The sequence below is a fragment of the Danio rerio genome, chromosome 15 (assembly GCF_052040795.2).
Source record: "Danio rerio strain M-AB ecotype USA chromosome 15, GRCz13ab, whole genome shotgun sequence".
NCBI classification, from domain to species: Eukaryota; Metazoa; Chordata; class Actinopteri; order Cypriniformes; family Danionidae; genus Danio; species Danio rerio.
In genome coordinates, this window is record NC_141035.1 from 15,213,532 (window position 1) to 15,273,059 (window position 59,528).

Consider the following 59,528-nt stretch of genomic DNA (forward strand, 5'->3'; position numbering starts at 1 on the left):
CTCCCGATCATAGATATATGTGTATATGTGTATATCTCTGGCTTTGGATGGCCACGGTCCTCCACTGTACCTTGGTCCCGCATTCATTTCAAAGGAGCGCTACTCTGTAGCAAGATGGCGGCGCTAATGACGCATTCCGTCCAATAGACAACAATAGGCCAGGCGACATCTAGTGTATATATCTATGGTAGATGGCAACACAGCATGGCGTCTCTCTGCCGTCTGAACACTATAACAAGTAAAAACGATCTATTTCATGCATTTTAATGAAGTTGCACCTCATTCCCAATAGATTGCGCTCATTGGTTCGAAACTAAGGCTTTCTCATGAATTAATGATTAAAACTCAAAGACGTCATGATGTACCAACCGGTACACACATCCAGTGTCCAACCTGGATTATACACAATGATCTCATCACCGTGGCGTATCTTCAAAATTTATTGTCAAGCCAGAGGAACGAATTTGCTCTAAATAATGCAAAAACAATTTTTTTTAACTGTTAACATAAAAAAAAAAATGTGTTTTGGTGTTTTGTGACTCTTTAAAGAATATCACTATGGCAAACGCGCCAAGTATAAAAACCTTGTCCGTGAGATGCTCGCACAGTAAGCGGAGGTCAGCAATGCGGTAGCAAGTGTAAGAGGCTAAATTAAAATATGCCTTTGTTTATTTGTCAAAACATGTCTTTTTGACTCAAGAAGATCCATACTGACTCCAAAGGCAGATACTGATAAGATCAGGGCCTGATATGTGGACTTTGGGGGTTTTATGATGTGGTCACAAGTTGATTGGTCAGTTTGGTCCTGCTTTATATAAAGTGGCCTTAACTAATATGTACTTACATAGGATTTAATAGTTTGTTACAATGTACTTATTGTGTAAATACATGTATTTACTGTGTACTTATGCTTGATTAAACACATGTATGTAATTACATTTGTACCTTAACCCACCCTTTAACCTACCCATGCCACCAAACCTGTCCATAACCCAACCTCTATCCCAACTCGGAAGCACCACGTGGTCTCAAATACATTATAAACACAGTAAGTACATTGTATTTATTTTTTTGATGTAAGTACATAGTAAGGACATTTAATATAAAGTGGGACCGTCAGTTTAAATGTCTCAGCATTTGGGCCTTTGTCACATGGTCAAGAAAGATACAGAAGGATCTGCTCTGTCTCTTTGCCTGCCCTGTCTTTTTCTGCCCTCTCATTTCCTGCTCTGCTCCTCTCCTCCTCTGGAGTCTATCTTCTCTGCCTCTACTGCAATCAGGCTAACTTCTGGGCCTGCTCTCTTTGTCTCTCTCTCCCTCCCCCTTTGTCTCTCTTTCAACCTCTGGTAACTTTAATTTTACATTTAAGCTGGGTACAATTTATATTATATGTTTTATCCTTTCATATTTTATAATTTTCAACAGTTATTTTGTAATAAATTCAGTTGTAACTATAGAGATTTATTGCCATTAAATCATCTCATTTTCAAGTATTTGTGAATTGCTTTAGATTTAACATCAACATTTAATTATTCCATATTGCAATACAATACAATCACATAATATCTTCGCTCTCCCACATTTATAGCTATTAATACTGCCCTTATTTCTGTTTTTGGTATGAGATTGCAGAAGAACAGTTTGACTAGAAATGTACAGTTTTTTTACCATCATCCTGATAACTTTTTAGTCACTTAGCAGAACTACAGTTCAAACCGCTGTGGTTAAAACCTATTCTTACACAAGCAAAAGTATAAATCAGCCTTCAGACTCAACATACGAGGATTGTTTATTATTTAGCAGAAATAATGTCAAAATTATTTATTTATACAGATTTTATTATAATATAAATCTGACTAAAATACCACATGCACATTTGGATTTTCTTAAAAAAATATTAATCTTAAACAGGCAACTTTGACTTAGTCTTCAGCTTCAGCTTTTTCACATTTTTCAAACCACAAAATAAAACAATCTATTTTTTTATTTATATTTGTGCAAACTTGCATGATCAAGTTGTCTTTGCAATGTGGTTTGCAATGTGAAGATCACCTGGTCATCAAATATTGGCCAGAGCTGATGAGATAACTGTGTTTTGGATGGTATAGCCAGAGTGGAAGGAAAAACCAAAAGCTTTCTCTTTGCCAGGTTGAGCCGCAGGTGTTGGTTTTTCATCCATGCCGAGATGTCCTCCAGGCAGTCTGAAATGTACTGGCCAGATACAACTAAAAATATTGCTTGGCATCAGCATAGCAATAAAGAAACTATGTGCTTCCATGTTTTTCTGTTCCAGTGGTGTACATCTATAGTGTAAATGGAGAACAGGAGTGGTCCGAAAACTGAACCCTGTGGAACCCCCATGACTATTTCATGAGATTTTAATGTTTCTCACCTCCAGGCAACCCTGAAAAACCTGTCTGTGAGGTACAACTCAGACCTGTGAAGTGGAGTTTCTGTGATGTCCAGTGATGAGAGGGTGGGCGAAAGGATCTGATGAATTATGATGTCAAAGACGACATGCAGATCTAGCAGAATGAGAAGGGGTGAGCTGGAATCAGATTTAGCAATCCGCAGGGCTTCAATAACCATCCACAATCTTTTGGTGAACTATAAAACAGCATGAATGTCTATTTCTTTCTTTATTCATCATTTTAATGCATCATTGTTAAATGAACATATTATTTATTCAAACAGTTTCTCACATTAAATTATATACTTGTGTATTTAGCCAAAACTTGATTCCAAATTTATAAAGACTATAATATTGAGTGGATTTATGTTGATTAGTCCAGTGAACGCTAACCTGAATGCTGACTAGATTAAAAAATATCCCTCAGTTAAGTTTTTCTTAACCACGTTCCTGGAGGACCACTAACACTGCATGTTTTGGATGTCCCCTTTGTCTGTCACACCCATTTCTTTCACACCCACATCAGTCTCTGCTAATGAGCTGATGATCTGAATCAGGTGTGTTTAGTTAACCCTTGTGCACTGTTTAAATGTAAACACACAGAATGGTGTATTTTCAGTTAACAACATTGGCTTTGATGTATTGCTAGATTAGCATTTTATCCCCCTAATTTACTGTTAGTGGCTGTTTTTGGCATATTGACTTCCATTATAACCACATTTGATGGTGCATAAATACAGTCTTTGTTTTTGTTTACTCCTTTTAGTACTAAGAGCAGAGATGCATATTTAGATTTTCTCACACACATCAAGGTAAGTGCACAAAGGTTATTCGCATACTCTCACAGACACACACATGATTTAATTTGCTGTTATACTCAATATAAAATCCAGAAACTAGGCTTTTTTTTTTTTTTTTGTCTTTCTAAAGGGTTAATGGTGCCAACTGATAATCAACAGTTAAGAATCTGACATTTCTCCCAACAGGGAAAACCACCAACAATCAAAAATGCATGATTATATGGTGTCCTGGCTTAGTAATCAAAATTGTGGTTATGATGGAAGTTAATTAGGCAAAAACAGCCACCAATAATAATTTAGTGAGAAAAATGAGAATTAATCAAAAGCAATGTATCAAAGCCAATGTTGTTTCACTTGTCCAAGACTTTGATAATTGGTAATAACAAACCCAGTCCACAATTACTTTTTATACTGAAAATATCATTTTGTGTGTGTTTTTCAGTGACATCATTTATGAATTTGACAATTAAAGATTTAAAATGCAGGACGTTTTTAAGCAATTAGTAGTTTTGATAGGACTGGGGTTATTTAACAGATTTCTAAAAAATAAATAAGTAAATTGGTGCATTTTTACAGAAGTTTAATTTAGTGGATGTTTTTATCCCTAACATACTGCAATAAAGGGTAGTGAATTTGCCCAGAGTGTATTGTTGACTTAAAAATAAATAAATAAAATAATAATTATCAAAAGTATGTTCTCAAAATAAGACTTGTCACCAAATATCATTCTGCTAGCTTAAACAGAAATATTTATTGCTAAATTAGGACTCAAAATCACTCCAGAGTGGATGGAAACATCCCCAACAGTACATAAGGGTTAAGGAGACATGGAAAATGTGCAGAGCTGGTGGCCCTCCAGGTAGAGGAACACTGACTTAATTGATATATTTGCTGTATTTAATGAATTTAATGCATATTAATGTCTCAATTATTGAAATAAATTATTAATGTCATAATAAAATAAGCCAGTGCATAAATATTTTTTTAACTTAATTTTATTTATAGGTATTTTTAAGTTGTATGCCATCTCTTAAAACCATAAAATGCATATTTATTTCAGCTTTAGCATAAAATATTTACATTTTTCAGAAGTCAAGACGGTCTGTTTTAATGAATTTGTGATAATGACTTGTTCTTAAAGGGCTCACGTAAAGTATGTCATCGTTCATTCAACGTCACTTTGAATGTCAATGTTAATCAGATTCCACATTCTTCTGTTCAACAGATGAATGAAACTTGATGAAACAGATGAAAAAATCCACTTGAGGGTGAGTATATGATTACTAAATGTTCTTTATTCTTGGGTTAACTATCTCTTTAGTTATATAAGTTGACACATTTCTTTACTAGTCTACTATTGGAGCTTCTGATCACAAAATTCTAGATACAGAGTGATATATATTCTAGACGCCACTGTGCTAGTTTCATCTCATATGCTCTTTCTTCTCACAGAGTAAAATGACTTCAGTGAACTCGAATCAATATTTCATACCCATTTACAACTTTATTTGGTAGGCAGCAGTGTAATATGCAGGATAATGTACAGTCAGCGAAATAAACACCTACATAAAGCTCTTGTATATAGTGCTGATACAGCTCTAGAGCTCTAAGTCACAATGCTCAGGTCAACGAACAAGTCTAAAGATGAGTTGAGTCAACACATCCAGAGTTTCTCAGTTATGGAAGATCTTGGGCGGAGGTTAAACCACCTCTCTGCTATTTCCACCAACACATCCACCCACCAGGCAAACTGAATAGGATCTCGAGGTCGTCCTGTCCTGGTGTCACAGAAAGCAAAGCACAAAAGAGCACTAAGAGTTTGAATGATCCAGAGAGGTGAGAGGTTGTGCTCAAAGAGTCGGGATAAAATATCAAGAGGCTACTCCAAAATCTAGAGGCGGACAGGACACATTTCTCTGCCGTTCTCCAGTAAGTGGTGCTGCAGATAAGATCACTTGGTTAACAGGGTCCAAAACCTGAATTAATCATGGACGGAAATGTATACACAGAAGAGTAACTGGATTTCCAGCTTAGCAGGGGTTTTTAAGATCTGCAGATTGAAGAGAGAGAGAAAAAAAATCATCAGATTTGCTATTATAATAAAGGTTGATGTTAAATATTTAAAATTTCTGCTCTGTGAGAAAAAAAAAAAAACACAAAAAAACTTAAATTTGCATAATTGATAATGGTGAGTACTAAACTTGCTTAATGTCAAGACGACATACCAAATTTGTCTAAAGTGCAAATAAATTTGATACCAGTTGAAAACTGTAGCCAATTGACTTGATGTTAAAATTGACACAACACTGGCGTCAAAAAAGCATGTCAAAAATCTAGTATAGACCATTTTTTTGGGATGTAAACAATAGCAATGGTCCTAATGTATGTCTTGTATGACATTTGAAAATTCCATAGCTTCCAATAATCCAAAAAGGTCCACATATTGATAAATAATGTTATGACAGCTGTTTTAATGTTTAGATGATTAAATTGCGCCTCTAGTTACAGTTATGAAATAGTTTGACACCAAGCAGGACATGTTCATGGGCCAGTGACATCACCACATTGAAATGGTCTATAGGACACATCAGGGTAATTTACATACAAAATCATGTGTAAATTTAGAATCGAAGCTTTTAGATGATTTTTTTGCCTGAACACATTGACATCGATACGGCAGATCTCCAAATATAAAGTGCCAGATCCGTTTAAATGTGAACATGCCTTTCCCTTGCAGAGTGCGGGGGATCACGGAAGTGATCATGACGTGAAGATGACGATCACTGACAGATGGAGATATGGCTGTGGGGATTAAAAAGTTTATGTTCATTTTCACAACAATACCACAGTATAGCCAACCTAGTGCTGTGTTTGTTCCTGTTATTTTTCTGATGAATGATACAATTACCTACTCTGCAACGCAGGATTCGCCGACCATTTGCTATAAAGGAAGGAGCAACAGAGACTATTATGTATGGAACTATGTCAGACTTTGAAAGGGACTTCATCAGTAACTGTTACAGTTCATATGGACCAGTTTCTTCTTCCTCCGAATCATAAGATGTAAGTGTTATTGAAATTGTTGCCTTGTTTTCTGTAGTTCGCAAAATATGTATTTAATTGTTTGTTGTAACTTGTAATTGCTCTGCGCGGCTTGTAATCACTATCTATTATAGATCAATGTAACTTTGTAATGTAACTTTCAGGTTCAATCTGTATGGGGCTATTCGCATATTGCATCCAAAACAACCCACATAGCAAAATATATCTGGCCCAGCTCTTGCCCACACAATTAGCTTTTGCTTGGCCTACATGCAGCAGTGAATTATGGTACATGACTGGACCAAGTCTGGCTTCCAAACAAGGGCCAAACATGGACCATATCTGGGCCAAGTGTGGAAGCCAAGTTAAATGAGCCTGAACTGGGCTAGATATGTTGGTGTATCACTACTGCAATGAAATTAATAAATGAAATTATGGGCCTGCTTTTTTCTCAAAGAGACCTGATTGGTAGATTTTGTTTCTTTATTTGAAAATAATTAAAATGTATTTTAAATGTGGGTCAAGATGGACCAAACTTACATGGCCCACATATCAATTATCAACATTGGGCCAAACACTACATTTTACATCTGGCCCAAGTATTCTGTGCTGCCTTAAATATGGTGCTACCTCTGCCAAACAAGGGCCATGTTTGGCCCACATGCTGTATGCTAGTGCAGGATGAATGCCTGCTGGGCCAGATTTATGCCAAATCTGGGCCAGAATTCTTTGCTACCTGTGCAGGTTGAAATTGCGACATGTGCTTCTTCCTTTAATGATTTAAGTGCGTTTCTTAACTTGCAATCCTCTATTATACATATATATCCATAAATCCTCATATTATATATATATATATATATATATATATATATATATATATATATATATATATATATATATATATATATATATATATATATATATATATACAGTTGAAGTCAGAATTATTAGCCCCCCTTTGATTTTTAATTTCTTTTAAAAATATTTCCCAAATGATGTTTAACAGAACAAGGAAATTTTCACAGTATGTCTGATAATATTTTTTTCTTCTTACTTGTTTTATTTCGGCAACAATAAAAGCAGTTTTAATTTTTTTTTTTTAAGGACAAAATTATTGGCCCCTTTAAGCTATATTTTTTCCTGATCGTCTACAGAACAAGCCATCATTATACAATAACGTGCCTAATTAGCCTAACCTGCATAGTTACCCTAATTAACCTAATAATGGTGCTAATAATTCAGGGGGGCTAATAATTCTAACTTCAAATGTATATATAATGAGTGTAGAGTCACAGGAATGTGAATATCATTTAAAATTTTAGGAGCTTGTAAACAGGGAAACCTCTTCTTGGGAGGTGCATTGAAGTGAAGTTATATCGTTGCCAAAGGCTGAATCAGGTCAGAAAGTATGCGGGTTCCACAAGATCCGAGACTAAGCCTGGTTATTGCTTGCTTGTGGATGAAACAAAAAAATTGAACCCTGAAGGCTCTACAACACCTAAAGTTTATGAGGAAAATTGCTATCGAGACTGGATTTGGTGCTGTGGGATCTGATAAACTATTGTTGTGTTTCTGTGGTATCAGAGAAGGATCAGTGATCTAGGAGTCCCACAGATGCAGAGGAGACGTGATGGTGGAGCAGATTCAGCCGAGAGCTGCTTCTGCTGCTGCTGACCACTCAGGGTTTAATGGGCATTTCTCATTCTTCTCAGCTCTCATGTTTCAAACTGTCACAAGCAGCAACCTAGTCCAAGGCCAAGGACTCTTTTTATAGTTGTTTTTAAAAAAAATAAATGTATAAATTTATTATACAATTTATTACATTTCAATCATTGATGCAACAGACCCCCAAGTTCAGAAAGAGCTTTATTGGCAGGTATGTTCACACATCCACGGAATTTGTTTTCCTGACAGAGCTTCAACAGTGCAACAGAGTGACAGAGACAAGTAAAAGAAAATAAAGAATGCAAATTGACAAGTGAATGTACACTCTCAGAAAAGGTATGAGAGCTGTCGAGTGGTATCTTTTTAAAAGGTAAACATTTGTACTTAAAGGATCTATATTGGTACCTCAAAAGTATATATTAGTACCTTAAACATTTAGGATGTAAAATTTTGTACTTTTAGGTTCTGATATGTATCCCTAAGGTATTAATATGGACCTTTTAGGTACAAATGTTTACCATTTAAAAAGGTTATACCCCTGTGAACATCTCGTACTATTATTTCTGAGAGTGTACAGGTATATTACTATACACAACGTTATATGTGCAGCTGTTATGTGCAAATTGTCATGTAAAGTATGTTATTAAATAAATAAGTGTGTATGTGTAAAAAAGATGTGATGGTTGTTTCACAATTACTATTATAAGGGTTTTATGAGATGGATTGTCTAAGGGAATAAACTATTTCTGTGTCGGGCTGTTCTGGTGCACAGTCAACCACAAAAGTTCAAAGAGGCAGTGTGCTGGGTGTGAGGGGTCCAAAGAGATTTTGGCAACCTTTCTGCTCTCTTTGGATAAGTACAGTTCTTGGAGAGTAGGGAGGGTTGTACCAGTGATTTGCTCAGCAGTCTGAACTATTTGATGTAGTCTTCAGAGATCAGATTTTGTAGCTGAGCTAAACCAAACAGTTATTGTCACTCTCTATTGCCGAGGATGGATTCAATTATGGAAGTGTAAAACTGTTGCAGCAGGTCCTTTGGAAACTTCTTCAGCTGCTTATTCAAAGTACTTATTTAAAATGAGTTGAAACAACACAATTCTTACTTTTGGGGGGAATTTTTTTTTCTGTTCAATCAACTTGAATTTGTAAAATTATTAAGGTAACTTGATTGACTTGTGTTGGGAGTGGGAAGGAGTTGTGTGGAGCCCAGCAGTGCATTTTTACAGTGAATTTAAAGTTTGAACTAAGACCCAAATTACACCATAGAACATATAATATGTGTCTACATATTATTTGGAAAACCAGTATCTGGTAATTCGTGTTGTTATTTAATTAGATTTATTGCTTTATTTATTTATTAACATATTTTATTATTTTATTTTTTAAACCAATTTATTTAATCTAATCTAATTTCTGTGTAGCAACCCCTGATAAGAGAAAGGAAATATGTGCTTTAGAAAGTCAGTAAGTGTGTTTTCTTTTTCTGTTAATCTATTTAAAGAGTCCCTAATATGCATTAAAAAGGGTCATATTTTGGTTTTGGGGGTCTCTAACAACAGGCTGATTTGAATGCAAGGCCAAAAAAACTTTCATTGTTTTATAAAATGCATTTATTTTTACCAAATTATCCCAACGACTCCCATGATGATTCGTTTAGCGATTCATTTGTTGCCAAACCCCTACTTAGCGTGATGCTAATCTGTGCTGATTGGTCCGAAGACCCAGTCTGTTGTGATTGGTCGACTGAGTTTAGTGCGAGAGAGTGAAATAGCCACCACTGCTTATCAACAATTTTGAAATAGTCAGAGTGCACAGTGTATGTATAACCATAGCTGCCAACACTCCCGTTTTTCCTGGAAGTCTCCCGTATTTTACACCCATCTCCCACCACCCTCCTGTTTTGTTATTTATCCCAGAAACACACTCCATAGTACAGTTACTAACACCACAGTACACATTACCCGGTTTTAAACAGTGTTATTCAGACACCTCACCCCTGGTGTCCCGGATTTTCAAGGATAAATGTTGGCAGGTATGTGTGTGAGCCCAATGCAGAAGTGCATTAAAGCAATGCAGTTTAACACCAGCATATTGCTCTATTCTTAACCATAAGTAAAAACAGTGACACACATTTAGTATTAATCCACAGAGAGGCAAAAGCTGAAGTAAACTTAACCAAAAAAAAAACGTACTTAATTTGAAACTTAACCACCACACGTTTGTAGGAACAGCTGACGTTGGCCATAGCAATGACAAACGGCAATGGATCGCAAGCTTGCAAATGCATTTAAATCTGTAAACAAAGTGACGTGCCACATTTTCAAAGTGGTTTTAGATGCGATATATGAATATAAAGAGTTAACCAGATACACTACAAGCAGTTGCAAGTAACAAAACACAATTAAATACATAATTTGAAAGCTAGAGAAAACAAGGAGGCAACCATTTTAATCACACTTACTTACACTTGTGAAATGGAGGAAGAAACCGATTCATACACTGTGTACTGTAAAGTCCCACACATCAATAGTCTTTTCTGATTCTTCCTTTAACGTAAAAAAAATGACGGGAAAACAACACAAGGCTGGAGCTATAATGCAGAGGTATTTTTGCAAAAAAAATCTGCGTCAACTGACTCTTCACAGCCTCGTGTTTTTATCGAAAGTAACACTAACTTTCCCTCACACTTCAGAACACAGTGTCTTCGTGATATTATTCAACCGGGATCTGCTACAGTGTTTGTCTTTCTTTTTTTCTTTCTACAGTGTTTGTGGGCGGGGCCGGGGGTTTAAATTTTCCCAGGTCTGTGTGCACAACAAATGGGCGGGGCTTGAGTTTCATATCGATGTTACGCCAACACGGCGATTCATTCAAACCACTATGAGTCAACTCTTTTATATTGGAATCAACAGTTTAAACACAATGCACTTTCCAATTCCAGCATAAGCTGGATATTTCACTTCACTAAGAGCTGTGTTACACACTGCATGGAAGGTCATTTTCAAAAGCCAATAATAGGGGCTTTTTAATCTTTTTTTTATCAAAATTTGTTGCAATTTATTGAAATTATTTTTTTTAAATTTAAACTTTTTACTTTTCTATTTCTCCAGTTTGAAAATCCATGATAGATAGATGATAGATAGATAGATAGATAGATAGATAGATAGATAGATAGATAGATAGATAGATAGATAGATAGATAGATAGATAGATAGATAGATCTAAATGAAAACCAGAAAATACATTCACTCTATATTTCTGTTGGCTTTTGTTTTTTTCTGGAAATATATGCTGTCTTATTCTAGGACACCAGTGCACGCTGTACATTCTCGTCTTTAATTGGAGTCCTTGAGAAGACAAAGGAAAGTAAGAAGAAAACATGAACAGTCTGTTGTGTAACAGTGAAGCCGATGATGCGCAGGCCTATAAATACAGACTGGCAGGAGCAGTGCATCGTGGGCCAGTGTTTCCCCTCAGCCCACTCGCCTTTGTTTATTCCCATCCGCCTAGTTTGTTATGCCTCTGCACCGCTTTGACATTGGCAGAGAAATCAGGAAACACAATGAACAGCATCGACTCCCTCGGACTTTGACCGATGCCTCGCTCGCTGTATGTGTGACTCCCTCGTACAGGAAAACAAATCATCAATTTGTCACACAGCAGCTTCTTCGTTAGCAGGTACAGTTATGATTCTTTCAGAAAACCAACAGTATATGCTCTGTGCAAGATTAACGGAAGATTTCAACACAAAAAAATCACATTTGCTTTTAATTTATTTACCTTCAAGCGAATAGAGATCTTAATGTTTTTGTTTTTCTTTTGTAGAACATTGAAGGAGCGTTTTAAGGAAAATTATGTTATTTGGACATTATGAAATTCTTAGACAATATCTACCATCATTTTAGAAATTAATGAAAAATAAAAAAAAACAAAACACATACAGACAAAACAAACTTGATACTGTGGACTGAAATTAAATAATCAGTAATAATTTTGTAAACAATGCCCTATTCCAAATTCAAAGGCCTAATTGTGTCACATTATAAGACCTCAAAATATCACCAGGAGCCATCAATGCACACTCAAAATGCTTTTCTTTTTTTCTTGTTTCCAGTCCAAAAATCTTTAAAAAAAATTTAATCGAGAAGCATTTTATAGACAAGTGAAAACAATTGTTTCCTTGATAATCTGCAAAATAATTTGCCAATAGGAAAAAGCTAAATAATCTTGTTTTTATTTTGAAATAAGACTTATAGTTTTGACTTATTATTTCTGAAAACAAGACAGTAGATTTTCCTGTCTAGGAAATGCTTCTTGATTTAAGAATTTTTATATATTTGCAATCGAATCAGTATTTCTAGCCTAAGCCTTACGTTTCCACCCTTCTATTTTAATGTTTATTTTGGATATGTGTGTAAAAACGATTGATGGTAACGTCATGATACACATTACTTTTGAAAATATGCATAAAAAACATGCACACAACTAAGTAGGATAAACTTTTATTCCATAGGAAAAGATGCACATAAACTGTGATGGAAACACTGTGATGAACAAATTACAGTATGTGCATTAAAAAACTGTTGCATCATATCCTGAGGAAAATGTGTGTGAATAGACAAACCAGCAGGCTGAGCACACTGCAGAACATCTTAAATGTTGTTTTGGTCATTCTAAAACACCCTAACTGTTTCAGTATTAATGTAATCTCATAGCGTCAAATGCCCCCTATGCGTTCATAGTGTGTTAACGATTATCTTCTGAGGCGCAAATACATTTATTAAATACAGAAAGGGTTGACAAAGCTTCTTCTACCGAAGTAAATTCTGTTTTTACTGTTTATATTTGGCGCCAGTTAATCAGGAAATTACAATTGTTTTTATATTTGACTCGTTGGATGGAAACGCTGCTTTATTCTCACATCTTGTATGTGATATTCCAGTTTTGCACATACATTTTTGTAATATATTTTGATGGAAACATAGCTATTGCCTACATTTTAGTCCCACACAGAACAAAGTCACGTACGAGAATGGCTCGCCTTTTGTTCATGAATAATAAGCCTAGATTCATTGTCCTTCGACATGTATTGTTGCTAGATTAATGGGATTATATTATTTTTAAAAACTATTTTTTAGTACTGCTTACATTCTGAATGTTATATTAACCTCTATCACTTGATCAATAAAAAAGGCAAACACACAGGTGCACTTTTAAGTCTATTAAAACTGATCAATGTGTACAAAAGTTTTAAAAAAATATTATAAATATCACACATTACATTACGTATTATACTCAAATATTTAAATAGTAATGTAAAATTATGCAATAACTTGAGCAGCTGTTTTCCCACGCTAACTGTCTCTGTTTCACTGTTTCTTTTTAAATATATAAGCTCATATTTGCTATAACTTTGCATGAGCAGATCAAGTTCAGCTAGAGAAAGAAATGCTGGGTTCTTTTTTTTTTTTCAGATGTTGCCATGGTCACTCGTAATATCTGCGATTCAATGATAATGCCTTTTTATAGTCACGGTGTGCGCGCTTAACTCTGAGTTGGTCTACTCAAAATTAATTGACCTAACTCAGATCAGCTATTCTGAAACTGAAAACTCTGAGTTTTTAATCTCTCAGTAAATAAACTCAAGAGTTCAAGTTTAAAGTGAGTTGCTTGAACCTCCTTACTGAAACAGGCCCCTAAGGGAACGTGATGGTGAGGGGGAATGGTGGTTGGACAAGCAGGAACGAGCCGGAGATGTGACACTTCCGATTACAAAAGATGTTTATTTATTTATTTAATTGTTCATTCATTCATTCATTCATTCATTCATTCATTCAGTTATGCCATACTGTGGAAAAATTCATTTTCATAAAACCTTTCACATTAAAAAAAGAAATAAAACAAAACATGTCAGTGTATGTTAAGGGATCTTTGTGAAAGCATCAATGCCAAAATAATAACCTTTATTTTTAACAGTATACGTGCAGATCATTTCCCCTGCTAGCCTAGAGCTAATCTACCTCCACAGTCGTCTGTGCTTAATATGAATTCAGCATAGCTCAGCTGTCAACCCATCCAATCCACATCAGCTTACTAGTTAAGGTATTGCCTGCAGTGGTTAAAGGAGAAGATGCAAATGATAAACACACATAATGTGAAGAGATGGGTCCCAACTCTCACTGTCTTTTCCTCCGTGTCTAAATTGTTAGATAATGCTTTTGAATGAGTCGTCTGTATATCTTGCCTTTCCGGCAATTCTGCCATGCATTTTCTAAGCTTCTAATGAAACAATATATCACCTTCTCTACCCACGTTCCTCAGCCTGGATACGGGTTTGCTAACACTTCGGCTTTCATCTTCGAGATGTGGGAGATATTATTCATAAAGTGTAAAAATCAACTCTTCAGCTATTTACTGCAAGCCCACCAAGCGGAGAGCAGAACAGAAGCCCCAGGGAGGATGTCACTAAGACCAGCTATTTCAGCTCTGTGTCTGGAAATACTGCCGGATGCTAACAAAGTAACAGACAGTTCAACCAGAAATAAAAATTGTCATCATTTACTCGTCCTCCTGTTGTTTCAAATCCGTGTGGACAGGAGGTTTTAGTGCATTGTCCAAGTTGCTGTTTTGCATACAATAAAAGTTAATTAAGTCATTGGTGGTTCTTTAGGGACATTCATGAAAATGCAAATCGGTGGCTACCAGCACTTTTAGAATAAAAAAAAACAAAAAACATCCAAGCAAAACAAAATTAACATTCATGGCTTCTGATGATACAATATATTGTACGGTGGCCAGGAGGCTTAGAGCACTTCAACTTAAGAAACCTTTCCAACTTAATGCAAACTGACCAAAGCACACAAATATATAACTTACTTCAATATTTGTTTCTTTTTAATGGGCTATTTTTTTTCATTTATCTGCACTTTTTGTGAATTGTATTTGAGGCCTTGATATGAAAAAACCGTATAAGTCCATATTTTCACTTGAATTGGGAACATTACATTGACATTTCCAATCTGGCAACATCGTTTAAGACACTTTTCATTTGATGCACTTGAGCTCAACCCCTCTCACTGGAAGAGCTGTGATTGGCTGTTTTTTTTTTTTTTTTTTTAACAAAGAGGAGCTACTCTATCTCCCAGCTTCTTTTAATTTTCAGTTGAAATTGCATCAAATTTCAAAGCATTTCACAGGGCTTGGGGTCATTTGGAGAGTTTTAATATTGCCTGGGGGTCATTAGGAGCCTCTGCTTAATGGTTTCAATAAATTATCTCTTTTTTAATGGCTCATAATGCTAAGGTCAGAAAATATCAGTTTGATTTTGAGCTGTTTTTTCTCACAACTGTTACATGAATAATTGCAAAATAGTTATGAGTATTTTTAAAATACTGCTGAAAACGTTTTTCAACCCTTGAACAGTTTTAAAATATTTACAATCAATCAGTATTTACACTTATTTAAATTTTACAAACAAAAGCTGCAAAATAACGAATGCATTTATGATTGATTAAAAATAACATACTGTAATGTAGCTGTGTGATGCCATGTTTACACTTGAATTTGAGCTTGCAAAATTCGAAAAGGGGTGGGATTTAACAAAATAATAAAACATTTTAAAAAGGGAGCGATTGATCCCTATTTTTAATGTCTGTACAGTTATATATATATATATATATATATGGTAGTTTGTAAACAACAATGGGAGTCAAGACGCAATAATCATTGGATCTCAGATAGTGCATCATAGTGGACGATTCCTGTTACTATTTGACTGACACTTTTTTATTTGTTTTCTTTTTTTTATCCTCTTTTTGCTTAACTTTTGCATCACATCCAGGGGCAGACTGGCCATAGGGAGCACCAGGACATTTCCTGGTGGGCTGATGCTCTATCTGGCCTGCCACCTTGACTCTGGGCTGCCGCCCCCTTCACCCCCTCCCCCCCCTTTTTTTTTTTCGAGAGGATTGCATGCTTATGATGACCACGATTGGTCCTGCATTACCCAACACATCATTCACCAATCAGGCAATACCTAAATCATCATAAATAACTAGTTTCATACCACAGTTATCTTCATTTTGAAGAATCCCCCCTTCCACCCCTACACCCTCCCTCTTTTCCTAGTTTGGGTGGCACAGTGGACAAATGGTTAGCACTGTTGCTTCACAGCAAGAATGTCACTGGTTTAAGTCCTTACCAGGCCAGTCAATGTTTCTGTGAGAAGTTTACATGTTCTCCCTAGGCTCGTGTGGTTTTCCCCCGAATTCCCCCGTTTTCTCACCACTATCCAAAGACATGTGACGTAAGTGAATTGACTAACCCAAAATTGCCACCAGAGATGAGCTCCTAGTCAGCATTATATCTCTCCATAGCAATTCCTAATTAGTCTTAGCCATAAACAGCAGGGGAACTCTCGAGATCTACTTGAGCTCAAACTCCCCTCTTGCCCTGCAAATGAGAGGGAGCCCTGGGCTCGAGTATCATCTGAGCTCAGGGCTCTCTCCCAGTACAGCATGCCAAACATGCTTTATAGTCAATCATCAGCTAAGTGTGAACTCTTGAAAGACAAGGGTATCAGTGTTGCTATAGGTACTCTATAAATAATGCAGAGTTCCACACAATTCATTCGTGTTGGCCCAAACAAAATTAAGTAACAACAAATTTAAGTGGATTGAACAAAAAATAAAATCTAAAAAAATCTCTAGAATGTGTTGTTTCCGCTCATTTTAAATAGGCAGCTTTAACAAGCAGCAAAATGTGTTTGTTTGTTTGCTTGCTTGCTTTTTAGTCTGGAATTTTGCAGTTGTGGAAAGGTTTTTAGGGAATTAGCTCAAAGGGAATTGAAGATTCATTTGAACGGGGCTTCAAAAGAACCAACTCTTTAAATGTGAACAAATGAATTGTCCAGCGATCGTTCAAACAGACAGTTGACCTCAAATATGGCTATCACTATCAAAAATAAAAACTCATTTATGATTAAGCAGGATTACAAGATCGAAGTTTAAGACATTCGATTCACAAACATGCACAGGGACTTTATACAAAATGGAACTTTATTGACTAATCTAACAGAAATTAACACCTAACACAAACACACATTCATTCAAGTGTAGAGAACAATAAAGGAAGAAAAAATTGAGTTTGTGTGTAATGATGGAAAAACCCCAAGCGAACCAAAAATAATCAGCTTAACCCTTCTATGATCTCTTTAGGGTTACATTTTGTTTACACCAGTTCAGTGGTAGTCTGGAAGTGTTACTTGCGTTCCTTTTGTTAAGTGAAGAACCTTTGTTGAGCGTGTGGGTTAGCTGGATTTTCAAGATTAGGTGGAAAAACTGTTTATTTTTTCATGCCACCCTAAACTTAATTAGACTCTCGACAGAAAAGTAAGAAAGAAAGGTATCAGAGATGGGAATGTCTGAGCTATGGGATTAACTAATTTTTTCTGGGTCCCGTCTGCTTCCTGGAGTCGTCTGGGGTTCTAACTCTGGGTTTAAGTCCTTCTGTGGTCTGGACTCTTCTAGAGTGTCATGGGCTGTGGCTTTAGGTCGTACCCACCTTCCAGAGCCAAGTTTACCAATGAGAAGATACATTTGGTTTCAAAGTGAGGTGATTTGCATAGGCATTCTTAGTGTAAACTGATGCAAGTTTCTTAATGTTAATATGTTGCACACGCATTACCATGATATGTAAACAAACATTCAGTACACCCTGCTTTGCAGGGAATTAATGAATCTACGAGCTTGTTTAGAGTTAAAAATTGATTGCAGAAGTATTAAAACCATAGCAAGAAACTTGTTGCAAAATCTGATTACGCATAGAGAATAAAAGTTTACATTAAAAGCAAGAGCTTATAGACGTTTTTGGTGTTTCCAGTTCTGAGCATTCCTTCATGTCGTAACTACCTTGGGATCGGATTACAACAGTCTATCCAGTCTTTTCCGGGTTGGAGAAGCTGACGCTGTGTTATTTGTTGAATAAAAGCAAAGTAATTATGTGTCTGATCGGCATATTTGCTACAGTTTTGTGAAGCATTGCTACAAGTATGCCTCTACAACTTTTCTCAAGGTTTGCTTACAGAAGCCAACCCTTAGTTCTCTCTTCTTAATGATGTTGATGTTGTTATCCGCTTGTTAAGTGTGACGTCACGCGGAGCGGCTTCCGGTTCCAAGCGCTCTATTCCATCGAATGGGGAGATTCATGAAATGGTCATAATAAACGTTTACAAAGCGATTTAATACTTTCAAAAGTCACGATCGCAATATATATGTCCATGCCCAATATCCGATGGCCAGAATATGATTCATTGTTTTATAAATTGTTAAAATTTGGTATTTGTTATGCAGCAAGCCTAGAGATTGTTGTGTACACTATGACTTTATGTAAAATTAACTTTAATGTGTGATAGGAAAAAAACGCGATCATAAAGGAATGATTTCTCCACTCAAATGAATGGCGGCTTGGACCCGGAAACAGTATACATACGGCTAGGCTTGCTGCATAACAAATACCAAATTTTAACAATTTATAAAACAATGAATCATATTCTGGCCTATTACTATGACCATTTATGTGAAGCTGCTTTGACACAATCTACATTGTAAAAGCGCTATACAAATAAAGCTGAATTGAATTGAATTGAATACGTCACAAACACATCACCACTTAACAAGCGGATAGACTGCAAGTCATGATTATTTGGAAACAGTGTGTTGTCTCTATATGAATTAGAACTGACAATGACCAATCATTAGACTCAAATATCTTATAGTTTGAACCTGAAAGTGTCTAGGGTGCATTTCACCCTACAGTTCTGAGCTTATATTTCTCAATTCTCACTTTGTTCCCTCTCGCAGTCAGTGTTGCCAGATATAGTTGACTTTTTCCAGCCCAAAAGCTGTCCAAAACCTGCCAAAACATGCCCAACATAATAGATTAATATTTTATTTAATTTTAATTAGTTTAAATCAAAATTAAACGTAGTTAGTTACTTTAACTGTAATGATTTTTTTACGATACAGCAATGAACACCAGCAGTCACAGACCCACAACCTCCTCTCACACACTGCACTTATTGTTCTGTTGATTACACTATCTATTAGAGTATGTTTTTCTTTTGAAATTGGGTATAAATTCATTCCATTTGGCATTTTTAATTCTTTTGAACATAATTGGCCATAATTGGCGACCCCGAATTAATAAAGGGATTAAGCCGACAAGAAAATGAATAAATGAATGTATTGAAGTTCTGTCTTTTCCCCTCAGATTTGTAAGATATAAACTTGCATTTCTTGCAATTTGTGTTTCATGTTGTAAACAAGTTTCTGTGTAATAGAAACTATTATCACCACTCACTATAATCTCTTCATGATACTTTTTAGAAGAGGTTTATTCATCAGCTTGGTATTAGACACTTTCTAATTGGAATTTTCAAACTGTGTTGCATGCTTTATTGCAAACATTAATAATAAACAAAAAAATAATAAAGGTCCATTGTCAGTAGTGTACAGTCTGCACTGCTTACAAAGGAAAATGTAGGGAGAGAGCGAGAGAAAAACAGCTTTTCAAACCAAGCAGCTCAGTGCAGCAAATGTCTGTGTCCTTGAACATGGGTGAATGTTTTGTAAGGAACATTTCATAGGAAAAGCAAAAGAAAAAAATAGATAAATTATACAAATGCAACTGTTACATGAATAATTATGAAATATGAGTATTTTGACTGCTGACAAAAATGACAATTTGTTTTCAACCCTTGAACAGATTTTAAATGTTTACAATCCATCAATATTTACACTTATTTTAATTTTACAAAATTGCTACAACTCATTACTTTGTTTCTGATTGATAAAAATAACATACTGTAAGAGTATTAGTTGTTTTATGCCATGTTTACACTAGTTTGAGCATAAAAAATTCTGACATACGATGCTGCGAAAAGGTGCAGGATTAAACAAGATGATTAGACATTTAAAAAAAGTGTGCAATTGGTCCATATTTGAAATTTCTGCACAATGAGGCCAAGTTTTGATTTTTGATTGGTCTCACGCAGCCATGTGATGCAATTTTGCAGGTCAGTTCACCAATCGTAAACTTTCCAATGTCGTGAACTGTGAAACTGTTGCATTCGTATCTGTATGTATGGAAGTCTATGGGGTGAAAAATGAAGCGTGACCACAGCTTTACCATGGTCTGAATCAAGCATCACAAGACTATTTGTCATTCATTTATTAATTTTCTTGTCGGCTTAGTCCCTTTAATAATTCGGGGTCACCACAGTGGAATGAACCGCCAACTTATACAGCAAGTTGTATACAGCAACCCATCTCTGGGGACTAGACTATTTGTTTTACATAGAAATCACTAGCACTAAAAGTATCTACAATCTGCTTGTATAGTTCTAAAGTCAAAGCACTAGCAACCGCACAAGCAGACTGTGTTGTCTCATTGTGCAAAAAAAAAAAGCTTGAACTCACTGAAAAAAGTACTATGAGCAAATCAGGCCCAACAGATGCTCTCTGACAGCTCAACATTGACCCACTGCTGACTGTCAGCCTGGTGCGTCACAGCCCAAAGGTTTATTATCAGTGAAATGTTCAGTGACAAAAAAAAAAAAAAAAAAAAAAGAAATGTCCATTTTCAAAAGTTATTTTCTAACCAGCCATCTTTTAGTCATTAACACTGCAAATCTGTGTGACAAACTTAGCACAATCTGCATAGGGAAAGCTTCTGCTTCAATACAAAAGTCCTCATTGTGCAGATTTCCAGTGGGGCAGGAATGACGTCGGAACTCGGAAGAGTAATTCACTGTGGGTTACCTTTGAGATGTTCCTATGGGGTTACCAGTTTAGTATAAAAAAATAATGTTGGTGGTAGACAGCTTGTCATGTGAGAAACACAGTTTTGAAACAACTGAACCAGTTGATCACAAATCAATTCACTGTTTCGAAGTGTTCAAAACACCAGGGACACCTGCTTGTCAAAACTGTAATAATGCATACGTAAACTCAGGCAAAACATGGATTCAGATTGGTCTTTTCAAACACAATGCAAACATGTAATTGAAAATATAGCCTATACCATCTAATATCATGAAATAATAAGTGCATGCATAATGCCTGTTTCCACTGAGTGGTACGGTGCGGTAGAGTTCGAGATGCTTTTTAGGTTTCCACTGTCAAAACGTACCAAAAAGCAAACTGCACTGTACCACTTTTTAGATACCCTTTTGAGGGCACCTATCACAATAAAAGAGTACCAAAAGGTAGAGCAAGACGCGCATTACTATTGGTTAACAGAGAAACGTCACTAGTGGGTACACAAGCAGAGGTATGTAAACAAAGAAAAATACACAGCCGAGACATTACACATTATTATATATACATATAATAACGAGCCATGGTCGACTCGAGCTTAAACAAACCTTGTCGTCATCTTAATGAACAGCCACAAAGCCAAGAAGAGCAGAATCTACCCTGTGCCCCATAGTTGTTTGCAAGGCCGTCTAAAGCACCAGTGGTTTCACTTTCTCCCATGCACTCACCACACGTCCATATTTGAAATAACGAACTTCTTGAGCTGATGATAATAACATGCGTGTGATTTATTGAAGTTTGTGTGATATCTGATCCTTTCAGAAATGGACAAACACAAGAGTAAAGAGCGGAAAAAACCTAAAAGAAGCTGGACAAAACGAAGGGGTATTTTTTTTTCTTTTAGCAACCTAAAACATTAACAAACTGCTAATATCATTACCTTTTGGACTATTATGAACTCGGAATGATGGAATTACTTTTTTAACTAAAGCTTACATGTGCTAGTGAAGATTATAGACACATGAGAGGTTTGCACTGACTGTGGGCTATATTTTGTGTTGTTTTTTGAAAACAAATAAGGACTAAATGTATGCTGTGTGTAGTTTTTCTGTAATTGATAATATATCAGAGACTGTAAGGGTCTGTATGTGTTCATATATGTTGCATTTATTTATTATTTTATTTTTTAAAATTGCAGACGTTAAAAGTAGGCTATTTCACCCTATCATTTATCTGCAGTTATAATCAAATCCTTTTTATATAAAAGGTTGTAATGAACATGATCCACAATTATTTATGTGTATGAAGCATCCGTTATGTGAGAAGTGCTTCATTTATGATATGTTAACGATCTATACAGCTTTACTTTCAATTCATTTGCTACTTTCTGATGTACACCACACCATTGGTACCATTTAGGTAGTGGAATTGCAAAGGTAACCTATACCGACCCTTACCAAACCATACTATACTGTACTGTACAGTTCAGTGGAAACGTGCTGTAAGTGTTCTTTTGTCAAATTCCAAAGCTTATATTGTTAATGTTATAGTTGGGTTTGCTAAACAGGAAGACAAGAGACAATTAACTTTGTTCCTTATTGTTTTACAAATGTCTCATTTAAATGTCTACAAACTCATAAAACTCATCCGAGACCTCTTTACTTTTTTGCCAGTACCTGTAGTGGGCATTCTGAGTGAACCCAAGTGAGAATTATTGTACACTCTTAATGTTTTGAAATAGTAATGACATCAAAAATTCCAGTTTAAGGAAATTGCATGACCTTGACAATTTGATATTCACTCCGAACCAATGGTTTGAAACATTCGTATAGGTTTTGAATCTTCATGAAGTGGTGCTTTAAAAGAGGCCACATCTGTTTGTAGATGATATTGCATTTGACCACATTGGAAGCCATTTGGTGAACCATTGGAAGCCATTCCCCCTCCCTGATGTGATTGCATGGACAGTAAGTACAGCAGAATCGTATGACACCATTACAGCACACTCCATTAAAGATTGTAACTCACTGCTTGTGTTCTTCGAACGCAGGTTGTGAATGAATGTTATATATGTAGACCTACTGCATAGTGTTAAAAACTAATGAAGCATTGTTATGTTTGAAAGCTTTAGGCTGAATACTAGTATGTTGCAAAACAAGTAAAATATGTCTTATGGTCATCCGGGCATAAAGAAAACAAAAAAACTATTACAAATTAAGATATTAAACTAATATGTTTAAAATATGTTGAGAAAAATCTTCAATTTGAGAGAAACTGAATTTTTAAACGAATTAGGATTTCTCAAGAATATTATACAGTTTGGTTGTACATAAAATATATAATATTTCTTAACATTTTCTTAATGTCATCAACAAATAAAAAGTTCTAATGCTCTCTGAAGTCAGTGGGGTGAGGCTGAGAGCCATGGGAATGGAGCTAGGCCAGTTGCATGAGTGATAATGAGCAGCACCTGTTCCCTCACCGGTCTCGAGTCCCACAGAGGAGATAATAAAATGAGGAGAGACAGCAGGAGGAAGAAGAGAGGACCAAGCCTGGACACTTTATATTTGGTTCAACTTTTAGTTTACTGGTAGTCAGAGATGGGAAGTAACAAAGTACAATTACTTCATTAGTGTACTTAAGTAGATTTTGCTGATATCAGTACTTTACTTCACTACTTATTTTTCTGACACCTATTTACTTTTACTCCATACATGTTTACACAAATATCTGTACTTTCTACTCCTTACATTTTTAAATCGAGCTTTTTACTTTCCTTTTTATGTGTTTAGTGGCGCAATCTATATTATTTCTTGTAATTGTGCAATTGAGTGCCTTTTTATGCAGTCAATTATTATTATTTTTTTCATTGCGCGCCTGCGTGCTGTACCACAGCTTTTTCAACCAAGGCTATCATGCACCGTACTTAGGGTTGTTTATGAAGATTACAATAAGAAAGGCAAAGATGATTTGCAGTCAAATACGATAAGAATTTGTTTTAGCAAAAGAAAATATATTTTTTATTTTTACTACCTAGTGAAAATAACGTGTAGTAGTAATGAGTATTTGTGTTACTTAAGTACATATTTAAGGCTGTACTTCTTTATTTTTACTTGAGTACAAAGGTGTAATCAGTACTTCAACTTTTACCAGAGTCGTATCTGTACTTCTACTTGAGTAAAAGATGTGTATACTTTTGCCATTTCTGCTGGCAGTCTTCGTGAGAAGCTGCCATATATTTGTTTGGTTTTGTCATTATGAAAATCATTTAAAAAGTTTGTGTTCTCTGCCACCTTCTTTCCAATGGCCAGGGGGACTTATTATTCCTGTTGTACTGTACGCATATGGAATTGGACCCCAAAAAAGAGGTACGTACCGAATCATGACTTCAATATACCGTTACACCCTAGATAGATAGATAGATAGATAGATAGATAGATAGATAGATAGATAGATAGATAGATAGATAGATAGATAGATAGATAGATAGATAGATAGATAGATAGATAGATAGATAGATAGATAGATAGATAGATAGATAGATAGGTAGATAGATAGATAGGCAAACTAAGAAACTCAAATAAGTTTTGAACAAGTGAAGGGTGGGTATATGATAACATTTTTTAAATTTTTTTGTTAAACTATCCCAGTTATGTGCCAGTCTCTCTTGTGCTCTGTTAGTCATTCAGCATGACATTTATGTTATAGACTACATTCTTCAAGAATTGTCAAGTTATGATTACCACAGACTTGATTTTACCTATTATAGAATCTTAAAAAAAATAAAAAGAAAAGATTTTACCTATTATAGAAAATTGTATTCCATTGTAAAACCCTCATACAAAACTCTCAAGGCGACTCGTGACAAATTTTTTCTCCCAGGTTTTAATGTCATGCCTGTACCACTCTATTGGAATAATTGGATTCTGCCCAATAAATTTTGCCAAGTAAGGGTGAATGTGATCACACCTATACAACGCTTTAGGGAAATACAAACTCCAGTTAATTCATAGCTTGGAATTCAAATTTATCGCTCCGATTGGCACAAAAGAACTGAAAAGCACCAGTTCCTTGCAACCAACGTGAACACAAGCAAAATATGCACATAGTACATATTACCCTCCATGCAAAAACCTTTTGCATACAAAACAGTGTGGCTGTATAATGATAGGATTTTCATTTGTATGTGAACTATTCCTGTAAGCACTCCCGTTTTGGATTTAATAGATTTCAGATCATCTTTCTCTCTGTCTACTGGCATTTCAGGGATGCAGGGCAGAGCTGATGTATTTAAGAAGCAAATCATCTGGAAGCTCATGGGGAAAGCATTTGATATTAATGCTGTATGACTGTATCGACTGCTGAAACGACCATGATGCAAACACACAGGTAAAGATGGCCCTGGAGATGTTTACGCCAGCACAGTGTTCCTTTCATTAACAGCACAGCAATGTTTATTTATACTTTGGCCATTTCTGTTATACCCAACGGGCTGCTGGAGTGTCCTGTGATGATGAGCTAGTGTAATCACTGAGGCCGGCTTGTGATTTATAGCTTACAGCGCAGAAGCTAAAAACAGATGCTCTTTAGAGCACTTGATTTCTACAAGTTTACAAGCCCTATAAAGCACTGCAGTAAGTGAAGGTCTGACATTACTTGGGGCTTCAGCAGAATTCTGTATTTTACACAGGACCACTGAACAGTAATTGGAAAAGACTTCAGGAAACTCACAGGTTGACCATTTATCACAAGTTGTGAGAGGGATTTTATGCCCCTGGTCCCACAGGGTGTAAATGCTGGGGTTTAATGTTTTGAATAGCTTAATAAAATTGAGATGGTGTTTATAAAGGGAATTCATTTTTTATTTATTTATTTTTTTTTTATGTGGAAGAGTTTAACGATGTTTGTAATTGAATGTCTTGGAGTTGTCTCATAATTCTGACTTGAACAAAACCCTAACCTTGTAATTTTGCTTTAACTTTGCAATTCCCAGAAACCCCCTCACAAAGTGTTCTGCCATTTTTTGGGGTTCAACATTTCTGAAAATAGCCAAATATTTATCTGTGTTGAAATTCAATCCATCTGAAAAACCTTTTACACTTTAAGGACTTTTAGGGCTTTATTTTAACAATTTAGGCACAAAGTCTAAAGCATGGCATGGAGCAAAAAAAGAACATTAGGGATGGATTCGAATCCACTTTTGCTGTTTTAAGGATAGAAAAATATGCTCTTCTTCCCGGCACATAGTCTAATAGGGTTGTGTATATTCTCTGAATTAGTTATAAGTATGTTTTGAGCATAACGTGCATTAAACTAATCAAGAGTCTCATCTCTCGTTTTCTTTAAGAGTCAGTTGTGTTGCACCATGACTCATTTGCTATTTACATGGCAGACTTTGTAAGTGCAAAAACTGAAAGCTTTACCAGCAGGAAAACAGTTAAACAAACCATCTGCAGCACAAGGATAAAGAATGAGCCTCCTCCATTCAGCCTCTTTACTTTCTCTTTACTTTTACTCTTTACTCCTTTACTAACGTGATTAAGGAAACAGTGTTGTACACACTCCACTGAAGACATCTATTAGCCAACACATTTCTAAATTCAGTTCTATTCTCCATTAGACGAATAAATTAACAATAATAATGAAGTGTGGTTATATTTAAACTCACAAGAGTTATATGTCACACATGTGGATGATGCATACATTTCCAAAACCTAGCAGGTGGACAAATCTAAGCTTGTTTTTTTTTTTTATTAAAACAAATAAAAATATGCATATACTAAATAATCTGCTACTAATAATAATAACATTATCCAAGTGCCAATTGTCATAAAAAAGTCCCCTGAAACAAGGCATGGAGGTAGTGTTTTTTTTCTATATTCATGTATATATATATATATATATATATATATATATATATATATATATATATATATATTTTTTTTTTTTTTTTATCCTTTTTTTCTTTCAGCAATGTGCAAGTGTTTGGACCTGCATAGGCACATAACTAACACTCACTGCGCTGGACCTTAGACCTGCTTTTGTTTGGCTTTTTTAGACCAGAACAACCAAGAGTCCACAAAGTAACGCAAATAGACTTTCTATTTAAACAATGTTGTACAAAATGTAAAAAAAAAAAAAAAAAAAAAAAAAACTAGGGTTGCGTTGGTCTGTAATGGCAAAAAATCAAGCCAAACATGTCTTGCACCTCATTGTGCGGGGTGTATGGTAGGGCTCTTAAAGTGGAAAATAATTTTGCACAATTGTGGAACACTGAAACAACAGTGTTCAACAATAACTGTTTGATAAGAACCCTGTTTATTACTTTTATTTTAATACAATTGTATTATACTATTAGTACACATATTTTTACCATTATAAGTGAACCTCAAAGTACAAATTAAGCTATTATTAATTACTCATTTTACACATGACTTGTTTAATCTTTTAATTAGCTTCACTGAATCTCAGTCTGTTGTTTTATGGTTACAGTTTTTTCTTTGTGAATAGATTTCACTTGAACCAAAGTGTATAATAATGACTTTAGAGAAATGATGCAGCAAGATATTTTAGGTGTATGCTGATGTGGGAAATGCTTAGAAAATAATCAACTCATATGGCATTAAGCACTTATTTGCAGGCCATGGTAAAATTACATATCTCGCTTTAAACCTCATGGAGTTTAATTTAAAGGATAGAACCTTTCAGCAATTCATTTCTACATTATTTGCCTGCTTTTGTTTTTCCTTATCTGTACAATTTAGAAAAATAATCATATTACATATTTTGTAAACAAAAGTAACAACTGAGCAATCAAAATATCTATGTTTTGACATTTCATTTTACTACTAAAACATCATCTATATTTCAGAGCTAAAAATGTCCCAGGTTACGTCTGTAACCATAGTTTCTCGAAGAGAATGAGAAGGTGCATGTAAACCAATGCTATAGGAACACATACTATTTATAGCAGTCCTAAAGCCCATGTGAAATCACTCCAATGTAATTGGTGGGACGTCGTCACGTTGCATGACGCAGCAATGTGTGATATCACACCAGGAAGCTTATAAAGCCTGACTGCTCATACATTTTCAACTTCCAATTTTGTTGAAATAAGCATTCCAGGCATTCAGGAAATATGGCAACGAGATGCAGGATCTCATTACCCTCATGAAATCATGATTCCCATTTAGGTCAGGTCAGAACCCCGCACTCCTCCACAGTCTGCCATATGCAAGCTTCAAGCATTTATCCTTGCTCATCCCACAGGATGCCCATGCTTTCTCTCAGTGACAATGAAGATCAGACACCCATCGTGGCATGTTCAGGTGACAGCCTGGGCCTACTACCACTCTCTGGGGTGCAAAGCATGGTCATACATCTGGAGTTTGCTTTCCTGGGCTTCTCCGGCGGTAGGTCCATAGGTATCATCATCCTAGTCCAGCCGCCAGACCAGCTAGAGGGGTAAATTCTCCTAGCCCTTGTCCCCCTTCTGAGCTTATGCAGGTAAAGAGGGCTTTTTTATCCATCCCATCCTTGTGTGCTTCCACCCTAACCTCCCCTAATGCCAGGACGGCCAGCGGGTATGAGACTTTTTCCTAGATGGTAGACACCACCACTTGTAGAGGTAAGCTAAGACCCCCATCCAAGGCATGTGGGTATTCTGTGTCTCTGAAGGCCAGAGGGTCGATGGGTGGAGCCAGTTTCCTCTTGATTACTGGCCAATTCTGGTCAATCGGCTGGAAACTAAGCCTGGTGTCCGAAAACGCTTGCTGTGTCATTCTCTCTAGTCCCAGAAATGTGTGAGCTTATTCTGCTCTGCTTAGCAAGTTCCCCATTTGTCGAATCCCAGAGAGTTCCTCCAAGGTCTCCAGTATCCGACTCGAAGGAGAAGCCAGGTGTTCGGCCTAGTACGACGAATGGTAAGCCCATTTAATCTAACCGTGTGCTAGAGATTGGTGCCTTCTATGCATGATCCCTGTTGGCGATCTCTGCCACATTCTCAGGAAGACTTGTGTCTTCCCTACCCGATAACCAGCTTGTACTATGTAGCAATCCCTCTGGGTAGGGCCTAGTCCACAGGGGCGCCCCCAAGGGGTGGCCATGGCCACCCCTCGAAAAACTCTGGCCACCCCTGTGGCCACCCCAATATAATTTTGCTGTTGACATTATTGATTTAAATGTACTTATAAATTCCCAATATTTAAATTAATAAAATGCAGCCACTAAATTATTGTTGGTGTTATTGACGTAGCTGATTCATTGTCTCTCCCCCTTAATGCTGTTTCAGTGGTGAATGCTGGTAAAAGCAAAAAGATGCATGTGCGCAGAAAACCATTCCCGCGCGCCTCACGCACTCCCGTGTGAATCCCGGTTGGTTGTTTGCATACACGCCGACAAAATAGGCGCCGCTCATGCGCCGTGAAACGGAGTAGAAGCCTTTTGTGCAGAGGTGTCGGCACGTAGCGAGTTTTGAAAGTCGACTAAAGTTTATATAATATGATGATGACGATGATGTTACTTTCACTAAGCATGGCTTCAAAGCAGAAAGGAGGGTTAATGAGTCAGGGAGGTAAGACTTCATAACATGATTTCTTAGCCATGATCTGGTCTAAGACCACAGATAATTCTATAATACATTTTTTGTATTCTTTAGAATTGTCATAATTAATTTTCATGCAAAAGGTTTCTTAAGCATATCACTCCAGTTGTTGTTTTCCAGTAATATTTAGGATTGATTTCTGTTATTTATTTAAAATAATAATTGTATAATAACACTAACATAATTGTATTTTAATACAATTATGTGAGTTACCAAACAAATTTCGTTGTATAACTACAATGACAATAAAAGTTCTTTACTTTACTTAATACTAATTGTATTAATTTAAAATAAATATAAATAAACTGTTATATTTATTGAATAACAAATTAACAATTCAAGGGAGGTGGGGTGTACAGGGTGGTTCGCCCAGGGTGTCATTTAAACTAGAACCGCCACTACCCTCTCCGATCGTCGTTGACAGCACTCACACACCTTCAATAGACAGCAATGGCAATTTAATATTTACCTTAAGGTACAGTTTATCAATAGAAGAAGCTACATAATAAAATGCCACAAAAAGCAATATGGATAAATGATATTATTAGGTATAGTGAGTGTCTATAAAGTAATGCCTTTCATTCAGTTTGTTCATTTGTTTGGGTTATTAATAAACTCATTATTCTTTCATTGATTTTCTTTTCGGCTTAGTCCCTTTATTAATCCAGGGTCGCCACAGTGGAATGAACCGCCAACTTATCTAGCACATTTTTACACACTGGATCCCCTTCCAGCTGCAACCCATCTCTGGGAATAATAAACTCATTAATCTTCATTAATTTCAGACATGGCATATACTGTATGATGTACAATAAAAGCGCTTAAAAAAAGAAGTTATTTATACAGTATATATATATATATATATATATATATATATATATATATATATATATATATATATATATATATATATATATGAAAAGTGTTTTTAAACTAAACATAGATTTTTATTTGGTTTGCACATGTACTTCCTGAATTATTTCAAGGAATAAATTGCAATATTTCCAAAAAAAAAATTTAAATGAATAAAAACTACATTATTTCATTTACCAGAAACAAAAATATAACATTACACTTAATTAATTATTTTTTTGTGTGGCACCCTAAGATTTGGTGCTGCCTCTTCTGGCCACCCCTAAGAAAATTTTCTGGGGGCGCCACTGCTAGCCCATATGCTTATATTGTAACCAGGTCTCCTTATTGGGTAGCAGGTGGCTTCCGCACTGTCCATTCCCTATGGGACTGGTACAGTCGTGTTCTAAATTCCCTAGTCTACAGTTAGCTTGGTAAAATAACTTGTACAACCCCTTAAAGATTTTAATTATTCCCATATTCTGGTAATTAAAGCACCTGAGGACATTGGAAGATTGTGCTTTTGGTGATCACTTCAGAAAACTCAGACGCTGCATCAAAACCGATGCCATGGAAATAATATCCCAACAACGACGTATTGTCAAGTGCCCAGGTCACATGTCCAATTCAAGGCACTAAAATGTTGGACCATGGAGAGGGATCTAGAGAGGGATAGATAAAAATGGGTAAAGGTTTGGGGGTAGACTGCTCTTGGACACTCTGCAGAGGGGGCAGAGCACCATTAACCTCGGGGCAGGACAATGAGAAGGATGATCACCAGGGAGCGCTGCACCCTGAAGCACCGGAGGAGACAAGGTTAGCAGAAAAAAAAAACCCAAGGGCACTGGAAATGGGCAGGTGTAAAATACTGTAGTTGACACTGCGCCTCCCCAGTGGGGACTGCCCCCATAGGCCTGATGCCCCTGGCGGAAAAAATGAAAGACCCCTCCTCATAGATCTGTCTCACAAGGGCAGAAAGCATTCATCATACATTCCAGCAGAACTAACTTCCTGCCTTTCTGCCTTTGAATTTGACAGTTACACTAGCCAGAACCTCCACAGGGTCCTTATATTTGGAACACTGAGGTGGCAGATCCTCATGTCTCAGTTCCATGCTTACTGTATCTCTCTCCTCAGAGGCAGATATGTGAAGTGTGAAATCTCCCTTGGGGACAGAAGAGGCAGCAAAGTAGGCTTCAGACCTGTGGGAGAGAGACCTGGATATCACGGGTGAAAGAGGAGAAAGAGCCTTCAAGGCCTTCTCCATCACCTCTGTGAGATCCATTTGTGATCCCCATATCTCAGTCAGAACTTGGCCTTGCCACTTCTCTGCCTTCTTCTCAAAGTATGCCAATGGCTTCTCAACACTGCCTTTTTGAGGGCTGACTGTGCATGATCTTCTCCCAGGCATTCCATACACAATTCATGAGTGTCATGTACTGTTATAAAACTAGGAAAAAGATGAATACAAGGTTTGAAGTTTCTTTCTGTCATTATTTGAATTATTTTACTAAATAAAGAGAATGAATAGGTAAGTGCCACACATTGCTTGTGAAGACAAAAGAATGCACACAATGCAGTGATATCTCAATTATATTGTAGTGATTTCACATGTGTTTCAGGAATGCTATAAATAGAAAGTGCTTCCATAATTTTTAAAGACATTTCAGATCATGTCAGTAAGCAATTGGTCCATTGTTCATTGAATTTTACTGCAGGCTTATTTACAAACAAGGCACAATCCAACACTGGAATAACAGTAAGATTAAAATTAAAGAGGATGCTGTGCTGACTTTTGGATCTGACAGTCTTTTGGATCTATTGGATCTGACAGTAATGTTTCATCACACAAGTGTGAGGAATGCTTTTTTATCACATGTTCATTGTCTGTTAATACCGATTGCTTGACATGTACTGAATATGTATATAATTTAAATGTGTCATAGAAAAAAAATCTGGATATACCTCGGCATAGCTGAATAATTCAGTACATGGAAACGATATACTATAATCTTAAACACCATTGTTTTCTCATTGTTCTATATATTTACATGGGATCCTTAATGTATGCCTTATGCTGTGTTTGATTGACTACAATGTTTGTAAGTAATTATTTCCCCTTATTTTATAGGTGTATCTAAATGTGCATTAAACATACTATGCATATGGGACTCCTATTTTAAAACAGGAGGCCTAAAAAGGAGCACTTTTGTAAACCAGGCTGCTATGCATGACTACGGAATGTTCACAGCTCATCAGAACACAGAGTGCAGGATATCCATGTGCATAAGGTCAGTTCAATTGCATATTTTGTTAGTTTAATACTATACTGTAAAAATCGCTGCATATGTTTGTAGTGAGGCAATAAACACATGTATACTGCTTAGTATTCAATGCACATTTTCGCTTCACACAATACCACTCAGCTCTTTCTGTGAATTTTCTTGAGTGAAATCATACCAATCTGTTTATGAAGAGGTTGATATTAATCTCTGCCTGTTTTATATAAACGTTAAGGCTTTCAAAATACAACTCTAAATTTATCTCTGTTGGTTCTTTATGTCGAATATAATTATAATTTAGCCCATTTATTTAATTCAAAAAACAACTTAGAGGCTAACTAGGTTACTCTTGTGGCATGAAGAGAGAGATGAGAGAGAGAGAGAGCAGGCGCTAATACAAGCTGTGGAGAGTCGAGTTAGGTCTAAACAGAGGTCAGAGCCAGCTCCAAATGTGTTGTGCGTCAAAGTGGGCTGTACAAACCTCCTGGGATTTTTGATTGATTTATTTAATGTCTTGTACATGACACAGAATCCAAGCTATTGTGATTTATTAATGTCTACACCTACCCCTCACAGTAGCCTGTTGTGTGCTTTCTTAACGTCTACACCTATCCCAGTCCTAAACATACTCCTTAGATCAGAGAAGCCCAAAGTAGAGCCCACAGGCCAAAGTTGGCCCATGGTAATCTTTGATTTGTAGAATCTATGGTAACTTACTGGTAGCAGTTCACCAGTAACTTACTGTAAATCAGCAAGAAAACTGTATTTACATTTACAGCACCATTTATCTTGCAATATGTGTATTTACACTATTGTATTTCTTCACTGTAAAATATACAACAATTTTCACAATCTGAATCTACAGTAACTTACTGGCAGCTGTTCACCACTAACTTACTGTAAAACGGCAAGAAAACTGTTCACATCAAAATTTACATTTACAAAACCATTTATCTTGCAATATGTGTATCATATAGTAAAATACAGTTCATATTACAGTTGAATACTGTGTACTTTACAAAACTGTTAACAGTGTACAAACCCCTAACATTGTAAGTGGACATCAGTCGTACAATACTGAAATATTGATTGACTTACTGGCAGCAGTTCACCAGTAACTTACTGTAAATCAGCAAGAATCCTATATTTACAGCACCATTTATTCTAAAATATGTGTATTTACAGAATTGCATTTCTTTACTGTAAAATATACAGTAATTTTCGCAATGCAACTTTAACCCCCAGGGGTCGAAGACACAGGGGTGTGTAAGCCTTTGGATGTGTCTTCATAAAGTCGAAAAGTGCTTAAATTATACTTTCAGTTTTGATTATACAGATAAGACCAATACATCAATCGAATCTGTTAGGTGTCTAGTTTTTATTGAGTACACTCACAATAAAAACAAACGTGTGCGCTTTTGCAAAACATGGATAATATACAGTGGAGGAATTCTGTGTTATCTCTCTCCGTGAACTGTTTTTAGAAACGCGTCAGCAAAAAGGACTGAAACTCCGTCAAAACAAAACACACAAACATGAGACACATATCTAAAGAAAGCTTGAAGTGTCTACTTATAAATGCAGTGAGTGCATGTTGAAAACGAATATTGTTTGATAAAGTAATCAGTATGAAACCAAAGCTATGTCTAGTTTCTCAGTCAGAGCTCATTAGAGTTACTGCTACCACGCCCACGAGGCTTTGTTATTACAATCGTCTGCGCAACATGTAGACTGGTCAAAAAAAACACATCATTAAAATGAATGGGAACTCGGCAAATAATCAACAAAGAGGCATGAGAGTTATCTACAGAAAGCTTGAAGTGTCTACTTTGACATTAACCAATTCAAGTTAAAACACATAATCTCTTTTCATGTAATCTATATAAAAGTATGAACTTATACGGATTCTCCTGCATCGCCTCATTATAGCTAACGTGTTCCTGCCTCTCAGTAAGCGCTCTGTTCATATGGAAATTAACTGAGGTAAGCCAGGAAATAATGTGCACACTCCCCAAGACATGGCATCAAACGACAAGTTTTATCATAGATAAGCACGCTACTTCAGATGGTACTGGACAGCGATGAGGAATTTTCTTTCTCCTCAGAGGAAGAGCGTGACTCTGATGACGAGCTCATACATTTTAAAGAACGTTTAGACCCAGCTGAGGATAGAATTCCTGTCGAGTAAGTCTTTTATTTTTACCTTCATGATTTATATAAAATATGTCCTTACAGGCCACTTAGAGTTTCATTGCTATACAAAGAGTAACCTATAACGTATATAGCCTATAATGATAAACATAGGCCTATATAATAAAATGTAATGTTTTGTGGAATAAACAATTATATGTTAGTATATGTATATATTTCCATAGGGTACCATATATAAATATATAAAGGTAAGAAAACTTAATCACGCCAGCTCCGGGCCGCAGCCCAATAGTGGTTATTTTACCACAGCATCTATTGAATTAATAAAAAAAATATATTTCAAGTAGCTACTTAACTATAATACGGTTCAAAACAACTACATTATTCACTATTAATTACTAATAATCTTTTCCCAGTGAGTATGGTAAACTTATTTGTGGTTGATAGTGTTAAAATATAGTTTCTTAGTTATATGCATTCTGTTCTCTCATCAAGTATGCATATGCTAAGCTATTGTGAAAAATATATTGACAGTTGTTTACAAAAAAAAGGTTTTTTTAATGAGTTTATTAGGGAAAATTAGTACTAGTATCAGTGAACATCACAAAAATGTTAATAATGTAGTTTATGGATTCAACTTGCTTATTTTTTTTTTTCCACAGCGGTAAAGAGAGACTCCTTCCTGTACATGAACCTGGACCACAGCTAAGACCATGTAATGCTCACACTGGGCTTTTACAAACCTTACACCCTTTATTATCTTACCCTCTTCATATTTACATTGTTGATTTTGCCCTGAATGTGTCTTCTGTACATAATGTTTCATGTGTAAATTCAAGTGCAAGCTTTATATGTAAAGTGCATTTATAAGTAGAGCCAGATGGAATCTGCGGACGTTTTTTGCTATTTCTGCCGAGAATTTTGGTAAAGTCTGCAGATTTCTGTGGAATTATTTAGGAAGTATCATAACTAAAATCTTAATATATGAAATAAAAAATAATACATTTTTAACTTTTGTCTAATGTTTAAAATGCAAATCCATTTTGATTTACTTATTTGGTAAATAAAGCAAATTTGTCATATAATATATCTAGTAAAAAAACAAAAATTATTTCTGTACAAACTATACAGTGGCGTAGCGGACGGGCCCGCAGGGCACGCACCGCGGGGGGGCCCCGCGTGATTAGGGGGCCCCGCGTCGTCGCGATTTTCAATAAACTGTTGGGAACAACTGTGGTCGGAACCAAAGTTCACACGTCTGTGTTCTCTGAACACCTCTCAAGCGGTGGACTACTTCATTCTGATTGCTTGCCGCCAATGTTGCCAACTTAGTGACTTTGTCACTAGATTTAGCGACTTTCCCTTGTTTCCCTTGATTTTAGCTTTATTTCCCTTGTACAGTCAAACCGATCTACTTCTCCTTTATTTTAACAATTTATTTGGACCGTTTATTCTTGTTCACAATCACAGATATTAATGACAGTTTCTGAACTTGTCTGAGTTTATTTCATATGAGAGATTACTGCACATTCACTACACATCTATAATGACATACTGTATTCAAACAGCAATAAATTTAGTTAAATAAACATGCTTATATAAAGTGTAGTGCAATTATAAATACCCCTTTATAAACCATAGGCTGTTAAACAGAAACGGTAGAACGTGATGACGTCGGTGATATGCAAATTGACGTATGACGTATCCCCCCCCTTCATCAGGGGGCCCCGTCAGCGATCCCTGCAGGGGGGCCTCCGCATTTTGCGCTACGCCACTGAAACTATATTGTACATAAATCAGATGAACATTTTCACATTAGTCAATAATATGAATGAAATTAAAAAAATTAATAAAAATAGATTTACACACATTTATTCAAGTAAATAAATGGAATTCTGCGCACACAGATTCCGGGTGGGCCTATTTATAAGTAACTTTACCAGTAGATTTGCTATATGTAAGTTTACAGAATTTTACACTGTGTACTGACTCTCACAAGTGTATATCAAGTTATCTTATGTGAAAGTTACATTTATTTTGCAAACATAAAGATATATACACTTATTTTTTTCTCAGATTCTGTCTTGAAACTCTTCCCTCTAATGCCGAGTTCAGACTGCATGATTTTAGCCCTGATTTTAACTTGCCAAAAGGTTATGAGAAATTGCCAACAAATGGCATTATGTAGTTATTAACGAAAGATATATTACAAGACCTCGGGTTGTTTCCATGTCACTTCTTGCATTTGTTTGGTTGTGAGACGTATTTTGGACAAGTTGTCTGTGATTTTTCTTATTTTAAAGTAATGTAGTGTGAACTCTCCTGTCTCTGATCCATCCTACAGTGTAAACATAGCACTGATAGAACGCTAGACCAGATAGTCACGCAGTGTGAAAACATCAGTGACATGACTACTTTGAAAATCATGCAGTCTGAACTCTGCATTAGTCACATACTTGTCTGATGGCTTATTATGCAGCTCATTATGCAAGTCTTTGTTTTCTCAGGTGTGAATCACTGCATAGTAATGATTGTTCACGCCTTCTAACATAAACCATTTTCACTCAAAAAATGACTTAATTTAATATATTGTTTATTGTGAGCAAGTAAACTCGAAGATTACAAGATCCTGTTCTCAAAAGTCTTGTGAGCAAATGTTCTCTATGTGTTTCATGGCCTTGTTTCAGGAACAAACTTTATTTTTTCACTAACTTCGCATAAATGTTTCTTCTTCTTTTTTCTTTAAACACAAATGCATACAAACATGCCACTTATGTATTATTGTAGCCCAGCTTGTGCAGTTTACAGTGCTATCACAATATGTTTTTAAGATACTGAAAACAACACAAATGTCTGTGCATATCAAAACTTCTCCATGGCCCCAAAACAACCCTGGGGGTTAAAATAGAGTAACATACTGCATAACTGCACTACAGTGAAACTTAATACAATTCATATTTAAGTTGAATACTGTTTAATTTACAAAACATCATTAACATTACACTGTAAGTGGACATCAAAGTCATTCAATGCTCAAATACAAAGCAATTTATGACCTTTGAAAAGTATGATATGGTAGTGCAATTAAGTAAAGTACACAATAATTTTTGTTCACAACACACGTTGCAATGGTTTATCATAATTTGAATCATAACTATGTGGAACATTTAGATTTTTTTATTTGCTTATTTTAAATGTACTTACAAGCCACAAACCGATTCGATTTTGGTTAAATTTTCTATTGAATTTGCTTTACATTTTGCACATGCACAATGAACACATGCTGTTCTTTTCTCTCTTTAGATAATTTAGTCAAGCTTTTTTTTTTTTTTTTTTTTGAATTGATTCAAAGCAAAGGTTTTCTATTTTTTACTCACTGTATACTGCTTCGCATCAAGCTCATTTGTACACCAGGATTAAAACGAGAAGCTTAATCAAACAAATCAGCAGAACTGGTGTTCTCTGGTATAGTCTTTGTAAAATAAGAGGATTTGAGTTACAGTTCAGCTCTGGATGATAGAGATTGTTTATGGTGACGGAGACGCACACATAATCCCATTAAAATGAACTACGGGGCAGATCTCAAATCTGTTTTATTTTTTGCATTCATTGCCGCCATTTGCATCAGTATAATCAGTCATATTGCTTATTGTGTTCCAAGAAGTGAACAGGTTGCAGGCTGGAGAACTTGGACAAAAGTCTTTTATTTGTAACACTGGATTAAAGTGATTGTGTGGATATTTTGTCTACATCTAACGCAGAGGATTCTTTCTAAAAGTGCAAAGTGTTTTACTTGGCATGAGGCATAAATAAGGCTGAGCAAATAAGATCTCCAGTGGATTGGAGGTGAAAAGGAAGAGGTTTGATAGAAGATGGTATATGGAGGGACTCTGGAGAAACTCATAGAAAAGCATGATTAAAGCAGCATCTCCAAAAGGCCAGATCCCACACAACTAGTCTATCATTCTCCAGAACTATATTAGAGTAATATATCAGGTTTCTGCATGTCCGCAGCTCAAGGGTTTGGGTATTGGAGCGACATTTCAAGATCGTAAATCTTGTGTTCTGCATCTTGAGTTCGTTTTTAAAGGAACAGTACAACACAAAATGAAGGTTTCATGCTGGATGGATGAAGATTTGTTTAAAGATGAAACATACGACTTGTGCACTAATTGGTTTGTGTGAGAAAAGCATCTAAGTGTGACATTTGCTGTCACGTTTGGGTCTCGGCATGGCGAAGACAAGAGAGGTAGGATCCAAGTGCAGCTTAATAATAATTTAATAAAGAAAGTATTTGTGCAGGTTATCGTAGACAAAAATAGGAAAAATCAAGTATCAAACAGGATGATCCAAAATCATAGTCTTAAGGTCTAAACGATGCATCAATCCAAAAGTACAAACAACAAACTTAATCTATGGCAAAAATACAGTGACAGGAAATATATATGATGGGAAACAACAAACACCTTCTCATTCAAAGTGTTTTCTTTATTTTCATGATTATGAAAATTGTAGATTCACACTGAAGGACTAAAGAATCTTACTGAAGAAGTTACTTCACACTTAAGAAACTATGAATTAACACATGTGGAATCTTGTACTTAGCAAAAAAGTGTGAAACAACTAAAAAAATGTCATATTCTAGGTTCTTTAAAGTAGCCACCTTTTGCTTTGATTACTGCTGTGCATAGTCTTGGCACTCTTGACAATTATAATTAATTTATTCATTCATTCATTTTCTTTTTGGCTTAGTCCCTTTATTAATGTGGGGTCGCCACAGCAGAATGAACCACCAACTTATTTAGCATATGTTTTACGCAGGCGATGCCCTTCCAGCAAAACATGCAAACTCCACACAGAAACGGCAACTGAATCAGCCATGGCTCGAACCAGTGACTTTCTTGCTGTGAGGCGACAGCACTACAATGCGCCACTTGTCAAAGCCAACCTCATGTTATCCTTTTTAAACTTATTATTTTTATTAATTTATTATTCTGCTTCTGGGACTAAATTTGCAATTCTATCTCCCTCTAGAGCTTTCGAGCTATGACCACCAAACTAACACTAGGGGCCCTATCATACACCGGCGCAATGTGGCGCAAGGCGTGACGCAATAGTTATTTGCTAGTTTCAGCTTGGCGCAAGAGTCGTTTTGAGGCGTTGCGCCACGCTGTTTAAATAGCAAATGCATGTGCGCCCATAGGCGTTGTGGTCTAAAAAGGAAGGCGTTCTGGGGTGCATTGCTGGCGCATTGCTATTTTGAGAAACTATAATAGATTTTTCAATAGACCAAAACAAACCCGGTCTTAAATCCAGCGCAGAGTTGCGCCTCGCTTACGCACTGCTTAATACGCACAAGATGTAGAGCAATACGCAAATATCTTTACATATGAAAAAATATATATATATTAAGGATATATATAATAAGAATATATACAGGATACAAATATAAAGGATTAAAATATTACAAAGCATATTTTTTTTCTAGCCTACATAAATATGAAAAACCACTGCTTTTATGCCTTCTTCATCTCGGGAGGCTTTTTCAGTACATTCATAACAATTTGCTTTTGTATAATGTTATTATTATTAGCAGTATTATTTATTATATTCACATTTGTATTTGTTTTATTAAAAACAAGCATAGATTTGACCACCTGCAGATTTTAGACCATATGGGGCACAGCATGTGTTTTAGGATATAACTCAGGTTTTTGAACACACTTTGTTATTATTGTTCATTTATTCGTTTGCTGGAAATTAGAACTTTATTTAGAGATAGTTTTGAAACAAATATTTGCGCTTAACAAACGAAATTAATTATTTAAAGGCTAATTGATGTCTGTGCGTAAAGGTTTCCCTATCCACAAGAGTGAAAGTAAAAGTAGATCATTTATCATTCTCGCGCTGCAGATGCTCTGTTTAACTGTTTTCTTGCTAGTGAAATGCTCAGTTTTTCCACTTCCACTTACTTTACGGCCTGTAAATAACAAATGCGCTTATGGTGCGACGCAACTGGCTCTTAAAGGGAATGGGAGATGAGACTCTAATTGATTTATTCTCAAAACACACCTATAACTCATTAAGAAAATAAACTCAACCCTTTTAGACCATGCGCCACGGCGCAAAGTGGATTTTTCCCTCCTTATATTACCAAAATTGCATTCTGGCACACCCTGAAAGTGTTTGCGCCCTGCGTTTTGCGCATGGACCATCAAAATAGAGCCCTAGACCTCTAAACTGGTCGGACTCAGTATGCTATATCTTTTCCTGCTGATCCGACTTTTGGTTTTCCGAAAAACAACCCGGGATCATCGGAAAAATCCCATCGACTTAACAGTGGACCAAACCTTGTGACCTCATAACTTTGCGTCAGACTGTCACACAAACTTCTAGCTGGGCTCATTTAACTCAGACTACCAAACTGCCGATAACTGATGAGCTTTTAACTTTCTGACCACGCCCTAGCAACCACTTTTGGACCCTAGAAACTTTCCCATAGATTTCTATTAAAAAGACTGTCATTGACTTAACATTGGATCAAACTTTGTAAGCTTAAAACTCTGCATCAGACGGCCCTACAGACTAATGGCTGAGCTCATTTAACTCAGTCTAGCCAGCTTTAAGTTGATTTATCCATCCATCCATCCATCCATCCATCCATCTATCTATCTATATGTCTGTCTATACTTTTTTTCAAACTATTTTAAACTTACCAACAGGCTTTGTCAAGCCAGCTTCAAAGTTTGTCTCAACGAACTTTAATAATCTAGTTATTATTATTATTATTATTATTATTATTATTATTATTATTATTATTATTATTATATTATTATTGTGATTATTATTATTATTATTATTATTATTATTATTATTATTATTATTAGTAGTAGTAGTAGTAGTATTATGTCAAATTAATGAATGGAATAGAAAATGCATATGGAAATGTATTGTACATTTAGAAAGAAAAAAAGTGTTTCTATTAGAACTGCTTGAAACAGACATGAACATTTTTCACGTTTGGTGTGACCTTTTCAAGATTTTAAGGTCGTTTATTGTTTTTAGGTACGTTGTAATCCATAATGCCCAAAGAGAGCATGCACATGAAACAGCAGAGATTGTCACTCCCTAAAAATCCATTTCCTATTATCTTGCCCACAACAGTTGTGGCGTGACGATCACTTCAAATCCCATTTTGGTCAGACAGCTTCAGCCAGCTCAATCTACTGTTTCACACAGGCACAACACTTCAGTAATCACAACTCCCTAAAAAGTTGTAAAAAAAAAAAAAAAAAAGGAATATTTTTCCTGAATTGAGAAACAGCATGTGTGTTGTAACAATGACATTTATAAAACATTTAGGACTATAATCTAAAAGTTTGAGGGATGTAATTTAACAAAATGCTTTGCTGGAAGCAAAAACAAATATAAATTTTGAAGTTGTTTAATGATGTAAAGTTCATTAATTAGAAATGAATAACAATTATAGCATTACTTGGACAAATGTTTTTAACCCTCGTGCACTGTTCAAATTTACTACCCCTTTGTTATGTTCGGCATGAAAGCATCCACTGAATTAAACTGCTCTAAAAATGCATCATATATATATATATATATATATATATATATATATATATATATATATATATATATATATATATATATTTTTTTAATGCTTATTTTATTTTATTTTTTATTTTTTATTAGACACACACACACACACACACACACACACACAAAATGATCTATTTTCAATATAAAAGTAATTGTGAACTGAATTTAGTTTTACCTTTTATCACAGTCTTGGACATGTGAAAGATTAGTAACAACATTAGCTTTGATGCATTGTTAGATTTTCATTTTTTCCCCCTAATTTAATGTTGATGGCTGTTTAGACTTCCACTATAACCAAATAAAATGGTGCATAAATACACAGTCTATCCAAATAATGGTTCATGGTGTCAACTGATGATCAACAGTAAAAAAAAAAAAAAATTTGACCTCTTCCCAGCAGGGAAAACCACCAACAATCTACAATGCATGATTATATGGTGTGGTTAAAATGGAAATAAATATCGCAAAAACAGCCACCAACAGTAAATTAGAGATAAAAAAAATCAGGGGAAAAAATCTGTCAAAATATACGTCATTTTTTGTGGTTTTTTTAAACATCATTTATGAACTTGGCAATTAAAGAGTTAAAATTCTGTAATTTTCTAAGCAATTTAGTAGTTTTGATCAGAACTGAGGTTGATCTGTTATCTGTTAGAAAAAATCTGTTATTTATGCAAAAAAATGAAAATTATATTTGATGTATTTTTACTGCAGTTTTATTAAGTGGATGTTTTCGTCCCTAACATAACAACAATAGTCAATTTGCACAAAGTATATCATTGACTTTTTTGGTTTGTTTTTTGTTTCGTTTTTTTTAAAAGCATTTTCTTAAAATGTTTCAAAATAAGATTTGCCCCCAAAAAATATTCTGCTAACTGAAACACAGAAAGAGTTATGGCCAAATTAAGACACAAAATAAAATGGATAAAACATTTCCAACAGTACATAAGAATTAAATGCTGATTACTTTTTTATGACTTCATGTTATTTAGTCATAGATATATACACTAGATATCGCATAGGGACCCTGAGCATGCGTCAATAGCGCCGCCACATTGGTACAGTGCTCCCAGGACAAATGTCATTCAACTGCACTAGTCAAGACACTGTTATTACGGGAAGATGCGGGACTTTAGCGCTGTCTACGGGTGTAGTAATGAGCAAACAAAGGAAACAAAGCACAAAGGCAGAACATTTCATAGGTAAGATTAAGTTTTTTACGTTTTTGTTTGTTCTGAAATTTTGTGCTAATCAGGTAACGTTACTGATGATAACAGTCACTTACTGCATTCACCATCAGGCAAAGCAGCTCCAACTCGCACTAAATACTCGGCTTATGCTAGTTTTGATGAATAAAATGGGCAAACAATGCAAAAGAAATATGACAATGAGATGCTGCACTGCCAGAAACTGGTATTATTGTTGGCTAGAATACGAGTCGTTTATAACGGAGGTTCATTCACTAACGAATCGCTCCCTTCGTCAGTGTGAGAAGTGAAAGCAGGAGAGGAGGTGTTTTTCAGGACATGATTAGGTCAAATTTAACAGGGAGGGTGAAAAGTGCATTTCTGTACACACAAACTCAAGCTTTTTGTCAGGAATGCCCGTGCGGTCACTGATCCATCAATGTAGAAAAGTGATGTAAAATTATAATTTTCGTAATTAGAAAAGAAAATTACACGCTAACATCCAGGAAAACTCCCGATCATAGATATATGTGTATATTTGTATATCTCTGGCTTTGGATGGCCACAGTTCTCCACTGTACCTTGGTCCCGCATTCATTTCAAAGGAGCGCTACCTTGTAGCAAGATGGCGGCGCTATTGACGCATTCCTTCCAATACACAACAATAGGCCAGGCGACATCTAATGTATATATCTATGTTATTTAGTTACTTCAAGCTAAAAGTAATAGTAGAAAAAAAAAACATGTAGTAGAAAAAAAAAATAGCTAAGATGTATTTCATTAAAGGGTCCCAAAACACCAAAACACTTTTTTTTGAGCTATTGACTGTCGAATATGTGTCCCACTCTGCTAAAAACACTATTAGGACACATATATTTCACTAAAAAGTGAAAATTGGTTGTTTTTTGGTTGTTATTTCGAGCAAATTTGTACTTCCGGTTCTGAAGCTGCATCACAGCCATGAGATCTTAGCGTGTATTCCAGCGTGTAGACTGGACGTCTGTACCAGGAAGTACCTTATGATGTCTCTGAGTGTGCTGCATTTATTCATGAGTAAGACTTGGTTCAAATCAATCAGCGCACTCTGTTGTGTATCCGGTGCAACCTCATTAATATGCATGATTGCTTCAAAGACTAGTTACAGTGTTCAGACGACAGAGAGACACCACGTTGTGTTGCCAAGCGGGAGAACAAGAATTGTTTGGAGATACGGGTCGTCAGAGATGCTTTTATAATTTGCTGCAGTGAAGGTTTTGCTTTCATTTTCCCTCTTCGAGAGTGCAGCTGGACTCACGTGTGAATTACAGTGCACGCGAAGCGCGACAGAAATACGTGTCTAAGGAACATTTTTTACCCGAGAGCTTTTCTTATCTGGAAATGGTGAAATCTGGATTTGCTGCTCGTCTCCTTTTAAAGACGCGGCTCCAGTTGATGTTGATTGTCCTGTCTCTACAGATTTGGTAAGCGATCAGTGGTCTTTGTTTGTTTATTCAGAGGCAAAGTTAGTTCGTATTGTCAGCAGTATGTGTTTAAAGACGGACCTTAGTCAAATGATTTCTAAGTTAATAAAGTTTACAGTATGATAATATCACTAAAATTTTATAGATCGATAGTCCGCTGTAAATGCTGCTCTCTGAGTGTAATTATGTAAGCACCACAATCAAACTTACCGTCCTGTAAGATTTTCGCCGCATTTTGTGACAGAATAACACACATGGCTTTCTGAAGCTACCTACCGAATGGATCTAAGTTACCGAGAAATGCAGAGGTTTTTTTTTTTTTTTTTTTCTCTCATTCGCCGTGTGGTAACATGCATGAAACATTGCATGAAAAATACACGCTTCCAGCAATTCCTCAAATCAAATATCTTATTTGTCACAAGGGGCATGAATGAAATTCCTGAATGAAAGAGCCAAACTGTCGTTAAAGTCCACCATTTAATAATTTGGCAAATAATTTGATTACTGATGTCCATGTAAACGCAGTCACTGTCTTTCTTCTCTGTGTCTGTGTTTGTTTTCCCTCTGTGAAAATCAGCGTGTGCCCAAACGGACATTCCTATTTTTATGCAAATTCTTTTACGGACCTTTCCTTTTTACCTCCTCCGACACTCCCCCTAAACAGAGCTGGACACACCCACTTTCCTGACTTTTTCCAAAGTAGAGGTCTGAAAAAACCCTGCTGAAACAGGGGGGTTTTATGGCCCTTTAAGATAACAAATTCACAATTTCAGAGGAAATTTATTAAATTTTCCTTATAATAATCACAAAAATCTTAAAATATGCTTTACATTGTGCAACATATTTCCTTTTGGATTTTGCTTTGATTGATTGATGGATGGATGGATGGATGGATGGATGGATGGATGGATTTTCAAACATGAATAACTCTGTCTTGATTATAAGTTATATATTTTCTCAGTTAGTGGATGTTGGAAGGCAGAGACTGCCAGGCACAAAAGTTTATTGCATGTAATTAGCTCTCCCTAATCAACTTTATAAATTTAATGACACTTGAAATCATCTTCACCATGCAAGATGTTTCAGAGTAATGCTCTCTCGAGCAAGAGTCCTATAATCTGACATCAATTAACCAGTTCAATTAACCATCACTACACAAAGGTACAGCCAGTTCTAAAATGAACTATAAATCATACTCTAAAATGGCCATGGTTTGCTTTTTCAGATATTTCCTTTTATGTAGTTTTTAATGTAGGTTTTTCATTGTAAAGAGTCTTTAAAGTTTCAACAATCACACATAATGCAGTTGTTGTCTCCCTAAAGAAAATAAATATTTAATACTATCCTACATATAAAAACAAACACAATGACGTCTACATACTGAACAAAATACACATGCATATGGGATCACTGTTTTCACACAGTCGATGTGATGACAGTATTGTCAAAAACATGTTGAAACCTGTTTGCCACACATATATTATATATGTATATATATATATATATATATATATATATATATATATATATATATATATATATATATATATATATATATATATATATATATATATATATATATAATTATAATATTATATATATAAAATTAATATATATAATATATTAATTTAAAATTATATAATATAATATATAATTATATTAATATATAATAATATTATAATAATATTATATTAATATATAATATAATATATAATATAATATATAATTATATAATAATATAAAATTATATTATATATATATATATATATAATTATATTCACTCATCATTGTTCAGTGCACTATAACACTGTTTATTCCTTCAAAGTCTGTCCTGTTTTGTGTTGCATCAATATCTCATTAATGTAATTAATGAATAATAAATTATTATAATTATTATTATAATCATCTCAGTATTGATATGCATTAATATCTCATGATATGAAAAAATATTACATGTGTAAACATTTAGTTAATTTTCTTAACCATTGCTCGTTAACCGAATATTAACCCTTAACCAGTCAGATTATTATTAAATCATTAATTATTTAAAAATGGTCTATTTTATATACAACCGTTGACTTTGCATTTCAAAAAAATCTTGGAAACCTTCACAACAAAATTAGTAAATGGTATATGTACCCGTTTAATTAGGGGTCATCATATTATGTGTTACTGGTCTGATAGTGAGTCTTTTAAAACTAGTGTACCCCTGGGCTCAGCTTTCTAAAAAGCATATTATCATTGGTCTCAATCCACTTGTTTTGAAACAGTGTTATGGTTGCATCCTCTGACATCATCTCCTTGGTCGTGTTGCATGTGTTTTTTTTTTTTTTTTCATGTTATTCATCAAATAACGCTAATCTTTTCATGTGTGTCAGTTGGTTTTATTGATGCTTATTAAATTTTGATCTGTGACTTCAAAACTTTTTGGTGGAAAATTAATCACATACTCCGTCCAATCTCACTCTCACTCTCAATCTCAACTGATGGACCAACGACGACACTGAAGCCTTTATTTAAATGAAATGAAACTTTAATGGCATAATTTCATCAATTGAAGAACAGAAAGAGATTAAAAGAATAAGAAAATCACAAGCATCCAAGACATTTCGATATGATAAAAGTGATTTTGTTTGCGATTAAAAAAAAAGTGAATAAAAAATAAATAGTAAAATAGTTAATTATATATATATATATATATATATATATATAAAATATTGAACATTTTTAATATAAATATTTAAAATATTTTGTTAATACTTATAATTTATAATAATGATAATAATTTTGGATCCATGACTGCATTATTTATGCCATTTGTTCAACATACTTATTTAAAATGAGCTAATATTACACAATTCTTGAGTTATTTTGGGACAACTTAATTGTTTTATGTTTAATCCACTTAAATTTGCAAAAGCTTAACATGTACACACAGAAATGCCAACTGGCCCAGCCTGGACTTGAACCAGCGACCTTCTTGCTTTAAAGCAACAGTGCTAAAGACTGAGCCACTGTGCAGCCCTAGCCAGAATTATCCTTGCAAAGAGGGAGAGGAGTAGGGGTGGCTGGGGGGATCCTTTAAAATGAAGATGACTAAGGTAAGCAAATCTGGTTATTTGTGTGTTTGGATTTGTCTGATTTGTAATCATGTGATAGCTAATGTGGGAAAAGTTAGTTCATTAAATCAATTTGTGTTTTTGAAAACATGAAGGAATTGTATGGAACCAGCATACATTGACTGTTTTTTTTTTTTTTTTGTATTTGTATTTGTGTTTTTTGTAGTTGTATTTATTGTTATACTTTCATATTTTTATATAATTTCATAAGCTTATTTTTTTGTATTTGTGACCTCAATAAATTTGATGCAAAACTGATTGCCAAACTCAGTCCTTATTAAAAGTTCAGAGTTTGTTTTAATCAAACCAATAGTGTGAACCTACCTGAAACATATCACCTCATCTGCTCGCCTGTGTTTCATTTCTAAATGTTTTGCTTTTGTTTTCCTCCAGGGCCGACTGAGTTGTAGCTTGACACAAGATAGTGATTAACCTTGCGGGTCATTAAAAGTAACACAGCGTGAAGAATTTACAAAGTCTGCTCCATTAAGAGCGTTATGTTTGGAAGTTTTTAAATTACCCTTCCACTGTATTGGGCTCCAGAGTGTACGATCTGTAAATCTGTAAGAGTAGATGGACCAGAACCAAGACAAAGTGTCCAGGTCTTTGCCTTGTGGATCTGATACAACCTTTCTGACATTGGGAACTTGGGTCTTCGCTATATGAGCGATTGGTGGAGTCTCTGAAGGCTTTGAGGAATAGTCTGACTTTACAGCAAGGTCGGTGTGAAAGAGGCAGACATTGCTCACGGTGACAGCACAGAGCGGAGACAGTACTAAAACAGTCATTTGACTCAAATTTGCCATTATAAACCTCCTCTCATCTTGGAAATGATTGCTGCAGATAAATATTGAATGTGGTGATAAATTACTGCCACAGCCATGTAATACACATTTAATACACAATTCATGAAAATGGAAAATGGTTTGCATTTCTATTCTAAATGAATAAATTAGTTGTTTAAGTTTATATAAGTATATATCTATATATATATATATATATATATATATATATATATATATATATATATATATATATATATATATATATATATAGATAAATAGATAGATAGATAGATAGATAGATAGATAGATAGATAGATAGATAGATAGATAGATAGATAGATAGATAGATAATGTTTAACAGAGCAAGGAAATTTTCACAGTATGTCTGATAATATTCTTTCTTCTGGAAAAATTCTCATTTGTTTTATTTCGACTAGAAAAAAAAAAACAGTTTAATTTTTTTTTTTTAATTTTGGGACAAAATTATTACCCCCTTTAAGCTCATTTATTTGTTTATTTTTATTTTTTTGAAAGTCTACAGAACAAACTATCATTATACAATAACTTGCTTAATTACCCTAACCTGCCTAATTCACCTTATTAACCTAGTTAAGCCTTTAAATGTCACTTTAAGCTGTATAGAAGTGTTTTGAAAAATATCAAGTAAAATATTATTTACTGTCAACATGGCAAAGATAAAATAAATCAGTTATTACAAATAGGTTTTTAAAACTATTATGTTTAGAAATGTGCTGAAAAAAATATTCCCTCCATTAAACAGAAATTGGGGTAAAAAAATAAACAGGGGCGCTAATAATTCTGACTTCAACAGTATATATATATATATATATATATATATATATATATATATATATATATATATATATATATATATATATATATATATATATATATATATATATACAACAGTTCTGTCTGTTTCTTGAATCTGATTGGCTGATAGCCGTGTAATATTTCGGCAGTAACATCACACAAAGGCCTCTTCACCCGTCACCTCTGTGTATTACTCTGCCCACATACAGCCAGCAACAGAGAGATGCTATGGTTTGACAAATATTACTGTTGTTAGACAACTAAATGTACTTTTGAGGCTTTTGTAGTCGGGAATGTAGTTGTTTAGATTGCAACTATGCAGTTTACTTGTAAGAATAGTGTCTATTTTTAAATATTTACAATTTCTGAGAGGGCTCGTCTGCGACGATTGACGTTTTCTATCCACATAATAAGCCCTTACTCTTAGAAGATATAACAGTCTGATTTCTAACTACAGCAGGCCATATCAATATTAAACTGGTAAGCACATCTGCCAGCACTTCCGTTTATCATGGGAGTATCCCGTATTTCAGACCAGTCTTCTGCAACCATCCCATTTTTATTTCTTCTTAAAAAATTCCCATAATTTCACCCATCCCCCTCTTTGGTAAAGTCTGTAAACTAAACACCCCCTGATTGGCAACTTTGGTACAGTACCCAATCGATGTGGCCGCCCAAAACCCGTTGCATCCTATTCTGGTTCTCAACCTCACCCCCAAACACCTTCTCCCCCCAGTCTCCCAGATTTTCAGAGACATGTTGGCAGGTATAATTGTAAGTGATATACAAGTCAATCTCTCTCTTTTGTGTGTTGTAGTGCTGTATTTATACTGATTTGCTCGCATATCAGGAAGGAGTGTTGTGTTTGCAGATTGAAATAAGCAAAGTCTGCATGTGTTTAGCATTTTTCCTGAATTCATTGTTATTTTCAGGGTTAATTATTGTGAAATCCCGATTGCAATAGAGAAATACTACTGTAACACTGTGAGAAGATATCTCTGTAGACGGATGGCATTTCATGTCACAATCAGCCTTATAATCTTAAACAAAATCAACAGTTTTGTCATCATTATAGACATAGAGTCATTTAAACACAAGTTCTAAAGTGACGTTGGTGAATTAGTAATGGCTTTTCCTTTTGTGACATCAGCTGCAGATGTAAATGAATGGCGGAAGAATGTAGTTCCTAATTAAAGGGGTTTTTAGACTCCATGTTTGATTTTCCTATTTATATACACCATTGTGCCATCGAACTGTTGTAACGCAATATCACACTCATAGCAGCACTGGTGGGACGCTAAGGCACAATATATATATATATATATATATATATATATATATATATATATATATATATATATATATATATATATAGTAGCGCTTTCAAAATTAGTGCGTTAACGCATGCAATTAATTTTAAATAATTAACTCATAAAAAAAATTAGCGCAATTAACGCAGTTGCAGTTTTTTTTTTTTTTTACTTCCTGTTGTGGTGGACGTGTGTTTAACATGCAAGAAATGTGTATAAAACCAAGGAAGCACTTTTTGAAGGCAAGTTTCAGTATAAAACAATTAGTCGCATCACCAGGCTCTCCAAGTTTCATGCAATTTCGGGTGTTTCATTTTTAACTTTCGACTTCTGTTGTAAGTTGATACCTGTTGATACCAGTTGTGGCTGTGTGTGTCTGTGTCAGGCCCGTTGAGGGGTGTCAGGGGTGGAGTGAGCGACGTATCTGAGTAGGGGCATGTGCGCGCGAGACGTACCTGAAGGACGGTGGGGGTGAGTTGCGCGAGACATAGGCTACCTGAAGAGCTAGGGATGCGGGGGAAAAGGGTGTGCAATGTATTTAACGACCAGTTTGCGAGAAATCATCATTCATTTGCGGGCATTTGGGAGTCTCTGTGCACTTGCGGAATACTCCTAGTCTTAGCAACTGGATGAATGTAAAGGAGGATTAAGCTAAATTGTTTCTACTCTATAATTAATGTTCTCAACTCACAGCAATAAAACTTTACAATGAGTGCAACAGTTTGTATTCTATATTTATTATTATAATTTTTCATTTTCCATATCTGCAATTCCTGTATTTTGACATTTTTTTGCAGTCCACTTAGAATCCAACATGGAAATCAATGTTTTCTTTATTGACATTGATTGTTTTGACAATTGAATGTCATTAACATGCCTGTTTTAATTTCTGTAATAAATATGGCTGTCAAGCCAGGATCTTGATGGTTTTTTGTGGGTATGTTGTTTACATGAAGAAATCTGTGTTAAAAGTTAAACAAAAATTCTATTAAACAATTATATTTTGAATTTTGATTCTAATAAACAATTATATTTTGAATTTAAATAGTTTCTGTCTTGCGTTTACATTAATTTTACATTTGAATAGCCAAAATTACAAGTTTCAGTATTTTAAATGTGATAAATCGCGAATAATTTTTTTTTAAAAAGGTGCGATTAATTAGTCAATTTTTTTAATCGATTGACAGCACTAATATATAGACAAGGAATTTTTCTCAGTATTTCCTATTTTTTTTTCTTCTAAAGGCAGTCTTGTTTTATTTTTGCTAGAATAAAAGCCTTAGCAATATTTTATTTTCAATTGTCTACAAAACAAACCACTGTTATACAATGACTTGGCTATTTAACCTAACATGTCTAATTAACATAGTTAAGCCTTTAAAGTGCACTTAAAGCTACTAGTATCTTGAAAACATCTAATAAAATATGTACTGTAATCATGGCAAATATAAAACAATTCAATCATCAGAAATTAGTTATTAAAACTATTTTGTTTACAAATGTGTTGAACATATTTCTGTTTAACAAAATTTAGGGAAAATATACAGGGCAAGCTAATAATTCAGGTGGGCTTATAATTCTGACTTCAACTATGTATATTGTTGAGGTTAAAGTGTGGGTCCACTATGATATCATATTTTAAACTTTAGTTCATCTGTGATGTAGCTGTGTGATCATAACACCTCTGAATGTAATACACTCAAAGTACAATGCAAAGGGAGACATTAACTTTTACAGAGTTAGCTTAGCAAAGCCTACAGCAATCAAAGTTAGGGGGGAAAATACATCTGGGTTAATGAGATCATAAACCCTTCAGGTTAGAAGCATACGCTACGCTCAGCAAAGGGGTGTGACCAGAGGCGCTGTAATATTATTAGTTTACGCAGCTATTTTCACAGAGCTTCTGTTTCTGTATTTTGTTCTCCAAAGGACACGAGACAAACAGAGTAGTGGTTACAATTAAATTTTAATTAGGTTCCAGAGAACAATAAAAAAAAAATATATATATAGATCTAGCATTTGACAAAAGACAGCTTCCAGGTTCTCTTCCAGTTCAGTGCTGGATTTAGCTAAAAACTCCTCAAAGAAGGAGCAGCTCCAACCATACCAAACGTAGCTGTGGATTGTGAGCCACAACCTGTAAGTATTGATCTATTATGCGTTGTTTCTAGCGTTAATTGTATGTTGTAGCAAGGGCGTTGCAGCAAAATGCTGTTTGGCACCGTTAACAATTTAGCAACAAAAAATATTTATCTGTCAAATCCCTGTAAACAACCACAATTGTCACCAGTGCATCCAATGTCTCTCTATGCGGCTTTCTGTGTTTTCTACATCTCAAATAACAAACGCGCTAAAGATATGTGAACGTTTCATTTTACTTACACATGCTTATAACCTAAATATATAATCAATTCAATTCATCTTTATTTTTAAAGCACTTTTACAATGTAGATTGTGTCAAAGCAGCTTCACATAAAAGATTATAATAAATTGAAACAGTGTCAGCAGTTTTCAGAGTTGAAGTTCAGTTCAGTTCTGTTCAGTGTGGTTTAATTTTCACAGCTGAAAGTCCAAACACTGAAGAGCAAATCCATAGATGCGCAGCTCCTCAAGTCGTGACGACAGCGGCAAGGAACAAACTTCTACAACTGATGAAAGTGAAGGGAAAAAAAACCTTGAGAGAAAATAGGCTCAGTTTGGCACGAGCATTTCTCCTATGGCCAAACTTCTTGTGCAGAGCTGCAGTCTTATTTTACAAATAAAGCATGAGCACATATTGCTTTACACTTCGTAAACACAACCAAGCCTTAAAATTACACAAAATTACCAGCCTTTAATTAATATACAACAACAACAACAAAATAAACTGTAATATGTAATAATATAAGAGGAATTAAAGGTCCACATAGGAGAAAAAAAGCTAAATTAATGAAAATAAAAATACAGTTTAATCAAAATGTGTTACAGCACTCCCACAATCCACCATGACTAACCCTGTTTGGATTTCCTTAGTTTGTGTCCGAAGACCTAAAATGAGTGACTGTGTAATTATTTTCAAAGGTCAATATCCTTCCCTGAAAGGTTTTGTAAATGAAATAAGGTTTCATTATTTCTCAGCCAACTTGTTAACTGTGTTTGTGATAGTCCCTGTCATGTTTCCCCGAAATCCTTTGCACCAATCTGGCCAAATAATGAAACACCAAGTTCTCCAAAGACTAATTAACAATGAAGGAGGAAAGGTTATATTACTGGTAAAGTCTACGCCTCCTTTAAACGACATATTCACCAGAGACCCGGGCCAGAAGCAAACCAGATGAGTGTTGACTTATTTTGCATTGTTTTTTAAATAATTACTGCATTATCCTGATACTTTCTTGCTGCAGGCTTTCAATATAAACCATGTAACAAAATATGGTTGTGTTTTCCATTTGACTGGGGTAATTATCGTCCCAGTTAACACTAGAACCGCCAGGGGTTGTTGTATACCTAAAACTGCTAGCAAATTAAATTTACCCAGAACATGAGTAGCCTACTGTTTTGATATGGCTAATCCATATTATGTATCAGTATTGTGCCACTGTCTTCACAAAGTAATGTATAGAGTCATAAACAGTGGTAACCTCCGGAAAATAAAGTTAAATCATAAAGTTTTTGCATTTGCACCTAGATTTGGTAAGTAACTAATATGAACGACCATATTGTTGATATTCGGATGTAAACAACAGCATGCTGTGCACAGTTAATGTACTACGTAATACATTGTTTTGCCTATTTGTGCGGTCAAAACATAAATTTTTGATGAACAGTATTTTTTTTTTTTAAGTGGTAAATAGTATGCAGGAGCAGTAATAATTATATATTAGCATATTTCATTTTTTCTTGACCAGAAATCCTAAGAACAAACATGAATGCCAAGATTGTTGCACTGTTGGCTCAGTTTAGCCAAGGACAAACACCTTTTCTCTCTGTCTCTCTTTTCTCCTTGATTTGTTATGAATTTTCAGGCCTGTAGACTGGGGGTTCAGGTGGTTCTAAAGAACCAACCCCACTGACAAAGTCCAAAATTCAAGCCTTATTTGAGCTAATTTGTCCCATTTTGGGGGATAATGCTATCATAAATTGTAAAAAAAAAAAAAAAAAAAAAAAATATATATATATATATATATATATATATATATATATATATATATATATATATATATATATATATATATATATATATATAGACAAGAAAGCTTTAAGACTTTAAAAAAGACTAAGAAGGTTATAATCACCACCCAACAAGCTGATCCAGCAAAGTTTAGTTCTTAAATGTCACAAATGCATAATTGAATAGAAAATTATGTGAATTAACTGACAAAAGGGTTGACTCTTTTAGAAAAAAAAGAACCACCTCTTTCAATCGGCTGGCTACGGGCCTGAATTATTATTTTTTGAGTCTATAGTAAACTGTACTTTAAAAGTTTTTTTGTCTTGACAGACTGATAAACCCACCCATCCCCTACGCTAAACCCAACCAATAAAGTTTTCTAAAGCAATCCAGAAAAAGACATTTGCTTACAGTCTGATTTTACCATGTTTTCAGATCTTACCACATTCTCAACCTGTTATTTTCTTGTTTATTTTATTTTTTTTTAACTTTCTGGAGCTGTTCTTTGCCAGACTCGAACCCCATCCCCGTGGTCAACTCTGCTCCACCTCCCAAGTCCACCAATGTATGCAGCGAGCCACTGGGCAAACTGATAAAACCATCCCATGAGGGTAAGTGGTCAGCTGGGAGCGTGAAACGGAACAGAAGCTGGGGGCTGCTCCATACCGCTCTGTAATGTTTGTTTTAAAGACAAAATGCAGCCAGACATACCTTTGGCTACATAATTCGCAATCTCCAGATATGTATATGGGGGTAGATGCCTTCAATAAGACTGACTGATTTTGTGAAAACACCCAGTATAAGTAAATTTAACCTGGTAGTGCATAAAGATATACACAGCAAATGCTTTTCTCAGGGTGTTTCACACCTGTGAATCAATTCTCTTGTTCCAAAACGGAATCACACGGCAAAGTTTCTAAATGGACCAAAAGAGCTAAAAAAAAAAGTAATGTGTAAGTAAACTCTCCTCACATTGGTCAGAGTTTCACTGTTTATTTTGCAGAGTCCCGCTCAGCTGTCATGCTTCCTTACTTTAATTTATGACGATGAGCATTAAGACATTATAAGAAAAAACCTTTGCTTTCATTTTGAATAAGGTAAGACTTTCTCATACATAGCAGTTGGCTTCTGCATTATAGGCTTTACATTATAGAGAGAAATGACAGATAAACCAAGACTGCTTTACGGTAAATTTTCCTAACAGATAAACAGCTCTCGTTAATAGTTCATCATGCTTTAACTGTCGAAATTTACATGAAACGCACATTTTAGGAATGACATCCCCCCTACTCATAATTCTCTCTTGATATAGCGACATATATGCCATTTACATATCCATAATACATTGTGATATAGCCTGACTTGGATTGTAATGCTTTCTCACTACAATTGATCCGCTCCAGAGTTCGTTTCAATCGAGCCGAGACCACCTCATTCAGGCTGGGTCTGGCTGGGTCAGTTGTTATTCCTGTATCTTTCCGAGAAGGGGAACGAAAATGCTATCAGTGAATTTACTTAATTCACGAATAAGGATTTCGTTTCAGAAAGCCAATCGTCTGAAAGAGTATACAACGGGCCAATGAAATGCCAATGAATTGGCAGCGTAAGCTTGCGCACGTGTGCCTTATTGCCAATTATCTCCGCATATAAGCACAGGTGAAGCAAGTTCCCCTTCGGATGGGTAACTTCAATGCTATCAGTGAATTTACTTAATTCACGAATGGGGAAATCTCTGGAAAACGCCATAATGACTGCACCTTACCTTCGCCTCCGATGAGAGGATAGCCAGGCAAGCGAGAGCGCTCCAGCATCAAAGAGAGGCGCAGTCTTCCAACATGATCCCTGGCCCTTACTTATCCCACCTTAAAATAAGTTTTTGGGATTTTTTTTTGGGAAGTCGCAAGCGTCTAGATAATTCTAGGAAATACGACAGTACGTTGGGAAAGCGTGCAGTCCCGATAGGGAGGACGCTGCGGAGGCCATCTGCTACCAGATGGGGGAATATGATGACAAAAAATACATATGGACTAGCCCTGAAAAGGGGGAGTACGCACATAATAAGATGGTTAGCGAAGAGGGAAGACATGGGTCCGGCCGTGAGGGGGGACTGCACTGTGGCTGAATAAGCATATGGGATCGCCTAGTGGAGATCACGCATAGTGGGCACCTATACCCAAAACATGGGCTGACCAGCGGGCAGACCTACAACGTAGTGGGCCACCAAGTGACTTCTCCGCTGAGTCAGTGCTGGGGGCCTCAGAGGAATCTGCAGGGCTCACCTGACAGGGAACTTTACTGACAGATATAAAGGCGCACGTATCTCAGTGTTAGGGAGAATGGCGCAGCAAGCGTGTTTCAACACTTTCACTGAATTCTTTCCTCAAACGCCAAGGGTTACCTAATACCGGCTCCACTCGGAGATTGTAAACCTTGCAAATGTATTAGGTGTCGCCCAGCCCGCAGCTCTACAGATGTCTGTTAGAGAGGCGCCGCGTGCACACGCCCAAGAGAATGCGATGCTCTGAGTGGACTGCGCACGCACTCTCTGGGGACACGGCTCGCCTTGGCTTTGATAAGCGAGAGAGATAGCATCCGCTATCCAGTGGGCCAACTTTAGTTTCGATACGGCACTTCCCTGCTGCCGACCGCCATAACAGACGAAGAGCTGATCAGATGATCTAAAACGCAAGGCGCGAACTGGACAAAGTAAGGAAAGGACTGGGTCTGCCTCCTTCGGGATGCAGCGCTTGCAGGCTCACTACCTGGTATTAAAACGGAGTGGTAGGAACCTTGGGCACATATCCCGGGCGGGGTCTCAGAAACGTGAGAGTAATCCAGCCTGAATTACAGGCACGAGTCACTGACTGAAAAATGCCTCCAGGTCCCCGACCCTCTAATCGATATAAATCCTAAAGATACTGAGTCAAGGATCGAAGGGATCTGACGCAGGCTCGTGAGAACGAGGGCGAGATCCTAAAAGGGCATGAGAGGGGGGCGGGGTGGATTAATTCGCCTAGCGCCTCTGAGGAACCGGATGATAAGATAATGCGTTCCCACGGTGCTGCCAGCCACCGCGTCATGAGAGTGGAGATGGCAGCCACGTAACCTTGAGAATCAGGCCCGGATTGGCTAATCGGGAGGACCGGGAGAATTCCCGGTGGGCCGGTCTGTTTTTTGGCCGCAAGGGCCGGTGTCCCTAGCTGCTTGCACTCTCAGCAGTCACACTTTTTTCTTCTATTTTTTTACTTGACCATAGCTTTACTTTTTTTAATCATTATTTTGCCACAGTGCCGCTCTTTTTATTTATTTTCTCGCAGCCCCGTGTGAAAAATGCAGCCTGCAGGTTAACTAACGTTAATGATGATGATGTAATGTAACTATCAACCCCAAACAGCGGCACCTTAGTGAATAAAAGAATTCGAATAAAAATGAATAATACACCTGCTCAATGAAAATCAAATGATTCACTACATTAATAAATCTGAAATAACTTGATCAGAAATCTAAAAATAGGAGAAAAAGATTGAGCCATCAAAAAAAAGTTGTGCTGTGTCTTACGGGTCGCAAGTCATTAGTTATTTTTTACTCTCACTGTAATAGCGCTAATGTGGTCCAGTGGTAAGCACAATGCATTTCTAAGCCGCAGACCTGTGATCGAATCTCCCATGGAAAATCTTTTTTTTTGTTTTCTCTTCGATTTTATTGTTAAGACATAAAATACTGTTAGGGCTGTTGAACATTTGAATTTCTAAAGCAGCAGTTTTCTTGAAAAAGACGTGATAGTGCCATTAGTAACTGAATTGGAATCAGTCGTGAACTGAGGTGGGCCGGTCTGGCTTGAAACTCCAGGGCTGAAAATGAGTCCCACTCCGGCCCTGTTGAGAATGGAGGGCGACAGCCTGCTCTCCAGCTTCTCTTGGTGAAAGAAAGCACAACGCTGATCTGGCAAATTTCGGGGGTCTTCTCTGCGAGAGACGCACCATCAGTGAATAGACTCCATTTCAGGGCATAGGCACGCTCGAGGAGGGGGCTCTAGCCCGAGTGATGGTATTAACCACCTCAATCGGTAGGTTACCTAAGTCTTTCTCGCGTCTAAGGACCACCCGTGGAGATTCCAAAGATCGGGGCGAGGGTGCCAGATGGTGCCCGTCCCTGAGAGAGTAGGTGCTCTCTCAAAGGAGGGCCATCGCGAGGAGGGAGAGCTCTGACATCCAGGTCCGGTTGGGCCAGAGGGGTGCAACCAGCAACCTGATCCTCGTCCTCCCTGACCTTGCACAGTAACTGCGGGAGCAGGCTCACTGAGGGAAACACGTATTTGCGCATGCCCCGAGGCCAGCTGTGAGCCAGTGCATCCGTGCCGAAAGAGCCCTCGGTCAGGGGAAAGAATAACTGGCAATGAGCGATCTCTGGGGAAACAACAGAACGATCTGGGCTTCCCCGAATCACGCTC

General features: G+C 35.9%; 2 long non-coding RNA genes across 2 annotated transcripts; one reads left to right on the forward strand and one right to left on the reverse strand.

The window, feature by feature from the left end:
- The first annotated feature begins 11,457 nt into the window (after window positions 1-11,457).
- LOC147833613 (uncharacterized) lies at window positions 11,458-36,700 on the forward strand. The gene is made up of 6 exons (XR_015509133.1): window positions 11,458-11,595; window positions 22,617-22,699; window positions 24,044-24,100; window positions 24,999-25,121; window positions 32,318-32,477; window positions 35,282-36,700. It is a non-coding gene; the product is annotated as an uncharacterized LOC147833613 (long non-coding RNA).
- On the reverse strand, window positions 32,410-36,964 carry LOC147833614 (uncharacterized). Its single transcript, XR_015509136.1, has 2 exons — window positions 36,395-36,964; window positions 32,410-35,742 (listed from the first exon to the last, which is right to left on the reverse strand). It is a non-coding gene; the product is annotated as an uncharacterized LOC147833614 (long non-coding RNA).
- Between the last annotated feature and the right edge of the window lie 22,564 nt (window positions 36,965-59,528).